This window comes from Lampetra planeri, chromosome 2, assembly GCF_965212315.1.
Source record: "Lampetra planeri chromosome 2, kcLamPlan1.2.h2, whole genome shotgun sequence".
Taxonomy (NCBI): domain Eukaryota; kingdom Metazoa; phylum Chordata; class Hyperoartia; order Petromyzontiformes; family Petromyzontidae; genus Lampetra; species Lampetra planeri.
In genome coordinates, this window is record NC_136108.1 from 5001 (window position 1) to 66461 (window position 61461).

Consider the following 61461-nt stretch of genomic DNA (forward strand, 5'->3'; position numbering starts at 1 on the left):
CACCACACGGAGGCAGTGCCACCGCGTGGTGGCCACCATGCGTGTGGCTGTGTTGGAGAGTACCCGGTGTGCTGCACTTGTAACGAATTGCCATGTTTTGTTTAAGTGAGAAACCTTTATAATTGGCTGTGTCGGGTGGTGGCGGGTTTAACATTTATCTTTACGCGATATAACCCAAACATTTCTATATTTACTGTAGTTGTGCATTTGTCCACAAGAGGGCAACACGTGACTTGTATAGCCCTGACCCTAATCTGTAATGCTCATATAACCACCTCAGCCCTATAGCTTTGATTAATTGAATATCTGGCTTGCATGCAACAATGATTGTTATAATTCAGTTGCTATACTTTATTGAAGGGATTTTGGAATATAAATAAATCCCCCCTCGTGCTATCCTATGTTTACCTATGTTTTAATACAATTCTTGGATGTAGAAATTGAAAATGCTTTTGGCCACTAACTTCACGGTGGAAATATTTTTTTATTAAACCCTCCGGACAATGTGTAGCCTACAAATGGTGCAGTCAGGAAATGTAAAAACTGACGCTGTATTTTGGTTGCAGTGTTATTGATAAGCAAACTAAAGGCTTTTTAGTAATATTTTGCTTCAGGCTTGACTTTTCCTAAGGGAAATTGTATTGACAAATTGTCAACAATGAACCTTAACAACATTTATTCTGAAATACATTTCGGGAATTTTTTTTTTGGAGGGGGGGGTTAAGATTGACAATCACTGTCAGATTACACAAAATAAACAAAACGATCGTAGGGAATTTACACTATGAGATCTCTTTTACCAGTGGCAAAATATAGTAGTAGGTTTTTACTACTATATTTTGCCTTGAATCAAGGTGTCAGTTTTGTACCAGTTTAAAAGGGTAAAAACCTACTACTAGATCGTAGGGAAGTATATTTTTTAAAACCCTCGCAAAAAAAACAATATTCAACGAGCATGGACTCGCCTAAATTACGCATAGGCTGCGGATAATTACCACGCAGGCTGCAATCTCAACACGTGTTGATGCACAATGTTAAACTTCATCCCTGTTGGGGATGTGTTACAGCCTCCTCCTCGCCTCATTACAATGAAAAACAATCTGAGGATTTTGCACTTAAAATAGCTTAAATTTTCGCTTAAAAAAGCAAAGGTCTATGAGTCTAGCTATTACTAACTATAAACACAAGACAGGCCTCGTAACTTTGTGTTGACAAAACATTCCACCGAATGAGCTCGTAACTCACCTTGAGGAGCTGTGAATCCACATGGTCGAGCTGGTAATCCACATGGTCGAGCTGGTAATCCACAACACGAGCTGGTAATCCACAACACGAGCTGGTAATGCACATGAACGAGCTGGTAATCCACATGAACGAGCTGGTAATCCACAACACGAGCTGGTAATCCACATGGTCGAGCTGGTAATCCACATGAACGAGCTGGTAATCCACAACTCGAGCTGGTAATCCTCATGAACGAGCTGGTAATCCACATGGTCGAGCTGGTAATCCACATTGTCGAGCTGGTAATCCACATTGTCGAGCTGGTAATCCACAACACGAGCTGGTAATCCACAACACGAGCTGGTAATCCACATGAACGAGCTGGTAATCCACATGGTCGAGCTGGTAATCCACAACACGAGCTGGTAATCCACAACACGAGCTGGTAATCCACATGAACGAGCTGGTAATCCTCATGAACGGGCTGGTAGTCCCCATGGTCGAGCTGGTAATCCACATTGTCGAGCTGGTAATCCACATTGTCGAGCTGGTAATCCACAACACGAGCTGGTAATCCTCATGAACGAGCTGGTAATCCACATTAACGAGCTGGTAATGCACATGAACGAGCTGGTAATCCACATGGTCGAGCTGGTAATCCACATGAACGAGCTGGTAATCCACATGGTCGAGCTGGTAATCCACATGAACGAGCTGGTAATGGAGCGTCTATTTAAGCTGGGATGGAGGGGGGAAGAGAGCCTTGACAAAGTAATTTGCATATCAAGAGGAATTTAGCATATTTATGGGAAATGCAGATATGCGATCAGTACTACTTTTTAAAAGCGTAGGGGGTTTGGCGGGGGGTTTAAAGTCATATTATGCCTGTGCATTATGCAGGATTAGGACCATCAAAGGGAGGGGATAGGGGTAGCATTAATAAAGGGAAGGAATGTTAATAGTATGTAGCTGCAGTAACTAAACAACCACGTAAAAAACTAAAGTATAAACTACATAGTATCATCAGTATACTAAATATACTCTCCAATAAGCTTAGCTACTAACAGTAAGTAATACATTACAATTCTATGTCGCAAAAAATATAATATGCTTCCAGCTAAACTTTTTTCTCTTACATCACACGGGTCTACCCCGTACTATATACTGCCATAGACAAACCCAACATTAAATTACATACTGTATTACTATACACCACCCTATACCTTCGACTATACATTGTAATATTACACTATGTATTATTCTACCCACCCTACTGTATATCCCACTGCTGTATATTCACTATACAATTATGATACTATATATTACCTTATACATTGTATTAAACATTACAATTTTATACCATTTATTCTTATACAATCTGCTATACACTATACCATTGACTATACAGTATATCATTTAATGTTGGGTTTGTCTATGGCAGTATATAGTACGGTGTAGACCCGTGTGATGTAAGAGAATAAAGTTTAGCTGGAAGCATATTATATTTTTTGCGACATAGAATTGTAATGTATTACTTACTGTTAGTAGCTCAGCTTATTGGAGAGTATATTTAGTATACTGATGATACTATGTAGTTTATACTTTAGTTGTTTACGTGGTTGTGTAGTTACTGCAGCTACATACTATTAAAATTCCTTCCCTTTATGAATGCTACCCCTATCCCCTCCCTTTGATGCTGCTAATCCTGCATAATGCATGGGCATAATGACTTTAAACCCCCCGCCAAACCTCCTACGCATTTCACAAGTAGTACTAATCGCATGTCTGCATTTCCCATAAATATGCTAATTTCCTTTCGATATGCAAATTATTTTGTCAAGGCGCTCTTCCCCCTCCATCCCAGCTTAAATAGACGCTCCAAGCCTGGGGTGTGTCATTCAGACTCTGTCTTCTCGACAGACCTGTTCTCCACCAGAGGACGGCTGCTTGTGTTGTGGCCGAAACGTCGTGATAATTATTTTATTATGTTATATATTTTTTATTTACATTTTTCCATTCTACATGACTTTACCGAAAGAACCAAGAAGATGAATCCCTGCAGTTACGAAAGCTTTAAATCGAAATCTTAACACCAGTTTTGTTGCCAGAAAAAAGGGGAAAACCCTATTATCATATTTTGGTACTGGCAAAGGAGATCCCATGATGAATTGTGTTATGTTTTGAATTAGATAATTTTATTTCTTCATTAAAAGCTTATATCTTTTACATCTGGAAGACTTCATTGAAAAGGACATTTCACGTGAATTTTCTCTCGTCGTTAAGTAGAAGGCCTTGCTGGGGGTTCGGTTCGATGTGATCGAGATAAGGCGACATGGAGCTGGCCGTGCGAGAAGACCGCCATCTGCATTTCATTCATCTCCATATATATAAAAGGAAAAGTTGTGATTATGTGTCTGTTCAAAATGTTTAGCGTACTTCCGGACATGCAACAAACTTGAAATTTGCCATGTGGGTACTTTCCAGACTGTACACCGTGTAAATATATTTAAAAAATACATGTGGAAGCGTCACGCAGTGTGCCTGCTCATGTCACGCACCCTCCCTCCTACCCTCCGCGGGTACAGTGCCATACAAATGTGTTGCAGGTCTAAGGCGTTCTTCGCGCAGCATTGCTGCTTTATTATTTCAGTCGTTTACTGCCGGACGCACCCTGAACGTTGTGTCTGCAGCAGGCGCGTGTCTGTGCACCTATGGACGTGTGTGTGGGGGGGAGCGGTAGTGTAGTGGTTAGTGCGCTGCGCTACGAACCCGGCGAACCGAGTTCGAGTTCGATTCCCGCTCACGGCCACCACCGGTGACGATTATTTGAACCGGTCCTGGGCCTCCCCTAGGTAGACTGGTGTGGTGTGTAGTAAACATCGCCACTGGGGAGACAAAGGCGGTCGGGCGTGGTGAATCCAAGTCCCGGATAGTAAAGCTAATTCTAGATTTGAAGCTTTCGTGACTGCAAGGATTTTTTTCGACTTTACCGAAAAAACCTAAGAGTATAGTAAAGCTAGTTATCTCTATAACATTGTTTTTTTACCCAAAGTGTTACACGTGAATGCAGCTGCGCTTATACAATATACCACTATAAATTACAAAAATGCCGATACATGCAAATTGTGTAACGAATAACATGACTCGGTTTCTTAAACGTATATTTCCGCACCGTTTGTTTTAAAAAAAGTTAAACTACATTAAATACAAAGATGTCAGATCTTGTCATCATCATAACAATCGCACGGAAAATCAATGCAGCATATTAAGGTGCAGCAATGCATTGTCAATTAATATTTCTTTTTTGGTCTCGTCACTTATTTTCGATAAAGTACGCATCTTTGTTTTTCTCAAAAGGCAAGGCACATGATGTGGGTGCCTTTCGTTTTTTCCTTTAAATTAATTTTCCGACTACTTCGTGCAAATATAAAAAATTGCTTTTGTTAATCCATCATATAATAGTGCCATTCGCAACTAGAGCCCCAAAATCTCTATATCGTACATATATTATACATATATAAAATAAACTCCTTAAAAAAATGTTTTAACGCTTTTATTCACAACTTAGTTCAACTCACGGTCGAAAAGTACGCCAATGATGCGGCGCCTGCTCCCACATCAACGCCGACTTGAATTGTTTGATGACTTTATAACTGCGTCTTGAATGTCCAACTTCTGTGCTTGTGTGGAGCGATGGCGGCCGTAACTCGCCCACGCGGCGCGTGCGCGCCTGAGGCACGCGGCGCCGGCTTTTTGTGCGAGCCGATTCCACAGTTTAGGGACCGCGGCGTTTTTTGACCTTCACATAGATATATAAGTAATAAACCGTCCATACAAACATTGCTAGAAAGCAGGCATGCATTGTTGTCTCCGGATCTGAGTACTTGTGCAACTTTGGAATTGATTGGAGAACAGGAAGTAGACTAACTTTTGATTACAAGATTTGATCACGACAAACACAAGTGAAGTTAAATAAACTCCTTAAAAAAGTTTTAAAAAACGGGTTTAGTCACAACGATGCGGCGCCTGCTCCCACATCAACGCTTACTTGAATAAATTGATCTTCTTGGTTCTTTCGGTAAAGCAATGTAGAAGGGAAATAATAAAATAACAAAAATAAAACACAATAAAATAAAAATTCTCACGACGAAATGTTATAAATGAATCTTCAATGTAAAACTTTTGTATGCGTGGAGCTAGGGTGCCCGTAACTCGTTGACACGGAGTGTGCGCGCCTGAGGCACGTGGCGCCTGCTTCTTGGGCGACGCGATTCGAGAGTTTAGGGACCGCGGAGTTTTTGACCTACACAAATATATATAAATAATACGGCGTCCATACAAAATGTAAATTGCTTTAAAGTAGCGAATTAATTTATGAATTGATGCCGATTTTGATACAGGCATACATTGTCACCGGATCTGAGTCCGTGTGCAACATTTGGAATTGATTGGACAACAGGAAGTAGACTAAATGTTGATTGTTGATGTGATGATGTTGATGTGACCACGACACAGGAATAAAGTAAAGTAAAACCGTTGAAAACCCTCGACTGTGTACTGTAGTTGTGCATTTGTCCACACGAGGGAGATACGTGACTTGTGTGGAACCTATAGCCCTGACCATAATCTGTAATGCTCATATAGCCACCTCAAACCCTATGGCCTTGATTGAATTGAATATCTGGCTTGCATGCCACAATGATTGTTATAATTTCAGTTGCTATACTTCAGTTATTTGAGGAAAGGGATTTTGAAAAAAAAATGTCCCCCTCCCCCTATGCTATCCGATGTTTGCCTCTGTTTTTAGTACAATTCGGGGATGTATAAATTGCAAATGCTTTTTGGGGGCTCATTTCACGATGGAAGTGTTTTTTAAATCCCTCGGGACAATTTGTAGCCGACATATTTTGAAATCAGGAAATGTTAAAACTGACTCTGTGGACCTTTAGATTGTTCAGTAGTCAATGGCCAACAATCTTTGATCTGTCAATGAAAGCCTGTGAAAGAGAATGTCATTTTGAGCACAGAGCCCCCCTTTTTGGAAAACCATTCAACTCAGTGGCTCAAATGCAACTGTTTTTGACTCGGGGGGCTTCATTGAGACAAGGGGTGACTCGGTTAACATCAGTTGCAGTATATACAGATCTTCCAGACCATGTGTAAGTATGTTTTTCGTACAATTCTGGGACGCATAAATTGCAAATCCTTTCGAAATGTTTTTCGTCAAACCCCTGGACAATTTGTAGCCTCCATATTCTGCAAGCAGGAAATGCAACAACTGGCTCTCCATGTCTATTGGTTGCAGTGTTATTAACAAGCAAAATTAAGGGCTTTTAGTAATGTTTTGCAACAATTAGACTTTTTCCAATGGAAAATTGCATTGAAAAATTGTCAACTTTGCACCTTCATAACCCCTAAAGCTAAACCTACCCCTAATTCAATTGGGTTAGTACGTTGATTTTTTTCTCGAGAAAAAATATTTGTATAATCACCCAATTGTATTTTATATATAGCATAGTATGCCTCAAGGCATTGGAGGAATGAGCTTCTAATTGTAAAATGACATGTTAAAAATGTGGCAATTTTTTTGCAAAAAAACACGTAGTACGTTTAATTTAACAGTTTTTGTTTCATACATCACGTAGTAAGACTAACGTCAACGGAAGAATTCACAGTGGCAAGAATGTAACGACCTTGCCTGATATACAGGAGGTTGTAGGTTCAGCCCGTCCCTCACACCTGCTGTATTTTTGTAATTTGAATGTTCTCCCCACGGTCGTGTGGCTTTTCCCCTCCACATGCGTTTAGTGTATTTGACTGCTATGTCGATTTTTTTTCACGCAGAAAAAATATACATGTTAAATTCCCCAGTTTGTATACAGCATTGTAAATTCAATGGAGGAATTCACTTCTCATTGACCCCTCACCCTAACCGCTTACCATAACCCTGACTAGGCTAACAGGGTATATGGATTATTTTGAGAGTCCCTATTCCATTTCCGTGAGCCCCATGACCACTTCCTTGGTATTCACATTCCCGGATGAGGAATCGGAGCTCCGAGATTTAGAATTGAGACTCCTGCTTTGGGAATTATGACTTCTTAGGGTTGCAAGTGAGATGCCTCAAATATGCCTTTAAACGCGTCTCAGCGAGATTAGTTGAATCATATATGGCTCGACTCTGTCAAGTAGAGTCTCAGGGCATATACCACTTGCCTGTGTGACTTGTTGGACCAGGGCGGCATTTTGCTTTGAAGTCAATGATTTGAAGCGCACTGTTTGGGAATGCAGTGCATTTCACTATTTAAGCACCGATGTTCACCAAATATTCAACGGTGTAAACGTATGGAACAGCTTGGGATGTCAATGCAGTAGTTTGTTACTTTAAAATCCGTGAAGAAATACAGAATTGCAGTGCGAATCGGCCGCAGAGTTTCGTTTATTTTACCGGCGCCGGACGTGTTACGTGTGCCCTCTGGTGGACAAGTGCAGTACCACAAGCATTCAATTCGTGGTTTCGTCCGCTATGTGGTGGACATGTGCAGTGTAGGCCAACAGTTCGCCAGCAGTTGCCGCTGTCAGGCGTCACCCGCGCATTCCCCGCAGTTGTGAGTCGCTGCTGCTGCTGCGGCGTCCTGGCGTTAGTCCCAAGCGGGTTGGCGGCAATGAAGCCGTGAAGACGCCGCACAGCGCCACTGCTGCTGTCACCGCGCCAGGCACTGCAGTGGTACCACGTGACCACACGGTGGCGCTGCAGCACCATGTTGGTTAAGTTATTTAAGCGAGTTTCCATGTTGGTTAGGTTATTTAGCGAGTGTCCATGTTGGTTATTTAGCGAGTGTCGATGTTGGTTAAGTTATTTAGCGCGTGTCCAGGATGGATAGGTTATTTAGCGAGTGTCCATGATGGTGTGTATGTTGAACTTCGTTCACACCGTACATAGCGATCCATGCTCATCGGAGGTGCGGGGGAAGGACAACAAACTAAACACAAAAAGCAATTCTAAAGAAAATTTATTTTCAATCTAGATTTTAAAAATGCGTAGCTCGAGTGACTTCCTAATATCAGAAGGAAAAAACATTCCAGACTGCTGCAGAAGTGCATCTGAAAGCGTGCAATGCAGAGACCGTCTTTATTCGATGACTAGCCAAAAGCTGCTGCGAAGATGACCAGAGTTTGGGTGATGATTTATGGTCTTTGTAATATCAGCAACGTATTGTGGTTCATTTGTGGCAAGCCCTTTGTATGTAATGAGTGCAACCTTATAATGGATGAGTTCGGCAACAGGAAGCCAATGCAGTTCGATGAGCACTGGACAGACATGGTCGGATTTTGCAGAACCCGTCATGACGCCTGCCAAATAATTTTGTACTCGCTGCAGCTTGGTAATGTTTTTGCCAGACGTGCCGAAGAGTAGAGTCGGAATAAGCGAGGCCTAACCCTATTCCTAACCCTAAACCGTAACCCCTTACCTTAACCCTAACCCCAACCCTAAACCCTAACACTAACCCCTAACCCTAAACCTAACCCTAACCCCAACCCTAACCCCTAACCATAATCCTAACCCCTAATCCTAACCCTAACCCGTAACCCTAATCCTAACCACTAATCCTAACCCTAAACCCTAACCCTAATTCTAACCCCTAACCCTAACCTCTAACCCCTAATCCTAACCCCTAACCCGTTACCCCTAACCCTAACCTTAACCCCTAATCCTAACCCTAACCCCTACCCTTAACCCTAACTTTAACCCCTAACCCTAATCCTAACTCCGAACCCTCGCCCAAACCCTAACAAGATTTTGTCCAAAAACGGCATAGGCTAGTATGCCGATTTGCTTTTTTTTTACTTGAAAATTTCAACTTTTAATCGAATACATAGCATACTAAGGCTAAATACAATGGAGGAATTAACTTTTGTCTAAAAATAAAGCCGTGAAGGTTGGGCTAATTTTGGCAAAAAAACGGCATAGGTTAGTATTCCGATTTTTTTTTTAATGTCATGGGGAAATTTCCCACTTTTTAACATAATATATAGAATACTAAAGGCTAAACACACCCGAGGATTGCACTTTTGTTGAAAAATAAAGCTGTAAAAATTTGGCCAATATTGGCCAAAAATGGTATAGGTTAGTATGCCGATTTTTGTTTTGGGACGTGAACATTTCATCGTAAAATTTTCCAATTTTAATATAAGACATAGCATACTAAGGGTAAATCCAATGGAGGAATGAACTTTTTGTAACAAAAAAAAACCTGAAAATTGGAATTTTTGCTAAAAACGGCATATGCCAATTCATTTTTTTTTACTTGAAGATTTCATTGTAAAATGTCCCACTTTTAACCTAATATATAGAAAGTGATTGTTTTTTTTGCATTCTGACTTCAAGTATTGTGGTTAATTCAGACATGATTCCTTATAAAAAGGTTTCAGTTTGGTGTTTTAACAACTTAACCCCTGTTTTGTTGCCAGAAAAAAAGGAAAAAAACCCTATTTTTACATTAAGGTACTGGCAAAGGAGGTCCCATGATATAGCATACTAACCCTACCCCAAACCCTAACCCCTACCCCTTAACACTAACTCTTAATCCTAACCCCTAACTTTAACCCTAACCCTTTCCCTACACCTAATCCTAACCCTTAACCATAAACCCGAACACTAACCCCTAACCCTTAACCATAAACCTAAACCCTAACCCTAAACCCTAACTACCCTAACCCTAACCCCTAACCTTCAACCCTTAACCATAATCCCTAACCCTTAACCCTAACCCCTAACTCTACCTACCCTAACCCTAACTACTCTAACCCTAACTCATATCCCCTAACCCTAACCATTAACCCTAATCCCAGCCTCTTACCCTAACCCTAAACCTTAACCCCTAACCTTAACCCTTACCCCTAACACCTGGACCTATCCCGTGACCTGTCAAAGTTTACAACATTTAACATGGCCTCAATGTGCACTACTGCCTGGCATAAGTGCCGTGGTGATATCGCTGCTACTTGTTTGTGTGGGGAGCAGTAGTGCAGTGGTTTGCATGCTGTGCTACAATGTGGTGACCATATTTGTTCGATTCCCGAGCAGTCCATTGTATAGTAGGAGGAAACTTAATGGTAAAGCAGGTTGGCAGTAAATGGGTCACTTGGGCACAAAACAAAGAACGCCATAAGGGTGGTATCTTGTGGAGCCAGGGCCTGTTGTTGGGCATTTCCTTTGGTGACATAGATGTGCTGACCATTTTGGAGGTGAAGTGCCAAATGGACGACTGTGGGGGAACGGTCATGGATGGGGAAGCCAATAATTCAACAAATGGCCTCATTGTTGCTGATGTATGTTTCTTGGAAAAAAAGTTAGAGCTCATGCACACTTTGCCCCTCTGTTTTGTAAGGCAAATACAGCCATGTCAGAGCCTTTGTTGATGTATTAGGCAATATATTTGATGGCTTTTTTTAGAATAGCAGAATTTCACATTAAAGTGGGCCTGAAAGATCTTGCACAGGAGAGCGCAGTAGGGAACGATCCACCGGTTGTGAACCTTAATAAGCGAGTTAGTGGCAGGTCTGAGCGCTGTTTGAAATCCACCATGCTCTGTATTTCTGTGACGATATCGAGGATAGCCATCATGGGCCGACTGAGTGTCTTGCAAGTAGTTCCGTGGATACCTCTTGGTACACCTGTGGTCTTGCATACATGGCGCATTTGGATAGAACTGGCCACATGGGCCATGGACCATTTGGTTGCAGACCACGTAGAAAAAGGCCAGGGTCGTGATAGGGGTGAGGTAGCTCAGCACTGATAAATTGTCAATGTGACTTGCATGAATTGTTTCCCTCATCCATAGCGAAATATGAGCATGAGGAAGACAACGTTTTTCCACCCAATGGTGTGCAAGTTACTGCTTGTCTATCCAAAGACGCCGCCTTCGTTGGTCGTAATAAGCATCATGAGGTCATAAACTTTGAGTTTTAAAACCCTGGCTAAGATGTCATGTCTGTCTGGTGGCTTTTGGTTTGGATAAAGGTAAACTTGGTTCTCCTTTCATTTGCGATTGCAAGTGAAGGTGATGAAGAGATGGGGCGTGTCATATTGGCTGATGTACGTCATGGCATCCTGAGTCTTCTCATGCATGTACAGTATCTTGGTGGAGCTTTGAAGGATGAAGGGAAAATAACTAATCAGCCCACATTGTGACCGTTTGCATCTCCTTCGGCATTGATGGCATCCAAGAGATGAGCATACTGTTCACACGCAGGCGGTTTTGATTCAGTTGAATGTAAAGAATGCGCTCACTCTCAATGTTAGCATACTCATCGACAACATACTGGTGAAAGAGGTTGGCGCACAATAATATGTGGTTTCCTCCTCTGTCCATGATCACGAATGAATAGAAGTTTTTTTAGAGGAGACAGTTTTGTGAGGATGTCTTTGTCCTGCAGCTTTGAAATTGGAAGAATATTGACATGGTACCCATCTTGGCCTTGCGACAGGAAAATGTGTTATTGTAGGGCATCGTATGCTCTGTTTGTCAGGAAATCGTGCAATGGTGTTTTCTTGGTATGGAAGAACAGTGTATCTCTCACAATGTTCCTCACCCACTGTAAGAAAGCAAGGTCAACAATATTTGGGACATTGAACCTCCCTGCGTGCTCCCGGCTTTGGTGAAAAGTAAAGGTGCGGAACGGCAAAATTTAAATGGGTGATGTTCCCACCAATGTAAAATATACTTCCCCATGATCGATTTAGTTTATTTTGTGTAATCTTACATTGATTGTCACCCTTAATGAACCCCCCCCCCCCCCCCCACAAAGCATTTCCCGAAATGTATTTCGGAACAACTGTTATTAAGGTGCAAAGTTGACAGTTTCCATCCGGATCATGAACGATATTGAGGGCTGCCATAACACCATCGATGTTGTTACAAGCTACAAGATCACCATCCATGAAGAAGAATGGGACAAGATCCTTTTGACGGTCACGGAACATGGAAATCCTAACATCACCTGCTAGGAGATTCAACTCCTGCAGTCTGGGGCCCAACAACTATGCCTTACTCTTGGGTAGTTCCAAATCCCTGACAAGGTCTTTCAGTTCACCTTGTGTTATGAAGTGTGGTTCAGAGGAGGAGGATGGGAGAAATTCTGGGTCATGTGACCTTAATGGTTCAGGAACAGAAGTTTAATCCTCTTCTTCGTCTGACTCAAGTGAAAATGATTCTGGTGCATTAGGAACTGGCAGTTATCCGTGGGATACTGGGTGTAAAGCTGATGGAATGTTTGGATAATGCACAGTACACTTATTCCTCTTTGATACACCTTTCCCAACTGGAGGCGTCATGAAGAAGTAACAATTGCTGATATGATGTTTGCTCTCTCCAAATCATTCCATTCTCGGCGCCTCGGTTGTATATTGTGGTGAGCACGTGGTGGGGCGATTGCGTGGTGGGCCGCGCGGTGTAGGAATAGTGTGTGATGCCTGCGGGCTCGAGCGACGGGGCCGTCCAGTGATGGAAGCCCAGTGAGAGGGGGGTCCGGGGGCACCTCCACCCCAACCCTTACCCCCGCGACCCCGCTAGGGGGCGGGTGAGGCAGGCTGACGAGTCGGACAGCGAGACCCGCGAAGATCGCGAATCGGCCACCGCCCGCGGTGGGAGCCGTGTGAAGCTGGCGTGCGCAGCACCAGGAAGGCGCCGGGGGGCGTCGGCCCCCCATTCCGCATTACATGACACAAATACCCCCATATAGCCTTAATAGACTGTAGGAGCAAGTGCTGTTAGCGAGTAACACTTATGAAAGCGAGTACAGGGGCAGTCCAAAATTACGTCACGCGATTTTGGATGATTTTTGATCCCTGCCCCCCGTCGTCACAAAAAGTCAGACCCCACCTCAAATATGACGTCAAAGCTCTGCCCCCTCCCCAAAACCATATTTCCATTTCGAAAAATAAAACATGCTTCAAATCGCTTTAAACTATTGTCATTGTAGTGCGTATTTAATGTGGCGCTGCACTCTGATGTTGGAGAAAACACGTATTAAAAAGGCGTTGGAAAGCTTAAATTTAGCATAAAATTCACTAGAAAATATTCAACGTTTACCTAAAACTGCAGATGTTCAGAATATTATATTGAAATTATCTTCTAATTATAAAATATTAAAAGTAATTATAACTATAAAAAATAATTGAAACTTTGTAGTAGAACGAATAAAAATGGAGTACAATTATAACACATTCATTCCACAGAATGAAAAGCCCTGGTAGAATCATTAGAATAAAAATGTTTAATACAAATCATAAAAAAAAAGTATGCTTCTCCATTCCCCCATGGAGAAGCAAAATGCTCCTTCATGGAATAAATGAAAGGTGACCTTTGTAAATTTAAATAATCAAATAGTTAATAATGAAAATTAATTTTAAAAAATTGTGTAGTTATAACAATTATATATTTATTTAAAATTGCGCATCTTGATGTGACGTCACATTTGTCAAACCCCTCCCCTCGTTACACATCGTCACAAATGTCTGACCCTCCCTGCCAGGTGCATGACGTCATTTATGGACGGCCCCTTATGACGATTATAAAACTGTATTAAGTTTCTTGCAGTCGAGTTGTCCATATTTCATCTCGCGAGTGCCAGGACAACCATGAGTGGACGTGGTAGAAGAGAATGGAGAGATACACCTCCATCACACACCAAAAGGCTCAAACCTCCTCTAAAGGAGAGCACAACAAATGCATGAATAACTCCCCCACACCTCCCCGCTCCGACCTCCACACAAAGGGAAACCATATGGCATTGTGTAATGCTTTGGGTTTATTTCAAACATACAAAACGGAAAGTAACAAAAACAAAAACTCCAGAAACATGACCAGCATACAGTAGTAACGGTAACCCTCGCGGTTGAATCGCTCGCGAGAACTCTTCACTGAAGAGAGTGTTTCCTTCCGCTTCGGAATTCAGACTCCAGTCTCAGTCCAACTGGAAAAAAAAATTGATGCAAATATTTCCTCTTATTTCTGACGGGGTTTTCTCATGTTTTTTCAGCTTGTTGTTCGTCTTAAGTTTTTTTGCATCAAGGACGTTCATAAAAGGAATGTCTGGTCAAAAAACATTGAATTACGAGTGCGTGTATAAAAAAGCATGCATGTCAAACTCATTAGCAGCCAGATAAAGATGATCTGTCTTATAACAAACATGAGTCATTCTGTGATGCTGCGCACCTTGCCTACTAAAAACATGGCAATATTGAATGGTGGGGGGGGGGGGGGGGGTGATACTGTAAAGGGAGGAATATTTCACACAATTAATCCCTTAAGAATGTATGACGTATTCATAAAATGGTAAAATAGAAATCATGTGATCTGATTAAAATGAGAAAAAGCCAAAGTCTCTTGTGTTAAAACACCACGCAAGCCTCAAAGTTCGCATTCATTTGGCCACTTTTTTGCAGGTTAGACCAAATGTAACCAAAGGGCAATGAAGACACCGATCGTGGACCGAAAATGGCTGCGATTTTTCTCTTTTGTACTAAACAATTCCACCCCAATTTACAGACAAGTCTCTGAATTTCACAATTAGCCCAACATTTGGAGGGTAGGGGGCGGGTGCGGGGAAAATACCCTTTGTGTAGTTCACTGGGACATTTACAGACAGTCAAATGTACAATTGTTTTTATGCTTGAGAAATCTTTATAATCATGATCATGACGTTCCACGGCTCAAAGTTGCAGTTTGCGCTTGGGAATTTCACAAGGGTGATGAGACCGTCATCACCACCTTCCCGATTGAGGGAATCTATCCGATGACCAATCAATATGCAGCGCAATATTAAATACTCTTAATGTCATTTTCACATTGAAACAAGTGCAAATCTCAACAGTAAATGTTTAGCGTTCAAGTAACATTATGGATTTTAAATATTTTCTAACATTTTTTTTCCTTTTTGTAATTTTTATTTATTTATTTCATATCATTTTAATCTCTTAGCAGCTCCTGTAACAAAACCGGGGTAGTTGCAGGTGGTAGATCCTCCTGCAGGCATCGACAAAAACGATCTCGCACAAACATCTGTCACATTCCTTCTGTTGCCACTGGGATGTCTGACACCTTAAAAGTGGCAGTCTACTCCTCGAGTCTTACTGCAGGAGGCAGAGCCAGAAATAAATTAACTCTCGAAAGTTTGTTTTGAGTTTTAGACCATAGAGCACAAATGCCAATTTTCTTTATTGAAATAAGTTAATAAAATGGAAAATATTTTTTTTTCTTTTAACACACACATCACAGTCCATCCATAAAAATGCTGTCATGTCCTAGCATGGCGCGGCACGCACTGCTTATTGCTGATGACAAGACGCTCACGGGGTCACCAAACGAGGGGCTGGCGAGCCGCGTTCCTTCACCTGGAAGCCAGGCCGTCTACAGGCAGCGGGGCCGCCACCTTAGGTACCGGCCCACTCACGCCCAGGCCGTGCGATGGCAGCTTCAGCTGCTGCTGAGGAGGTGGAGGCGGCGGGGTTGAGGGCAGTGTCACCACCGTGCTGGGCGTTAAAGTCCTACCGCTGGCCGCGGTCTGCGACTCCGCCAAAGTCCGAGCGTTGAGCAGCAGGGGGGCACTGCCTGGCCGGGCGGGCGCGTGCGCAAGCACCACCGGCACCGCCTGGATGCCGTTGAGGTGCGGCGACTTCGCGAGGCCACCCGTAGGCACCGCGGCAGCGCAGAGCACTGGCTGGTCGTGCGCAGCGGAGGTGACGATGGTGGCGACACTGGTGACGCTGGTGGAGAGGGACGGCGGCATGGAGGGTCTCGAGAGCCGATGGCCAACCAGCTCGATCATGGTACCCACGGCGGTGCCGGATGGAACAGGTAGCTTGCACATTCCTACAAGAAAACGCGGACGCACAAAAACAAAGAACAAACGTATAGCCTTAACAGACCTTCGAGGCAAGTGCTGTTAGCAAGCACCTCAGAAAGGTCGGTACGGCACACCAGGGGGTGGGGTGGCCAGCACCACGCCCGACCGCCTTTGTCTCCTAGAGGCGATGTTTACACACCAGGTATTAATTTGAGGCCGAATTGACCTCAGCCGTACACGGTCAAACACTCAGGGGCATTTCTATAGAAAACAAAAGTGGGATTCGTTGTCCATAAAGCGTGTACATCGCTATCCTTCCTATACACTTTCCAAACCACTGTTTATTGGACAAACGCCACTTGTCTTTGAGCGAGTGAATGGAAACCTGGCGGAGAGGCTCACCTCGAGGCTGTAGGATCCCGTTGACCTGCGTGGGGGGGGGCAGGACGACGCCGCCCTCCACCTCCTTGGGGGAGCGGCCACGCACCCCCCCCACCGCAGCCACAACCGCTCGCGCCACCGCTGCCACAGGCGGGGGGGCCACAGACTCCGCACCCCCCAGCACGGCCGACACGGCGAACTGTGCGCTCTCCGAGTCCAGAGTCCGCGACGACTGTATGAAGCGGGCAGGAGTAGCAGGCAGTGGAGGAGCATTAGGATAATCATGTGGAAATCTAGTGGTACACGGTGCGGGCTCGTACGACCTCAGTGGTATAGTCTTGTGCGACGGCGGCCGTACAGGTCGTGTGCGTGTAACAGCAGTAGTTGTGTGGTCGTGCGAGTGTCGGACGGTGGCAGTGAAGGGTAGTCTGGGGGTGAGACGCGGCGGTGCGTGCCGATCCCCACCTGTGCGCTGCTACCCTGCACCGGACCTGACGTCTGCATTGCTTCCTGCTGCTGCCGCTGCAGCTGCACCAGGTGGTTGTGGTAGTGCTCCAGCGTGAAGCCTACACACACGACCGACAGTGGCAACTTGAAGGCTACTATCTACTTGGGAAACTTTATTGCAATCATTTCCAGCAATTGGCACCAGCAACATGTAAACCATAACCAACTGTGGCAAAGAAACAGAGTGAGATATCTCTTTTGTAAATCACTGCACTGTTTGCTTCACAGCGATGGGTCTAGAGCAGGGGTCCTCAAACTTTTTAAACAGGGGGCCAGTTCACTGTCCCTCAGACCGTTGGAGGGCCGGACTATAGTTAAAAAAAACTATGAACAAATTCCTATGCACACTGCATATATCTTATTTTGAAGTGAAGAAACAAAACGGGAACAAATACAATATTTAAAATGAAGAACAAGTAAAGTTAAATCAACAAACTTGCCAGTATTTCAATGGGAACTATGGGCCTGCTTTTGGCTAATGAGATGGTCAATGTCCGGTTCCATATTTGTCACTGCTAGTCGTAACAAGTGATGCAAGTGTGTACCCGTTAGTCTAGATCTGGTTGGAGATTTCAAATGTTTCATTCTGGAAAAAGTTTGTTCTCAGACATAAGCGCTGCCAAAGATGGTTGCCATTTTGAGTGCATGGTTCCCGAGATGAGGCTATGTCTCAGAGGGGAGAAATGCATAGAAATTATGAAGGCTGCTTGACTTGAATGCGTCTTTCAGAGAGTCACAATTCTGCAGTTCAGCCAGTTCCATTTGGTAAATTGTATCCACATTTTCAATGTCAATAGAAAATGGGTTACGGAAAAGCTGTATGTCCTGTTCATGGAGATGAAGCTCTTTAAATCTAAATTGGAACTCCTTTTGCAATTTTTCCAGTTTTGTTTGGGAATGCAACCAATGGTTTTTCCGCTAACAGATTTTGAGTTGTGGGGAGATGGCAGAAGTTTTCCTCCTTCACTTGTTTGATGAGGAGGCCTAATTTTACTTCAAATGCTTTGACATGTGATTGCACATCACAGATGAGCTTCCCCTTTCCTTGAAGTTGCACATTGAAACTGTTGAGTAGCTCTGTTACATTTGTCAGAAAGGCAAGGTGCCATTTCCATTCTGCATCATTGAGCTCTGGTACTTCTTTGTTTTTTGAAAACAGAAAAGCTGTAATCTGTGGAAGTAAGTCATAGAACCGTTTCAAAACTCTCCCTCGACTCAGCCAACGGACTTCTGTGTGGTACAGAACATCTTCATAGTCAACATTTAGCTCAGACAGAAATTCCTGACATTGTCTGTGGTTTAGTGCATGAGCTCTAATGAAGTTAACAGTCCCACTTCAGTGATTTACTACACAGCACTTGTTGGTGGATGAGGCAGTGTATGGCTATTGGATGAGAATGGTTATGTTTGTCCATCTCTTGGTTAATGCGAGCAATTACTCCTTTCTTAGACCCCACCATGCTAGGAGCACCATCAGTTGTCACACTGACTAGTTTAGCCCAGTTCAGCTCCAAACCATTCACAGTTTGGCAAACCTTTTCATAGATATCCTCTCCTGTAGTTGTTCCTTTGATGCTTTGCAGTGCAGCAAGCTCTTCTGTGACTTTGAAATAGTCATTCGTCCCACGAATAAAAATTAGAAGTTGTGCAGAATCACGAACATCATTTCTTTCGTCGAGTGCCAAGGAAAAATAGGAAAGTTTTTTTTGTGGAGTTTTGCAAATGCTGATGGAAATTGTCTCCCATTTCTTCAATCCTCCGTGTAATTGTAGGTCCTGAAAGACTCACTGTACTAAATAAATCGGCCTTCTCTGGACACATCTCTTTGGCAACAGAAAGAAGGCATTCTTTAACAAATTCTCCCTCAACGAATGGTCTGCCAGTGCACACTATTAGCTTGGCAACTTGAAAACTTGCTCGCAGTGATGAAATATTTAGCTGCTTCTGCTTCACAAAAGTATTTTGCTGAGTTGTTAATGTATTTTTCAGTTTTTATATTTTATCTTTTCTCACTTCTCCGACCAAACAATCATATTTATCTTTATGTTGAGTTTCATAGTGTCGACGTAAATTGTATTCTTTGAACACAGACACTATATTCTGGCATATCAGACACACAGCTCTTTCCTTCTACTGCATGAAAAAGTAATCATAAGTCCACTGTTTTTTGAATATCCTACACTCCGAGTAAATTTTTCTCTTTCTTGACATCATTGTTTCCTAGGGAGTCAAAATTGCTATTAGTAAAATACCAATATATATACAGCGCTACAAAAACAATATACCAGCAATAACTTTGCCCACACAGAGACATACAGACTGCACTGCCCATCAATGCAGTCTGATTGGGGGAACTCCGCTTTTACCCCAGGCTCACACTGGTGCGGGTGCCATTAAAAAGTTAATTACACCTGCAGTTTTGTTCACAGATCGCAGCCCAATGAGTGCTCACCAGCGCAGCCCAATTAGTGCTCACAAGCGCAGCCCAATTAGTGACCATGGGCCGGATAAATGCCCTCGGTGGGCCGCATGTGGCCCGCGGGCCGTAGTTTGAGGACCCCTGGTCTAGAGGTTGTAAATGAATGTTGATTAAATTAATCTGCCGAAATGGCTCATAGGCCAATCACGCTCATTACACCATCATGCAACTTGACACATCTTCTCACCACACCATGTCATCCAGATTCCACGCATGCTGTGACCTAATATCAGATTTTTTTCAAATGAAGAGAAATGGCTTGACATCAGACGATAGTCACTTGAGTTCTGTGACCTGGTTGGCTCTCGCCATCCCAGTTGCCCACTAGAGGGCGCTGCGATCAGATTGGTCCAGAGTTTGGGCAACCACTGCCATTGAAGGTTGCCAGCAATGGTTGCCTAAATATACTCAGGTGGATTACAGCCATTACACCACAGAAGCACAGACATCTATGGCACAGGCTGTTCTTAGTCCAGGGGGTGAGTGGCGAAGGAGCGAGCGGAGGAGGTGCGGACCTGTGCAACGAGGCGCCAAGGTGCGTGGGCAGGCAACCGCGAGCACCGTGCCGCCCTGTGGAGGCCCCGGCAGAGGCGCGGGTGGAACTCCGCCGCACGGGGAGGCCAGGGACCGAGGCCTGAAGTGGCGCCAGCGGCAAGCACGGATCGCAGCCATCAGATCCTCCGGCATCAGGCGATCTGTGACGGAGACACCGCCACAAAAAAGACGCGTGCCTATATCAGCCTTGCAGGGCGAGTGCTGTGCATCATCATCAGACGTGGTCAATTCACCGCTGGATGAAGGCTTCCCCCAAGCCACGGCCTCTCATGATCTCGCAATGTAATGATCCACTTGCACCCACACACACAAGCCGATTTGATCGATCCACCTCCTGTCTGGTGGCGGTCCTCTTGGACGCGTAACATTCCTTGGCTGCTACTACGTTACTGATTATGACTATTGTCCATCATTCCTGTGAGTGGTTACATGTTCTACTCAGGCAGACTTACTTATCTTAACAGTTTGAATTATTTCAACCTGCATATGCTTCATATTTATTTTGTTGTCGCTCATTGTAATTCTAAGCATGTATCTCCGCATGGTTCTTTGCGCACTAGGATATCTGATTGTACTGCCATTATCACTCACACACCAGCACGCGAAAATTCACACGCATACTTAGGATCATCTATCATTGTACAATGATACCTTGATATACGTATATTCTATAAACGAAGTTTTAGCATAACGAACATTGGATTTATTATCATTACTTAACACAGAAAGCTAAAAATTTCTAATAAAAAAAAACCCGAAATGAATACATTTGTAGATCTACAATACCATATAAATAATATAATTATATAAAAATAGATTTTTGAGAAGGTTTGTTTACATTAATCTCGGCCAATCATCGCACTCCCCACAACTCCAAAATCCCTTCGTCCACTGAAGCATGTAAGGAGCTATGGTGTTGGGTGGGCAATGCAACCTTATGACAGCACCAAAGACGACACTGGCAAGTGAATATATGTTACAGTACACGGTTTCTTTTGCGTCGTTTTTTTTATTGTAACACTGTACAGTATAAAATATATTATGTTCAATATAAATTATCTTTGTTGACACTATTAATGGTTAGTTAAGAAGTGTTTATAGTAAAACATAAGTTATGAAGGCTGGGAATGCATCCTCAGAGTACTAATGTCCCAAGTTATTAAATATCCGAAGTCTCAATCTGTGAATGAAGCTCCAAGAACGATCGCGATACTACTGTATTACCTGTTGACAGACTGACCAGAGAGACCCCCTGTTCAAACAGGGTGGGCGCACACAAGGGCCTTGCACAGGAAACACACAATAGCCTCACAGAGGAAGCACAGACCTTAAAAGTAAGCACACATCTCTACAAACGACAGCCACACAAGGAAAGCACCTCTAATTAGCACGGTTGACTACGTTCCGTGCAAAAGACGTTCAACATACATACCGCAGGAAGTGGGATGGAGGCTGGTGGTCGCTGGGGCCCGTCTTGCGGGCGATAATGAAGAGGCGGCAGCATGGGGGGGAGAGGAGGCTCCGTTATCGTCTCCTAGGGGGCTCCCACACCCTGGCAGGTCGTCGGGGTTCAGCTGCTGCAGCAGCTTGTCCAGCGGCGTGTGTAAGCGGTCGAGCAGCATTCTACGTAAGGTGTTAAGAGGGAAGATGAGAAGTTTAAGTTTATTTAGATTTGCTACATGGATGATCCCATTTAACCAGTTTCCGCTTATTTTATATGGGAAAAACATGTTGCATAACCATAGCAACAACAAAACAAACAAACATCAACATTGCAGAGAACGAATAAAACAGGGTCCATAAAGAATATTGCACAACGAACAAAGGAGGTGTTTAACAGTTGTCAATACAACAAATAAAAAACTGTGAAGATTTTAGAGCAAGAGGTGTCATAACAATGTTGGGTTCAGGTGCAAGTAAGCTCTGTGTGTTGAGAGATACATAAATAGGGGAAGTGAAGGGAGGAAACTAAGCTGTAAATGAGCCGCAAGGGTATTCCAGAAATGCGGAAAAGCAGTGCGGAAATACTTTCTTTGTAGGAATAGAGAGACTTCTGAGGCTACGGGAGGAAGCGAGATGAATTAAGTGGTCCTTTAGGCAATTGAGGGATTTGTTTAGGATGAAGACGGTTCAGTGGGTCTCATAAGATATCTAGGTGGGACAGATGAGTTGATGTTCAGCTTGCAACAATGGGTTCTATAGGAGTTGTCAACGGCAACACAGATAGGGGGGGGGGGGTATCATGGAACAAGACGTTTTAAGGTAGGTTTAAAGAGCTAGGCAAGAGATGGCGTCACAATAATCAAATATTGACAGGATGGTGGCTTTAACAGTATTCAGACGGAGTCGTGGTGGAATGCAGCATTTCTGTATAGGAATCCAATTTAGTTTTTTTTTTATCTTGAAAGCCATATGATTAATGTGGGTCTTGAAAGATAGTATCGAGTACAGGATAATGCCGAGAGATTTAATGTTGCAAACCTACTAAATAGGGTGCGAGTTGAGAGCCACAATGTGCATCGGTGGCAAAAATAGGTTTAGGGCAGCTGGAGCATTATATATTGGTCTTCTTAGCATGGAGGATCAGTTTTAGGGCAGTAAGTTCAGGAATTATCGAAATCCTGTTGTGCTGTTTTAACTCCTCCATAGAACTTCCAGGGTTCGATGAGGGCTATCATCAGCAAAAAGATAAATATCACATAGTGCAGATTAGCAGATGCCTTGATTGACATACGTAACAAATGGGATTGGGCCAAGCACAGATCAAAGACACTCCCTTAGTAAGGGGGGTTCTCTACTGTGAGGTGTATTGATGGAGACAATTTGAAATGGGTCAGATAAGTAATTGCAAAACCAGTGGATTAAACAATATGAAAAATGTCAGCATTTTAGCCTTTGCTACATTCCAGCGTGATCCAGTGTCAAACACTTTAGACAAATCAAGAAAAAGGTTGGGACGAGGAAGAGATTCCAGACTGTTGAGATATCAAGAGTAGAGTATAGCAGAGACTGCTATATAATTTCTTGAAAGACAGATTGCATAGGATAGAATAGGGCAGAGTTAGGGTTTGGAGAGGCTTGAGATAGGGCGGTAATCGTTAGGGTTGTCTGAAGCGCCACCTTTATCACGGGGGGATGGATTCCTCTACAAGTGAAATGTTGAATGTGGGCTATCAGTTTGGCAATGGAGTTCCCTGCAAGGCAGGCAGGCCATCCAGCACCATCACCAGCGGAAATTTTTCACGTGGAGAACAAGGTTAGGACTTCAAAATTTGAGATTAGAAGGATTTTTTAATTTTTATCAGATCAGGTCAAGAGGCAGGTGAATAGTGGTGTCACAAGGCTGGATTTCAGTATTGAAGATGTGACCTGGAGATGCAAAGTGTCAGTTAAACATATTTGTAATCGCAATTTGATCAGAAAGGCAACGGCCACCGAGCAAGAATTCATATTCTTTGGCTCTTTCGGTAAAGTCGCGTAGACAGGTTAAAATAAATAAAGCTACGCCGTTTAGATCACAACACAAGCGATCGTCAGCAGGAGGAAAAAAAGAGGGGGAAAACTGCCGAAAGCAGGCTGTTTTTAAAGGTTTAAAATGGACGTAAACCTAGGTGCATAAACGAAGTGGATTGAAACGTTGCAGTTTTTTGTTTATTTTGTATATACTTTTAACAAATCTACGTGACTTTACAAAAAGACCCAATAAAAATTAAGGACTCTTCAGGAAAAAATATCAAGCTTGTGTCAATTATAGGAATCTTACAGACGTAAGGGAGGTCAGAATTGGAGGTGTTGTGGAAAAAGGTCCGATGGTAAAATAATTTAAAAGAACATTTAAATATAATCTTACATAGAAAATTAAGCAGCTTGTATGTCAAATGCCAAAAATCATTGAGTGGTCAGATTATTTCCTAGGACACCCACTTTTGGAGCATTTCACATGAGGACATCAATGATTGATGAGTGATTAGTTTATTTTTTTTAATATTCGGACACGTCGGTGACCAGATGAACTGGGATAGAAGGAGATGGAGTAGAGGGAGCAGGAGGTGGGGGGAGAGAGAACAGGAGGTGGGGCAGTTGGGCATAGGGTCAAGTGTCAAGCAATGCCAGGCCCCATTAGAAAATCCAGCTCATCTGGCTGCATTACGTTCAAACACGGTAGACTTGAGCAAAAGACAGAACATGGCGGATACGATGACAGGTGGTGTGCGGGGACACGGGGGGGGGGGTTTCTTGATGATAGACTTTTTGCATAAACGTTATCAGATTCTAATGTAATACAATTGTTCTTTCAGCATGAGGTGAAGAACCTGTTTTCTCAAAAAACAATGTGCACCATGTGTCAAGAGATAGACTGCTGGAAGGGCGGCTGTTAAGAGGGCAGTTTCTGTCACATCAGTTTCACAGCACCCACCTTCCGCCCCGGCCCACACGCCTGCGTGCCAGCCCCACGATGCGATGAGGATGGCGCAGTGAGGCCAGGTAGTATGGCGTCTGCTGGCCAGGCCCCGCGAGCCGCGGCGGTGACATCGGGAGCCTGCTCCCCTCTACTGATGCGGACACGAAAGCCCCCACCGCCGGCGAAGCAATGGCCACACCGACGCTTGAATCGGTGCGCCGTCGAGCGCCGGGCGGGAATTCCTCGCCGTCGAAGGCTCCGCCGAATTCCCATCGCCCTGCCGAGTCGGCGTCCTTCCCTCGCAAGGGTCGCGGCTGGAGGGGGGAAACAGGTGGTAAAAGTCAAAATGGTCAATACGACAGTCCGGCTTTGCCACATAGGTTTTCAAAACCAATATTTTGATGCGTCACTATTTTTGGGTTAAGCCACTTAATGACCCAGTGGTGGACACTCCACCACTTGACACAGGCAAACAAATTAAATGTTCACGTTTGGATGCTTTCAAAGCACTTAACACACGAATTATTGTTTCAGCTTACTGCTGTCGAATGAAAAACTATTCTGACAACGAAATTTAGCAATTAGATACGACGGTTCCACATAAGATACCCACAAAATTTCGCGGAGCTTGAGAAAAGAAATTCTTTACACGCGAACTAACATGGAAGTCCAAGCTTGGAGTATGAGCGTCGGCAAAATCGTGCGCGTGCAATGACAAATGTGTTTGTCTCTGAACATCACTCACTGCAAGGTAGCTGCACCCAGCCGCACGGCGGAACACAAACACCGCGTCAGGGTCCATCTCCTCCTCCTCCCCCTCCGAGGCCGAAGCGCTCACCTAGAACGGGGGGAAAAAAAGAGAAACTATTTTGCGGATGCATTCTGGACGGCCCCCATATCCTGGCTGTGTAAGCACATGACGCAGGACAGAACGTTTACATTTGGCCGTTAGCGACGCTCACCCGAAAAAGGGATTACATGAATACTGTCCATTCACACTGGCTATCGACCAACCTGTGAATGCCATAGGACCGTTAACCACACTGGAGTGAGGATGCAGAGTATTTCATCTGGCTGCTGTTGCATCCTGCTGTTCGATCTGCAGCCAGCAACTGCTTAGCAAGAAGAAAATGGCTTATTTGATCCTAAAAGCAGTTGTCAGTCTCTGGAGGACAGGGGCCATCCACTCACTGACACTCACCCTCTCCCCTACTCATACACTCACCCACACGCTCTTTTCTCTCGGTCTCACCCACTCACGCTCTTTCACTCTCTCAGTATGTATATGTATGTTGAACTTTTTCCGCACTGTACGTAGCCAACCGTGCTATTCATAATCCACTCATCCACTGACTCGTCCACTTTTGCGCCACTCTCTTGCTTGCTCACTCACCCCCTCACTCACCGTGGGTGGCGCCTCGTCCTCCGAGCTGGGGAAGTCATATTGGTTTGCATCCCGCACGGGGCAGGAAGGGGGGGCTGTCCCAAGACCTCGCGGGGAGCCGCGGGGCCCGACGGGCGTCCCCCCACCCACGCTCAGCGTCTTGTATTTCCTTTTCTCGTACTTCCGCTTGGGCCGTGGCCCATCAGCAAGTGGCCTCTTCCCGACCAGATCAGAGTGCAGCTGTGGCACAAACCCACATATGCATAAATGAATGGGGACAGCAGAGATTGAAAGAGACGAGCTACCCCTATGTAAACGCTGAAGGCAGTGCGTCCCAGTTTGTGCAACCCGAGCTCGAAGGTGCATTAGTGACAAAATGGTATTAAAGTCATTGCCCTGCAACTAAGGATCGGGGGCCATCATAGCGGCTCAGGAGATGTTGACTGCTGCGTTATAAAAGGGTCCACGCAATGCGCGGGGGAGCAGCGGTTCAATGGTAGCGGCAGTTGTCGCCTGCATTTGTGGCCTCTGACATTGCTCTGTTCTGGAGGTCATCTGCCCTAGGTGAGTTGCTCTGGAAGAAATATAATATTTAACCTTGATTCAGAGTTCATTTATGTTTGTATTCCTCATTTCAATGTTTTTTTTAACTCTGATATCTAAAAGAAGACAGTAGAACCTCTGAGATCGAATGCCCCAGAACTCGAACAATTCGGTGATCGAACAAAATTCGACCATTTTTTGCCCCGGACATCGAACAAAAATTCGGAGGTCGAACAACTGGAAAGGACCTGTTTGGGCCGAGTAGCCAGGGCGACCAAGACAAAGGAAAACGACCCAGTTTACGCGTAGCTCTCGCCCAGTGCAGACCCGCACAACATCTTGATCAGTTTTTAGCAAAAAGTCCATGAAGTGAATCACAGTTAGTGCTATAAAAAAGGCAAAGAAAAGAAAGAACCCCAGAAGGGCAGTTACCCAACGTTTTTATGGAGGGGGACTACCCTTCCAAGCAACACTGACACCTCCTCCTCCCCTCCTCACCACCTTCCACTCAAGCAATCCACTCTCCTTACTAGAGGTAAAGTGAAGTTCAATGTTAATTTATTCTATTAATTATAACTGTGTTTCTTGTTTTTTGTATGCTTTTTTGTACTGTACTGTATTTTTATATTGTAAACTTTGTGTAAAAATGGCCCATAATAGGAGCATCCTTGGGTGGGGAACCAATTAATGCTATTTCCATTCATTCTTATGGGGAAAATTGATTCGGTGTTCGAACACGGTTTTGGAACGAATTAAGTTCGATCTCCGAGGTACCACTGTATAGCAATTTTTATTCTACCACATAAGGCCCACTGAGCTATATAGCTCTTTTTCATAAGCGACCTGGCCACAAATGATCACTGAAGTGGCTCATTGTGTGGAAATAACAGCACAAAGACAATGCACTATCAGAGTAATGAGAGCTTGGGGTCAGCAGCTACATCATGGGACCTCCTTTGCAAGTATGAAAATATAAGAATAGGTTTTCCCCTTTTTTCTGGTAACTAAACAGGTGTTAAGATGTTAAAACACCAAACTTAAACCTTTTGCAAGGAATCATATCTGCATTAACCACATATACTTGTGGCAAAATGCAAACAAAAAACATGCTCTGACAGTATATGCATTGTATGTGTGGTTAATGCAGACATGATTCCTTGCAAAAGGTTTAAGTTTGGTGTTTAATTATCTTAACACCTGTTTTGTTTCCAGAAAAAAGGGGAAAACCTATTCTTATATTTTGATACTGGCAAAGGAGGACCCATGGATCCATTTACTTAATTAACGTATTTAATTTTATTTTTGTTTTGTCATATTTATAACACAGGTCAGGCTTGCAACTCATGCTAATCTGGTCTCGAGTGCTTACCTGGTTATAAACGCTTCATGGATATATCCACAAATGTTTTCTTTAAGCATTCAACTCACCACGTCCACATACCCATGTGCATGTGCATCCGGCCAGTGTGACTCACATCCATGAAGGGGCAGTGGGATGGGGGTGGAGTGTGTGAGGGGAGGCACTCACCCGGTTGTTGAGGAGCTCAGTGTGCCGGTACTGGCTGCCGTTGTAGAGCAGCATGGGCCCAGTGTACACGGGTTTGGCTGCTGGCGTCTGGGCCAGCAGTTCGCCCAGAATGGCGCCGTCGTAATCGCCGGCCGTGTTCCTGCATCACGGACATCGCCGTCACGCATATGCCGCACATTCGTGCGTTTGTGTGCAGCCTGATGGAAACACCGTGAAATAGCAAGGTGTTGTGATTGTGAATTACATCCCAGGTCTTCAATGTGGCCAAGTGGCTCGCAGGTCAAAGGCACCGAGCCAGCACCGCTGAAATCCCTAAATTGTTATTTGATGGTCTCAGTGCAGCCGCCAATGACAAAAAACTACGTCATTTAATGAGTTCCTACACTTAAATTTGGCTTCTTTTATCCTCTGGGAGTGAAAAAAACAGTTTGAACATCACGTGAGGGATATTACTCTCAGTGGTCTTCTTCCTCTTTAATATGGCTGATGTAGATGCAGAGCCACAACCACTATTTCACTAGTAGATTTCAGCAGGCAGCTCTGATATCCACTTCTAGTCTATGTAGGCTACAAGGGAAATATTTTTCTGTGCCGCGGTCTTTTTGATTTACCAACCAAAATGGGATTGTGTTGGCTAAATTTTAGGTAAATCCTGAACAGTGTGATGTCCTCCCCACCCCCACGCGTGCAGTTACTACTAAAGTGTCAGTAGAGACTATAGTCAGTAGATACTACTGTAGACTTGGTAGATACTACTGTAGAGTTGGTAGATACTACTGTAGTCAGTAGATACTACTGTAGCGTCAGTAGTTACGACTGTAGAGTCAGTAGATACTACTGTAGTGTCAGTAGATACTATTGTAGTGTCAGTAGATACTACTGTAGAGTCTGTAGATACTACTGTAGCGTCAGTAGTTACGACTGTAGAGTCAGTAGATACTACTGTAAAGTCAGTAGATACTACTGTAGAGTCAGTAGATACTACTGTAGAGTCAGTAGATACGACTGTAGCGTCAGTAGTTACGACTGTAGCGTCAGTAGTTACGACTGTAGAGTCAGTAGATACTACTGTAAAGTCAGTAGATACTACTGTAGAGTCAGTAGATACTACTGTAGAGTCAGTAGATACGACTGTAGCGTCAGTAGTTACGACTGTAGCGTCAGTAGTTACGACTGTAGAGTCAGTAGATACTACTGTAGAGTCAGTAGATACTACTGTAGAGTCAGTAGATACTACTGTAGAGTCAGTAGATACTACTGTAGCATCAGTAGTTACGACTGTAGAGTCAGTAGATACTACTGTAAAGTCAGTAGATACTACTGTAGAGTCACTAGACACTACTGTAGTCGGTAGATACTACTATAGTCAGTAGATACTACTGTAGAGCCAGTAAATACTACTGTAGAGTTAGTAGATACTACTGTAGAGTCAGTATATACTACTGTAGAGTCTGTAGATACTACTGTAGAGTCAGCAGATACTACTGTAGAGTCAGTATTTACTACTGTAGAGCCAGTAGATACTACTGTAGAGTCAGTCGATACTACTGTAGAGTCTGTAGATACAACTGTAGAGTCTGTTGATACTACTGTGGAGTCAGTAGATACTACTGTAGAGTCAGTAGATACTACTGTAGTGTCAGTAGATACTACTGTAGTGTCAGTAGATACTACTGTAGAGTCAGTAGATACTACTGTAGAGTCAGTAGATACTACTGTAGAGTCAGTAGATACTACTGTAGTGTCAGTAGATACTACTGTAGAGTCAGTAGATACTACTGTAGAGTCAGTCGATACTACTGTAGAGTCTGTAGATACAACTGTAGAGTCTGTTGATACTACTGTGGAGTCAGTAGATACTACTGTAGAGTCAGTAGATACTACTGTAGAGTCAGGAGATACTGCTTCAGAGTCAGTGAAAACTGCTGTAGAGTTAGTAGTTGCTACTGTAGAGTCTGTAGATACTACTGTAGATTCGGTATCTAACTACTGTAGACTCTGTAGATACTATTGACTATTGTATGTAGGGTGTGGAGATATACATGCCTACAAAATAAAAATTAGCTGGAGGGGGTAAAAAGATTTGTGGGAGGGGGGGGGGTCGACAATTTTTGAAAACCTTTTAGATCAACATTTTACCCTCCACTTTCTATTACTTTTTGATTCAGGACTACTGCAAGCTTCTTATAATTTTGTTGACGGACAAATGGACAAACGGAATGCCGGGCTTTCACAATAGCTTAGTATTTGTGTATGTATATGTTATGTTTTTAAGAGAAGACAAGTTTTGAAATATATATTTTCCCCCGGGCAAAGCCAGGTACTTCCTGCTAGTTTTGATAAAATTCTCCTGCTTGCACACCTTACTATATATAATTGCAATCAGTTTTACTTAGGAGCCTCATTTCTAACACTTGTAGAGTGGAGTAGACACATGATTAGTAGTCACAGCCATAGCAATGAGAGGTATTACTGAACGTAGTGTGCTGGGCACAAATCTATTTTCCGGTTGAAATTAATTAAACCCTGCGTGTACACATGGAAAAACTAACAAGCAGCCTGCTCCACTGCAAGGTGTGCTAGTGAGATAAACTCCAAGCGAGGAGCTTACGACGTGGACCCACCTCTTTTCAACGATGTCCAGGGTAAGATGGAGCAACTCGCGCTTATTGCGCTCGCGTCGCCGGATCATCTCCAAGATGGTGATGGCACGGCTCAGGTCTCGCCGCAGCTTTAGCATCTTCTCATATGACGCCTCATCATTCTTACGGTTCTGCGGGGGGAAAACACAAGCCCGCACGAAGATCGCTCAACCGCACACTCGCCAACCCCATCGATTTAGGTGGCAGCCTGCCAGTTGGACAGAGAACGTAGCCATCCACTGTGAGTTGATTGAAATTCCAACACTCAACATTACACCACAACAGCTAAAAGTTTTAGACACATTACTGCTAGACATTTCTGTGTGTGCAGCAAACTGGTCGACGTTCTTGTACCATGCAATTACCGGTCCTACAAAACAAACAACTTTATCGAGCTTAGTCTGTGTGTGTATGGTAACGAGTACATGTCTGTATGCGTGTGTGCACCTGGTCAAGGCTTATTAAGGCAACAACAGCCCAAGGCTCTGGGCTGTTCTTTGTGCATGCTTTTGGATTCCCTGACTATGCTCACAAATATTAAGGGCTACAAGATGGAGGGCAGGCCTGGGTAAAGGTATGTGGCCAGGAGTCGGAGCCATTCCCTGTTCACCTTGGGGTGCGACAGGGATATTTCTCTGGCTCCCACATTATTTAACATCATCTTTGCACAAGTAGTCTGAAAAGCTTTCCATGGCTGTACCGGAGGAATTTCCATCTGGTACAGATACAACGGGAGGCTGATCGATATCCAGGTGCGGTCGAGGGATGGCTCTCTATTGGTCAACAATGTTACGTATCCTGATGATCTGGTTATTTCTGCTCACTTAGAGGAGGAGTTTGAGGCACTGATGGTGAAGCTGGAGTGTGCCACGAAGAGGTGGGGTCTTACCATCAGCCTGGGTATTTTGTGCCATCAAACACTCCACCCCCTCAACTCTCCATTGGTGATTGAGCAATTGGAGACGGTGGAGGCTTTTTCCAAACCTGGACAGTGTGCTTATGACCAGCTCCGGTTTGATGGTAGAGGTTTCACGCCGAATCAGTTAGGCAGCATTATCTTTTCATCGGCTGCATAATGCTGTGTGGAAGCTAACTGGTCTGTCGCTCCACACCACTTCGGGTCTTCTCGGCCACAGCCAAGCCCTCCCTTCTCTATGCATGTGAAACGTGGACCCCTCTCATGAAACACCTGTGCCGGTTAGAAACATTCAGGCTGGCATGTCTACGATCAATCCTGGGTTTAACCAGGCTGGATTTTGTGAGGAGCTCACAAATCCTTGAAAGGTCTGGACACATTCCCATTAAAGAGTTCCTCCGGCAGGCAAGGCTGCATTGGCTGGGTCATGTAGCCCGTATGCCCAGCCACTGCATGCCCAAGTAGCTTCTGTTTGGCTGGATAGAGGGGGCTAAATGGGTACGGCACAGGCTGGAGAAGAGATGGACTGATGGAGTACAGGAGGATGTGTAGCTGATTAGGAGGCTCATGAAAGACGCTACTGGGCAGTTGGAGGCAGGCACCCTCTGAGAACAGTGGAGGGCAAAGGAGCGATGCTCGCAACAAGTGGAATGCTAGGCAGCTAAAACGTAGCAAGTTGGCACAGTAGGGGCACACGTAGTGCATCTGCCAGTCATTTGTCAGTAAACATATGGCACCTGGATCTGTTCATAAATCTCCTGCTATTAAGCCTCCCAACACTTCACGGGGCCTCAAGGCACACTTAGCCTGGCACAAGGGCCGTGGTGACATCACCGTCACTTAGTGAACAGCGGTTGTTGTGCATTTATATTCGCGTATGTGCGGTGGTCGCCCTAGTGCTCACCTTTCTCGTTTGCATCTTCTCTGTGCGTCGGCGGAAGGCGATGTAGGGGTTGTTTGAGGAGGATCCGCCATCACGCCGCTCCTGTTTTATGGTCGGGATGAGAGAGTCGGCGGAGCTCTTCCTCCTCTTCTTCAGCCAGTATTCAAACACCTCCCGGATGAGGCTGTCCTCCCCGGGAAGCAGCAGCTGAGCCTCAGGGAGTGTGAGGAGCTGGTGCAAGAAACCAAGGAGGAGGAATGAGAGAGGAAGAGGAGCAGCATCAAAGAACAACCCAAGGTTTTTCAAATTACTGAATGCAATAAGTGCTGTCTAGTCAATTCAAAGTTCGTTAGAAAAGGTTTGGACGCAAAATGTATGCAAGCTTTTCAAAAAGATTATTCATCCATTATGTTAACAAACATCTCTCGGCCATGGATGTTATTTGACCATACTGCACTACAGTCAACGTGGGTTAGTGAAGGGGCAAGGACTGGTGAACATATCCCTCGCCACTGATGTTGGGTAAACAAGCAGAGTAATAATGTTTAGACAAGAGTAATGAGAAGCAGTGGCCACTGGGTGTCGCTATTTCTCCAGATGAAGCCAATACGTTTGTTCATGGCACTGTTGCTTTGTATGACCCAGGAATGGTCACCGACAAAATACGAAACCATTGAAAAATGAGGATTCACAATGGAGATGCGTATCAGTTTCAATTGCTTCTGTGTTCCAATACACATTTTTCTCATCTCGCGATGAAAATCTATCTATAACAACAAGCTCCAGGAATTTTATAGAAAAAAAATATTACAGGCATCAGGCTTAAAGAGTGCAATTTGAAGTGAGACCCATTTGTTTGCAAAACGAGCAAGACATTCGTCCCATGGCAGCAGGGGGTGCACTGTGGGCCGCAGCTGTTAACCAGCTGTGTTGTGCTCCAAGAACCACGTGTTTCTGGTGGTTGCGGGAGGGTGCCTCGTGGTGGCATTGAAATGGGTGGCTTGCGGGGAGTGTAAAGGTTTGGGCGCGGCGCTGCTAACCCGGCGGACCAGAGTTCGATTCCCGCTTATTGGTAACAGTCACAATTATCTGAACAGATCCTGGGCCTCCTCTAGATCGACTCAGCCTTAAACGAGTACCTGATTCGGTGTGTAAACATCGCCACACGCAAGACAAAGGCGTGTGGTGCTGGCCACGCACCCATGTGCCATATCAGCCTTCATTAGGCGCTAACAGCACTTGCCCCAAAAGCAATCTCCAATTTCAGATTAAACACTGCCCCCTCTGCTGTGAAGGCTGTAGTGCACGAAATGTTAACAGACTGCATATCTTTATATCCCTCGCGTATGGAAATAACATCGAAGTACACGTCTATGCCAAGATTAGTCAGAAAAAAATGTCAGGTAAATACTTCAATGCCATCATTGAATTTTCAGTTTGGCGTGGTTCACTGTTATCAGGTGGTTTTATTGGCAAGTGTAAAGTTATTCTTTGGGTCTTTCGGTAAAGCCACGTAGATAGAAAGAAAAAATATCACGACGTTTCAATCGCAACACAAGCAATCATCATCAGGTGAAAAAAGAGGGGATTAACATGTCAATCTGTTAATGTAAGATTAGGATGAAAACCAGGTACCACCGAAGCTGTGGAGGTAGCCATTGTATTGAGAGAGATTAACATGTCAACGGTGGCTGTTAGTGAGACATTTAGCCTGTTAATGTAAAGATATTTAACAAGGTAATGTAACATCATGGGACCTCCTTTGCCAGTAACAAAATATACTAATAGGGGATTTCCCCTTTTTCTGGCAACAAAACTGATTCCTTGTAAAAGGTGTCAGTTTTGTTGCCAGAAAAAAGGGGAAAAACCCTATTGATATATTTTGGTACTGGCAAAGGAGGTCCCATTATGTAGCTGCTCACCCCGAGCTCTCATTACTCTGATAATGCGTTGTCTTTGAACTGTGCCCCTTTTGGCGTCATCTGGTCGAACACCATATGAGACTAGGCTCTAAAGAAAGCTGTCTCTGGTGTGGACCAATCAGTTTCAAGCACAATGCATAAATTATCAGAGTATTGTTTTTTGTTTGCATTTGACTGCAAGTATTGTGGTTAATGTAAACATGATTCCGTGCAAAAGGTGTCAGTTTTGTTGCCAGAAAAAAGTGTAAAAACCCTATTAGTATGGTAATGTAACTCAGAGAGTCGGAAATAACTGCTAACATCGGCAGGTAGGAACTAAGCATCACAGCCAGTTATGACTTAAACTGTTTAATAATGTCCTTCCAATGATTGCTCAGTTTGTACCCATCTTCTCGGTTCAAATTGTGTCTGTTTACAAATCTGGATGGCTTCATGAACGAATCTTTGTTGATAGCCAGTGGGTTTGCAGAGTACCTTCGTCTTGGAAAAATCTATTTCGTGTGTGCCCACAGCATTAAAACAATGATCAGCCACAACCGAGGTATTGGTACTACCGTGTTTCAGATCTGCCTTGTGTTTTTTTCTGGATTCAAAAATCAGTTTTTATTTCAAGCCCAAAATCTACATCTACTTTATAAAAATAGGCTTGTAGTCTCAGTGGGTTCTAACATGGTCAGAAGTATTTACTTACACGGAATATGTAACCATTCCAAATTCTCCCAACGATCAAATGGCAATAAATGCCAGCTGATAGTGAGGACACGATTCATCCCCCCCCCCCTCCAGAAGAGGGACTAGTTATTATCACTTGGACAGTCGTGATATAATTAATATTTAATTTATCTTCGGTACTATTTTCCAAATTTATTTTGTATTGCTTCTCTATTGTTCGGTCTCGTTCTATAGCGTGCTGATCTATTAACCTAAATGTAACGTGAGCATTTCATTTGCATAAACTGTGCTCGACTTGAAAACATTGCTCCCCATTAGACGAGCCATATTGTCCCATGCTTTGTCTGCCTTTGTTCCGTTGCATGCAGTTGGTGCAATTTGTGTTTGCAACACTGTCTGACCTAATGGCTTATCCTTGTATAGTGTTATTTCTTATTATTGTTGTGTTCTTTCTCTTTGGCTCTGCACCAGGTCTGCTTGGCTGCCAGCCTCCTGACCCTCTCACATCCTATGCCTCCCGACCCCTGTGGATCTACTTGGTCGCGTGCGGAATCTACCGAGCCTCTATCGCTGCACCCTGGTAGGACTGTGGTTCTCTCAGGGCCCTGTTGCTACTCTATCGCAACACAGGAGCTCTCCTGGGACCTTTCCTCCATAAAATAATCTGGCAATATTTTTCCCGTGGCCTCGTTGCTATGGAAACTCCCGTGGGACCTTCCCCCGTGTTATCATGGCACAGGGAACCTCCTGGGACTTTCCTCCTGCTGATTTGCAGTGTAGGGTCCGTCAGGGACGTACCGTTATGTCTGGTGTGTCAGCGTGGATTGTGGTTGATGGTGCTGTGTGGGCGGTACTGCATGGCTGGCACTGTGTATGGTACCGAGGGTGGTACCGTGGGTAGTATTGTTTGCGTGGTAGCACAGCCTAGTGCGTTTACCGTGAGTTGCCGGTCTGAATTCAGTAGCTACCAAGATTAATACTGCAGATTGAAATAATCGTAACGATAAGCACTGTCCGCTTCACAGGGGACGTTAAAGATACCCTGATGTCATTTGGAAGACTAGGCCATTGTGTACGGTGTGCCCAAATTTTCAAATTAACAGCAAATTACTCAATTGGAATTATAATTAGCAATCATTAGTGCCTTCCCACCCTACTGGTAGACTAAGAGACAATTCTAGTCTCTTGAGTTCTCACCTGGTTAAACAAAAAACTTAAACCAAGCTTGTTTGGGTTATATAATGGGTTTAGGAGCTGTGTAAACAAAGATTGAGCTGCGTTACTCAACTTCTGAAAGTAAAACAAAAGAAATAAAGTACAGTGATGAAGCAAAAAAAATCAGAGCAAAAACAACTGTCACACGAGAAACTTGAAAATATTGCAAAAATATAAATCAATGGCAAATGATACATTTTGCATAGCACAAGTTGGTTCGGGCAGATTATGTTTAGCCTGATTATAGTATAACTAGCCTTTTTCCCGTACAAGGACGGGTGTATTTCAGTAAATCTGAAACTTGCAAGCGAAAATCAGACCGCGACGTGATATTCAATGCATCAATTCGTGTGCAATTTGTAAGGCCGTGGTGACAGACTCATTTCATTTAAAGGTTATAATCCCTTGTTCATCATGACGTCCTTTTTACTTGTATGTCTCAATAGCGTGATGGAGATCGTGTGACATGAGGGTTCTGCGTTTGTAGTAAGGGTTGTAAGTTGACGTTGAGGAGGGTGGAGGAGGCGCCCCCCCCTACCCCCATGTCGAGTGACGTCACGAGCTCATGATTGGGTCTAATTAGAAGATGTCACCTGCGCATGATTATTAATGAGGGGGGCTGGTCGACGTGGAGTGGCGTCACGCACGTTACACACTGAAATTATTGGGTAAATATAGTAGTCAAATAACATTAGAAGATATATAAACATTAAAACAGACATATGATGGCCATTTTACTAAATATGCAAACAGACAAGGATTTTTAGGGTGATGCTGTGGATAATAGCAATAATGACAATAATTGACATTTGTAAGGGGCATTTCATCTGTAGATCCCAATGTGCCCCTCTAGGAAGTCTCATAGTGGTACTGCATGGGTGATACCTGCTGGCCGCATCCCTTCTCGAGTCGGTCCATCATCTCCTCAAACTGCATCAGGTCGATGTCCACCTTCCGCCGCAGCTTGTTTACAAATGTCTCGTCCTCCGAGTCCAGGTCATAGTCGGGATGCTCGACCTCCAGGCTCAGCGCTAGGGGGGCAGCAGCGAGAATATCTCACTCGATGTTCACACTTAAGTCGTTAATCCGCATAGCGGAAAAAATAATAGGTGCGTTAAAACGCTTGAACACTCACCATTTAATGTTTCGTCATATCGGGTGGAGGGTTTTATGACAGATTTCGCCAGATAATTGTTTCCTAATCCAAAAATAGACTACGAATCAATTAATTTATATTTGCAACAAAAGCTTCCCTTGGAAATGAAACTTGTAGTCTCCTTACTCTTTTGGAAAAAAATTCCCCCCTATTTTCCAGGAGATTACCAACTCACTTGAAGAAAGGATGGACGTTCCCTTCTCCCTCTTGAACAGGGCCCATTTGGTCAGGATGGTGGTTCTACCCAAGTTCCTATACTACTTATGCAGGGTTCAGACCCGTATCCTGAAGGCCTTTTTCAAGACACTCCATTCCCACATTGCCTCCTTAATTTGGAATCAAAACTGGGCACAAATAGACTATCATTCCCTCACCCTGCATAGGAATGGGGGGGGGCCTTGCACTTCCAAACTTCCTGAAATACCATCACCCTCCAGAACATTAGATAGTGGATAAACCCGTTAAAAAGGGGAACAGAAAACGCATGGGAAGAGGACTCCGTTAAAACCGTCGCCATTATCTGGCATCACCTTTACCCCTACTAGGGATAAACCCCAAAACTTTAAACCCCTATGGATGATCTCCAGCACCTACGCCCATGCAAACAATCCCCGTTGTTGTTGAAACTGGGAGGCCTTGTGTTCTGTTGGCTCAGCTGGAAAGTGACTGGCCTGAAAAAGGTGGGTGATCTCTTAAACAAGGCAGGGTGAAGACAGTTGAGCAATTGTGTGAGCACCATGATATCCCATGCTTGCATGTCTTTAGATTCCTTCAGATCCGGGATGCAATAACTCAAGCCTCAAAGACCTGGTAATTTCCCTAACCAATTTTGGACTGGCTGGGGAAATACAAGGGAAGATATAAACTGCAGTGGCATACCACCTGATTGATGGAGGGGGATCACGGGTAAGACCCAAAACTATAAAGCTCTCGGAATGGTTTGCGGGATAAGACATTCCTATTCGGAAGTGGACTCAGATATGGCGGGCCCCAGTTACAGGCCCCAAGTCACTGTCAGTGAAACTCATCCAATTCAAGTTAATCTACAGGACCTACATGACGAACAACAGGAGAGCTAAATTCAATAACTGCTCCCAAGACTGCCCGAGATGCCCTCCGGGCACATTGCAAACAGTCGCACGCCTTTTTGACATGCTCTGATATCTCAGTTTCCAGTTTCATTTATTAGGTATAACCCTGTGAGCCATGCGGCTCTTCAGCATTTACCAGGATATTACAGACTACTTTAACCGTATTTGCAACATGGGGGTAAGCCTTTCAGTTGACTCAACCCTACTGGGCCCTCAGACCAAAAGGATTAACAAGTTACTATAACACCCTACTCCAAAACCTCAAAAGTGCCGAGAAAAACTATTCTACCGAACTGGAAAGACCGTGAACCGCCCTTTGTGGACTGTGGCATAGGACTCTCCTCTTCCTGGTGGGTATGGAACGTCTGAGCCATACGTTAAAAGGGAAGGAGAGGGAATGTGGCCACATGGTCCCCATTTTGCTTAACCCACCATGAGTAACCATGGAATTGGGGGCCGGGGAGAAGGGATAGGGGAGTCAGGATGGACTCCGGACACTACGCCACCCTCATCTTTACATAAGTGATCGTTGCTCCTGGAAGTAAAAAAAACTCAGACGTCGCATTTATGTTATTATATCTGTCTTGTTTGGTGACATTGCCTTAACCCCTTCCATGCCCTTTTTCCCCAATTCCTCCCCTTCAAGTACTCGGTCCCCAATTTTTACCCTGCCATGGTCGGGCGGCAAGTCTGAGAGCTCCCGTCCGTTCCCCTATCATGGTGGAGAAATTCGTTATGCGAACCGTGCATCTGTTAAATGCCGTCTCACCCTTTCTCTGCTACTCCACCTGTACCATTGGATTTTGAACACCAATAACAAAAAATGTCTTACAAAAAAATAATGCATTCTAGGAGTGAACTGGAACACCACATTGTGATATTGTTCATATGGCATTTGCCAACATGGTTGTATATGAACCCAAAAACTTTTAATAAAATTAAACTTATTTTTTTCCAGATAGGTGGGACCCTCTCCCTCCACACCCTGCCCCTCCTCCGCATTGCAAGGGAGGGGGCGGGGCAGGGAGAATATGACATGCATAGCCCGTTGGACGCCCTGCCAAATGCACTCCTTTAGCTCCGTGGAAATACGCACTTTAAAGCCAGAATTTCCCATGACCAAGTTCCCATACAAGACGAACAGCTGGTGCGATTTCCGCCAGCCCACCATTCTCGAGAGAAATAATTTTAATACTCTTGTCACATCCAAAGTGTGAAACACTCCATCCAAAGTGATTCTCGTTCTGCGAGCTTGAGCTTGATCATACGTCTCAGCAAACAAAGGATATCTTGTGATGTGGAAAGTGTCGCTCAACAACTATGAAAACCAGATTGAATGTATATAACATTTATTTATTTATTTGATGGTCACTGACACGCTCTGGCTAGATAAATAAGCACCTGTATCAGAGCCTAGTTAGAGATGGGGAAAAATGCCTATTTCCCCCTCCAAACCCCATCAGGCATAACTGAGACCGCAACCGAAAGGACAGCTCTCCCAAAGCTACCCTTCTGCGTGTTCACACGAATGTCCACACAATTATGGCTGGTGAAGGTATGGGGCGAGCTCCACAAACCGCTACCCTACAGATGTCCTGCAAATGAACTCCTGGCCCTATCAGCCCAAAACACTGCCAAGGCCAGTGTCGAATGAGATTTACACCTCCGTGTGCTTGAGCGTTTTCCCTGTAATCTTCCAGAATACTCTCCCGAAGGAGGAGGGGCAATGGGGATATTCCCCCTAGCCTATGAGTACTTGTAATAAAATTTATATATGATGCAACTTTAACACGTGAGCTAAGTCAACGTGCTGGGGACTAGAATGGGTTGTAATGTTTAAAGTAGAAGCGTGTTGGTGGCCAATGTATGGATAAATCCATTCAAATCCCTTGCAAAGCAGTGCAACCCTTCATGTTAGAGAACAGCCCACGACAGCGGATATCACATTGCTACCCGAGACAGCCACAGCATAACCAGAAAAAACTTTTACCAATGGTGTGAGAGCTCAGCTGGAGCGAAAACCAAAAGACACTGCAGCCATGGAAGAGCGGATCTGCATCCTGCACCACATGTCGAGCGCTCCGCACGAGGCTTACGCTGTAGGTGGATGAAGGTCTTGGGCCGCTTGAAATCGCCCTTGTAGAGGCCGTCGTAGTACGCCACGTTACTCTGCGCCTCTGGCACGGGGATTACCATGTGCTCAGGCTTCTCCCCATACACCTGCTGCGCCGAGATGGCGCGCTGCAAGTGGTGTTCCTGCATGGGGTGGAACCAGAGGGAGGGGAAGATGGAAGCACGGGGAACGTCAGCACTGGAGTGGACGGGTGAGGGGTAACACTGACATGCAGCGATACACCAAAACTTTGCCCATCACGGGTTTTCTCATCGCATATTTGAAGATTCCCACCAAATGCATTTAGATATAGATCACGGCGTTTCGATAGCAACACAAGCCATCGTCTTCAGGTGAAACAACACAGCAGGCGGACTGCTGAGGCAGGAGAAAATGTAGCCAGTGCGCCACCGCAACCAGAGGCCACATACGCTTGTGGTGGGCACAACCCAAGGGCAAGTGGGCTAGGGATGGAATTTGCAAGTAAAAGATCGAAGAGCTAGCAAACATCGGCCAATCCGAGGGGGGGAGGAAGGGACCCCCGCAACGGGCGCGAGGGTGGGGGTGAAATTTACAGAGGGAACAAGGTGTAAATTTCACAGACACGGAGACACAGACACACAATTAGAGAGATAACACACAGACACAGAGAGGGACACACATGTTCTTTCTCTACTTGTGTATCCGTCTGTCTCCGTGTCTGTGTTTTGTCTCTCTCTCAAATTTAGCATTCTTTGGAAGAACGTTAATCAACCAGGTAGGATGTTGACTGTTGTGTTAGCAGACTCTCTGGGTTATATTGCATTCTCTTTCTAAGTTTGCTATGTTTGTTTTCTCATTCATTCGTACCTGATGATGGTTGCTTGTGTTGCAATCGAAACGTCGTATTCTATTATTATTACATTTATTTTCTTTTTACGTAACTTTACCGAAAGAACCAAAGAGTTTCAGGAGATTCAGCACAGATTTTCTTACGAGACTATTCCTTGCACAGCAATCCCTCGCCAACCACGGAATGTACACACGGTTTACTATCTGTATACAAATTTAGCAATACGACCTGGAAATTTTAAGTATCCACGGGTAAGCCCGGGTCCTCAACATGCATTTACAAATTTCACAAGGCCACGGTTCTCCTCCGTACCACCCGTGGTGCTGCGTTGTAGCTTATCAGCTGTCTATATGTTTTGTTGATTCTTGCAGCGCATAGACCGCGTCGCAACGCAAATGCATATTTTGATTCTATTTGTTGGTCATTCATATACATTTTCCCCTTATTCATGGACCCGAAAAATACAGCGAGTGAAGGTAAGAAAAAAGCAGAGAAAGCAAAACAAGTGACAGGTTTGATAAGTTTGTACTTGGCAAGGGTTGCATCTGTGGGGAGAGTCTTTGGGGTCAATGAGTCTACCCTCAACACGAAAGGTATGTAAAGTAAATTTTATGTTAATTTATGTTTCAGTATGTTATTGTGTAATGTACTGCATATTATTGGCGTTTAGTTAACAGGCAACTTAGTTGAGCTACGACGAGTCTGACCACGGCCGTGGTTCTGTATTACTCATTGTAGTTTTTACCTTCCACATGGAGCTATGTGCCAGACAATATTACAGCACGCCTATCTACATTTTTTTATTGCATGTGCCTACGATCAAAATTCTGTCAATAACAATGCCAGCAATTCAACACAGGTCGCTTACAACATCTACCAATGTCATCACTGACGGCAAAGGGAACGAGTGTTTAATAACGCCACTTGGGCCAGAAATAATTCAAAGCAGCGAACTCAATTGTGTTGTTTTTTTAGAACGGCAATCCCTTCTCCAACCTAGATAAAAACGCGTGTGATTAAACACTGGGCACACAATCACAAAACTTTTCAATTGCCTGACCGCAAATCAAAGGGTGGCAAAACATGTTGTAAGTGGGGCAGGATTGCACAATCCAGCTTGCAGTAGTAAACAACAATAAGAAAACAATAATTTGGTCCTTTCCCATACATGTCCTTCAACGTGAAAAATTAAGCTTTTTTAAATCCTTTATATTAAGTTCGTTTGCTTGCGTGCTTGCTTGCTTGCGTGCTTGCTTGCTTAGGACCGTGCAAATCTTTCGCTCGTTTTTTAACCCACTTCCCGTGATCCAATCGAGCTGACATTTTCCACACAGACTCGTTGTGCGAGACAATTAATGTTCGTGAAAAAAATATTTCAAAAATTTTACACTTTTTAGGCAAAAAAAAATTATTTTACATTTATTCAAATACAACTCATTCATGGCTTTGGCTGAACGTCACAGTGTAGGAGCCCAGAGCGTAACCCCTCCACAGGCCGTGGCGGAATAGCGCAGTTGGTAGCGCCCTCGCTTCCCATGCCAAAGGTCGCGGGATCGATCCCTGCGTCCTCCACAGGCGAATATATTTTTAAATTCTTTATATTAAGTTCACTTGCTTGCTTAGGACCGTGCAAATCTTTCGCTCCTTTTTTAACCCACTTCCAATCGAGCTGACATTTTCCATTTTCCACACAGACTCGTTGTGTGGGACAATTAATTTTTGTGAACAAATGTTTCCAAAATGTTACACTGTTTAGGGAAAACAAATTAAATATTTAATTACCAATTGCTTAATACTAGCAGACAATCATCTGACCCATAGGTGGCAGCCATCTCAAGCCAGAGGACGAGAAGACTCTAGCCGCCATGCATATAAAGGATTTATAGTGAAAAACTTTGTTTTTACGGGTTTACTTGTTTTTGGTCACTTAGTCATAACTATAGCAACAGTTCCAAATCTGGTAACCGAAGGGGGGAAAGGAAACTCCTGAAATGGCAGCAGCCACTGGCCACAACCCTCGGTATGAGGGACCACAGCGTTAAGGCATAGAGACGGGCACTTTGATGCCAACGTGTGAGCCGAGGCAATTTCTGCAGTGTGCAGCCTTGCACCCTTGCCAATTTAGTAGCCGATGCAGTCTCTCCCGTTACTCAAAACGTTTCTCAAAACGGGAGAGGCTTTTGCAGACAGCACAAATTTCCACATCGTGGCCGACCACAAGGCATGTAAAAAATGCACGGGTTGGCACTGGATATTTCAATCCCGCATAGAGTTTCTTCTGTAAATTTGTATTTTAACTATTACTACTACATGTGCTAATATATATTTTTTTACAAAAAATGCACGACTCAAAGAATATGTACGAAGAGCAAACGAGACGGCTAGAAGATTTTATATGTATTTTCTGCCTTGCTCTCAGACGCTCAAAGTGTGCCAAAAAAAACACCCATTATTTTTAGCTAGATGGCTAACACTAGCTGCAGCTTGCACTGAGATGCAGAAAAAACTGAGATTTATGGGTAGAAGAAATTAGGTACCTGTCCCAAAACTCGCTTGGCACTCAAGATGCGTTCCTAAAGAAGCGCGAATCAAATCAGCGCTAAAAAGGCCATTATATTATATTATATATACGAGGATGCATTCCCGACTCTGTTATTTATTATGTATGAACAAAATATCAGGGCTTCATTTGGGTATCGGCAATAGCGCTAATAATACAGATGCTAAACATTTTACATTTAAATGTATTCTTTTTATTTTAAAAACATCAGCATTCTGTATGGTACTCATCAGGGCATCCAACTGATGCTCACAACACACATCACCAGCCTCGACTCGCCGTATCACTTGCATTTTAATATCCAGTGATCCTTTTCCTCGACACTTTGGCCACATTTCCAGCACTAACACTTGCAGACCTCTTTCAATTCAGTGGTCTGTGCAAGACATCTATTCAGAATTGCCTTCCTATAATGTTTTTTATGCCTTTACTTACTTCTTTTGATTTACTACTTACCTTACTCATGTTACTTGTTGTGCACGGTTGCACTTCATCCTGCACGTGATTGCAATTAACTTTTATCAGTCGGTGTTAGCCGCTGAGGGCGGGACAGGTTACTTCTCATTCCTGTTGCTGTATGCCCCTGTACTGTTCCTGTTCCGTTGTAATGTGCACCGATGCCTACATTATTGACAGAGATATTGGCACGTAAAATAAAGATTGACTAAGAGGCCTTTTTCAGGGTAAAAAATGCTCCCAAAAACACGAAAATAAGGCAGAAAGCCACTAAGGTGGAGTAAACACACTGGCGGGTGTGTTTTAAAAAAACTGGCTAGTGCCGCTTGCTCTGAGCGTACATTGCTCTTATTGGCCAAGTGAATGTAAAAAAAGATTGTGGCATGTGCGTTTCCTGCCAAACCTGTGTTCTCACTCTGAAGCGCCTTTTCCATTTTTTTGTATAAACTTGCCCCAGGACAAAAAGCGTTCTACAGGGTAGCGCTAAGCGAGGATTGCCTATAGTTTTGACTAACTCGGTGAATCGTGGCAAAAACGTATAAAACAGATGCACAATGCCGCAATGCTCATTTTTAGAAGAATATCACGGAGTGCGAATCATATGTAAATTATGACCATGGCAAATGGCCGATTCAACTTCGCATAAAGTGAAATTTTCAAATACTGCAATACAAAAAAATTAACTACCGTATTAAAGCTAGCAGGGCAGTCTGCATTCCAGCTGCACATAGTGAGTGTGCCTGGGACATCTATTGAAAGGAGATCATAATAAAAAAGATGAAATAGTGGTGGATGAGAGCAGATTGGAACGCTGAACTTAATGAAAAAGCGTGTATTCATGTTCATTATCTGAATCACTTTCCACGGGCATGTGGGCTACATGACCCAGCTGATGCAGCTTTGACTGCCAGAGCCGCTCACGGTTGGCACTGTCCCGATGAAAAGTGACACAATTTTGCCTTAAAAATGTGTTTAATCAGTGTGCACTAGGTGCTATGACATATGACCCTGAAACATGGTCACGAATTAAAAAATATGGAACAAAAACTGGTGTGCAAAGTGTGAAGAGATACAGGATTGGAATTACACTGCAAGACGGAAAGAGGAGCATGAGGATTAGAGAACATATTAAGGTGACTGACATCATCCAACCTATTTATAAAAGTAGATTCAGTAGGACATGTCGCGGTTTGAAGCAAGGGTGGAAAAAAGCCGATTTTTGCAAATTTTAAATCGGGTCATTGGTTTTATTTTTTTTAAACCCGATTTTGTTGAAAAAAAACATGGTTTAATCCGGCAAGTCAAGTTGTCGTCAATCGGCGCCAGTCATCAGATTCGCTGTCCTCTTCGATAATCTCAACCGCGCCGTCGAAGGCGGGAATGTTGCTCTTGATGAAGACGAGCTTCTCCACCGACTTCACGCTCGGGCTGTTCCTCAGCTCGGAGTGAACGAAGGCCGTGGTGGAGAAGTTCCTCTCGGATGCAGTACTGGACGTGGCAATGCTGAACAGCTTGACGGCGATCTTTTGCAGCTCAGGCCACTCACTGCCATGGACAGCCAATACTCCATCGGTGTCTTGCGACCTTTAACCATCATCTTGTAGCGGAACGTGTTGTTTGTCTTCTCTTTGGTGGGAGCTATAATTATAGGGATTAACAGGCAATAAAACCGAATTAAACCGGATTTTGGGCCATCTGAGATGATTTTGCAAAAAAACATATTTTACGAGGCAAGGCCCACTGAGCTATATAGCTATTTTTCAGAAGCAACCAGGCCACAAATGATAGATCAACGAAGTGGCTTATCACGTGGGAATTTATAGCAGCCAAATACTCTAAACCAATGTTTCTGAATGTAGAGTGATAAACTGGAAGACCCAGATCAAAATACACGCGACCACGGGGAGAACATGGAAACGCTAAAAATACAGGCATCAGGGTCGGTATCGAACCCACTACCTCCTGCATACCAGGCAAGGTCGATAAAATCTCACTACTGTGGCAGCCAAGAAATGGAACATGTCTGAGAGTACATCCATCAAGGAGATAGAGCAATGAAATCAGCTTGTGTGCAGGTGCTGGAAGGTTTATTGCACAGTGGAATCGTGAGAGGTGGCGGCATCGGCACCATGTCAGATTATGTTGATGAGATTCTTTATTACAAAATGCTTTCATTTCAAAGCAAATTCCCAGCGTCCTAAGACACGCAGAATATATGGGACTTAATGCAAATTATTTTAAAAGGGGCCAGCTGAGTTGGTAATGGATGTATACTTATGCGTAGGTATAACGCAACACTCCTCGGTATCCCATATTAATTCGACAAGGCAACATAAATTTCATTAAATGACGTATAAATTCCATATCGAGCAAAGATCGCAAAGAAAAACATGAAGGTGGCGAAAGGTTTTTGCTAAGAATGGCTTAAATCTGTGGGTTGTAGCTGTTGAAACAAGTGAGTCGTCACTAAAGGTTTTGCCTTGTGCCACCAATCATGGTCCCTACTCGAAATAGAGAAATTAAAAAAAGCAGCGGACAAAGTTAGTTTGAATGCAGAATGGTTTGGGGGAGGGGCTGTGCAGTTCTGGAGGTAATCTGATCCTTAAAGCAGTACCCCAGGGTACCAAATAATACAAAATGGCAGAGACAATTAAATATTCTATTTCTGGGACACTATTTTTTCCAGGGGTGTACTTAACTCCGCGACTGGGGTACCAATCAATCCGAAATCAGTGCTGAAATCAGTGCTACTCCGTGATGTCGAAACGCCAAACATTAGCATAAAAAATCCGTTATCGAAAAATTCTACTTTGAATAGTGCATCGTGTAGAGCTCGTCGGGATGAGTCAATTGCCGCAGCGCCGACCATCAACAGACTAAAAATTACTGCATCACTGACATTATGCGAGAGCCGGGGTACCATGGAACCCCGGGTACCGCCATAAAGTTAATATGTGCATCAGATGTAAACAAACCCAACAGATATCTGGGCTGTGATGTCTCTGGTGATTTTTACACAACCAATGTATCTTTGGCAGTGATAAATTGATGTTCCCACAGCAGCTATTAGCCGTTTTATATATTTGCTTAAAATACTGGGATTGACGAGGTTTTCGAAAGGGCACACTTCGAAATCCGAAAATGTTATCAGTGACAAACTCATAAACAACCACACGTTCCCATCTATAATCACCGAAGATGCTGCCAATTTCATTAAAACACTGATGAGCCACGTATTGAAGCATCATAAGCCCTCTTACAAGAACAATTGCATGTGGCCAAACATCTCAAGCAAGTCCAGGTGGTGACCGTTCCTTACTCAATCAGAAAACTTGAAGTAATAACAAAAAAATACCAGACACATAATACGTGTGGCAGGGCCTCGTGAAGTAAAAGGGACACGGGCATTACCTCAGTACCGTGTGCTACGATCAGTGCTAAAGTAAAGGTCAGTGGGAGACGATGTTGCGAGTCAATCGCTGTACCGTCTGGCGTGCAAGCACGTGCTCTTGTTTACAGGAATCAGTCACTGCCACGCTGGTTATTTCATTCACGCAGTCGGGTCAAAACCAAGACTGACTCGAGACCGTAAAAGTTATGCTTTTTAAATCCTTTATATTAAGTTCACTTGCTTGCTTGCGCGCTTACGACCGTGCAAATCTTTCGGTCGTTTTTTAACCCACTTCCCGTGATCCAATCGAGCTGACATTTTGCACACAGACTCGTTGTGCGTGACAATTTATTTTCGTGAAATTTTTTTTCCAAAAGTTTCAACATTTTAGGAAATGTTTTTATATTTAATTACCAATTGCTTAATGGTGGCAGGCAATCATCTGACCCATAGGTGGCAGCCATCTCAAGCCAGAAGACGAGAGGACTCTAGCCGCCACGCATATAAAGGATTTAGTGAAAAACTTAGTTTTTATGGGTTAATTTTTTCCTTCAGGTGAACATAACAAAGGTGTAAATCATTTCTATTATTTTAAAAGTTACCAATCTGAATGTGGGATGGGGTCCTTCCTCTGTTATGTAACACCGCACGTGAGAAACACACCGCTGGAGTTTGTGTGCATATGATGGATTATTCTGTGCATTTCTTTGCGAGCCAGATACGAGCCCACAGTGAACGACAGGCGACATGGGAACATATTGGGCTCGCGACCTCCTGCTCACTCAATCAATCAATCTACCCAGTCGGCTAACCTGCAGCATAAGCACGCATCCGTTTCACACCAACTCACACAGCATGGCCACTCCATAGCATACACCTAGTGGCTCTTACAACGTACATTAGTAATGCGGCCATAACGTAGCATTTCAGATTGCAGAAACACAGAGGAAAACGAGAAAATAGATGGGAGCAAGGGAAGGGGAAGCGACTAACTCACCAATCCGCTCGCTCAAAAATAAAGAAAAAAGTAAGCAATTAAAAGGGTCTGCAAACAAGGGATACAAGAGGAAGATATTCAGGAAACACTTGAGAAGAAAGGGGACCAGGCAAAGTTGTCTGGAGAGGACATGATATGTTATAGGGGGCATAGTAACACAGGCAACCACAGCAGCCACATCACCAGATTTTAACGCTAAATCAAATTCACAATAATTTAGGCCCTTTATAAAACCAATGATGGACTCCCCACATCGCCACTATCATGGTTGTTTGGGCAGACTTAACCACTCTGGTGAGGAACCGGTTCAAATGACTCACCACTAATGTTGTGAGGTGGCCCAGAATCGAACGAAGGTAGCGGGGAGCACAGCGCAGTGCGCCGACCACTCCACCTTGCGTATTGCAGTGCAAGCCAAGACCAGCCGGGAATAAAACGGGACTGCGATCCTGTGATCCGAAATAAGAAGCACCTTGCATGAAACGCGCAGCCTTTTTAGGTTTCGTCTTCCATCAACCCAGGAAATTTGCTTCAAAGTCAAATCTCAGCATCAATAACATGGGTTCCTTGCTTCCTTCCAGTCATAACAAGCCCTTACTCAACCGTACACTGAAAATTCCAAGACAATTTCAGTGTATTATAATATTGCATAGCTCTTTTTCGAAAATCTAATTTTATTCTCACCTGCAACTTGACCAGTTATTCTTGTATGAAATGCATTGTACAAAAAGTACAATTGCAGTTAACTTCTCGGTAATATTTAGAAAATTCAATTATTAATTAGTAATGCTACATAAGAGTACTATAGTACAGATGTTACCATGATTAATTGTTTTAATAATTGTGCACCAGTGTTGTTCTGAAAGTGTGGCCAGAGCGGAGTGTCGCCATGCTTTGCTGAGATTAAGTAGTTCAAGCTACGTGAATCGCGCATATGTCTTAGCAAACACACACATTACTAAAGCCGGACAAAAGTCCCCCCCCCCCCCCGTATTGACATAACATACTTTGTGGGCAAGTGTTGCTACAGAGTACTTATAAAGACGGCACGGTCCGCGAAAGAGTGGGTGGTCAACACCACCCCCAGCCGCGTGTCTAACGAGTGACTTTGTTTATACATTGAACCAGGTACTCATTTGAGGCCGAGCCAACCTAAGAGATACCCATGACCGGTTCACATAATCGTCACTGGTATTAGCCATGAGCGGGAATCGAACTCCGAACCAAACACCACACTACGCACATATGCGTACAGGTTGGTTCCAGTTACTCACTCACTAGCGGGCAATCGCATCATTATCACTCTTCGATTTTGTTGACCGTTTGATGAACTTCAATCATTGATGACTCCACCATGCTGTGGACTCCATCTACCAGTCCGACTCTTTCATTTCATCCACACTGTATTAAGATACCACCACACTGCAGATTACACACCAACTCACCCATTAATTTATTCACGTAAACCTTTGTCTTCTGCTTTCCTCGCACTGGGGTACTTTGGAATTCCATACCATCTGATTTCTTCAAGTGAAAATAATAACATTGCTCAATTCAAGAAATGAGTTAGAGCATCGAAAGTTTTGGGCCTCTGCAAATGTAAAAAAAACACATTTATGAACTGCCCATAATTACAAACTCACACACCTAACAGATTCCAAATTTTGAAATACAGATCACCTTCACAAATGAACTGGGCCATACAGAAGCACTTCACCGGCCATCCAACTACACAGCACAGACGCAACTCATGTATCCTTAAGCACTGTTGGGAAAATCCTCCTGTTAGCGAGCCCAAAATGTGGTCAACAGCACTCAAAGGCACCTTTATCTCCCAATTGCACTAGGCTCTAATTTAAAAGGCTGATTCAACCTAGGCGAGGACCAAGGCTGGTTCTGACACCCTTTACCCAACAACACACAAGATCTACCAACAGGCACACGCACGAACGAGTACAGTCGAAGTCGGCTCGCCGGGTTCACAGCGCAGTGTCCTAACCACTGAACTAGCACTTCAGTACACACCAAATGCAATGCATTGAGTGTACAGTATATATATAACATCGACATACAATGTCAGTGTTATATCGAGTATGTTTTGTGGATAGTACACACATCACACGCATATAGACGTATATAGTAGGCACAGTACAATATACGTTAGGTGTGCGTGTTTGTCAAGTCGATGAGTGGTACGCGTTTGCACACGAGGCCAGGGGTCGAAAACCTGCAGCTCTTTAAGGACTCCTTCCTGACTTGCTATTCAGGACCATCGTCTCTTATTCACACACGCATTGCGGCTCTTGAAATAGAGTTTTTAGCAAATTCGAAAAAAATGGCTCTCATTATTTTGGTTGCTGGCCCATGGGCCATGCGAAACGTCAACATACTGCGGGTGGTCATGTGCACATGGCAGGTACAGTATACATCAAACAAGGTGTACCCTGTACACACTAGGTCTTGTGTGCACAGTGATCATTGTATGCACAGCGGTTGGCTACGTATGGTGCGAAAGAAGTTCAACATACACCCTCATCCATAATATACACTCAGTCTATACACACGTAGGACTGTGACAGACCCCACCACCAGTAATCAGACATGTGCTCCTGCTGTCTGTACACGTGGTACTGTCTATATACACGGTTCAGCTGTCTACACTCTATTTTCAAGATAGATATTGTAAGTCTTACGATCACGACACGCGGTACTGCGTCTAGACACACTACAAGTTACTGTCTACATACAGTACTCCACGTGAACTGCCGAAGGGTCCCTGGCAGGGCAGCCCCAGGTGCCATGGGTTGACTGATATGACAGGCAGACAGATGTACCACCTGTGTCCCCGACTGTGCCAACTTTCTGAATGTTAGCTGACCGGCGCTCCGCTCGTTGTTGGAGGGTGACTACCTCCCATTGCCCAGCAGCGTCCTTCACGAGCTTCCTCCTCCCCACAGAGGCCGATCTTGACACCGCTGGTGGTGGTCATCGGCAAGTCCACTCGGCTCCACATCCTCCTGTACTGCAACAGTTAATCTCTTCTATAGCCCGTGCCGAGCCCATTTAGTCCCCTCTATCCTGCCGAACAGAAGCTGTTATGGCATGCGGTCTACTTGACCCAGCCAACGCTACCTCGACTGCCGGTGGAGCTCATTGATGGCACTGTGTCCAGATCTCAATATTTAAACCGGCGCAGCACATGTTGATGTAAATGGCTCCATGTTTCGCAAACATCTACACATAAACACGTTGTTACCCTGTCTCTACACACACGTTGTTACCCTGTCTCTACACACACACACGTTGTTACCCTGTCTCCACACACACACACGTTGTTACCCTGTCTCTACACACACACGTCGTTACCCTGTCTCTACACACACACACACACGTTGTTACCCTGTCTACACACACACACACACGTTGTTACCCTGTCTACACACACACGTCGTTACCCTGTCTCTACACACACACACACGTTGTTACCCTGTCTCCACACACACACACACACGTTGTTACCATGTCTCTACACACACACGTCGTTACCCTGTCTCCACACACACACACGTTGTTACCCTGTCTACACACACACACACGTTGTTACCCTGTCTACACACACACGTCGTTACCCTGTCTACACACACACACACACGTTGTTACCCTGTCTCTACACACACACGTCGTTACCCGGTCTCTACACACACACACGTCGTTACGCTGTCTCTACACTAAACACACGTCGTTACCCTGTCTCTACACGACACACACGTCGTTACCCTGTCTACACACACACACGTTGTTACCCTGTCTCTACACTACACACACACGTTGTTACCCTGTCTCTACACTACACACACACGTTGTTACCCTGTCTCTACACTACACACACACGTTGTTACCCTGTCTCTACACTACACACACACACGTTACCCTGTCTCTATACTACACACACACGTGTTACCCTGTCTCTACACACACACACACACGTTGTTACCCTGTCTCTACACACACGTTGTTATCCTGTCTCTACACACACACGTTGTTACCCTGTCTCTACTCACACACACACACGTTGTTACCCTGTCTCTACACACACACGTTGTTACCCTGTCTCTACACACACACACGTTGTTACCCTGTCTCTACACACACACACGTTGTTACCCTGTCTCTACACACACACACGTTGTTACCCTGTCTCTACACACACACACGTTGTTACCCTGTCTCTACACACACACGTTGTTACCCTGTCTCTACACACACACGTTGTTACCCTGTCTCTACACACACACACGTTGTTACCCTGTCTCTACACACACACACGTTGTTACCCTGTCTCTACACACACACACGTTGTTACCCTGTCTCTACACACACACGTTGTTACCCTGTCTCTACACACACACGTTGTTACCCTGTCTCTACACACACACACGTTGTTATCCTGTCTCTACACACACAACCGTTGTTATCCTGTCTCTACACACACACACGTTGTTACCCTGTCTCTACACACACACACGTTGTTACCCTGTCTCTACACACACACGTTGCTACCCTGTCACTACACACACACGTTGTTACCCTGTCTCTACACACACACGTTGTTACCCTGTCTCTACACACACACACGTTGTTATCCTGTCTCTACACACACACGTTGTTACCCTGTCTCTACAAACACACTCACGTTGTTTCCCTGTCTCTACACACACACGTTGCTACCCTGTCTCTACACACACACACGTTGTTACCCTGTCTCTACACACACACGTTGTTACCCTGTCTCTACACACACACACGTTGCTACCCTGTCTCCTCACACACACGTTGTTACCCTGTCTCTACAAACACACACGTTGTTACCCTGTCTATCCACACACGTTGTTACCCTGTCTCTACACACACACGTTGTTAACCTGTCTCTACACTACACACACGTCGTTACCCTGTCTCTACACACACACACACGTTGTTACCCTGTCTCTACACACACACGTTGTTACCCTGTCTCTACACACACACACGTTGTTACCCTGTCTCTACACTACACACACGTTGTTACCCTGTCTCTACACTACACACACGTCGTTACCCTGTCTCTACACACACACACGTTGTTACCCTGTCTACACACACACGTTGTTACCCTGTCTCTACACACACACACACGTTGTTACCCTGTCTCTACACACACACACACACGTTGTTACCCTGTCTCTACACTACACACACGTTGTTACCCTGTCTCTACACACACACACGTTGTTACCCTGTCTCTACACACACACACGTTGTTACCCTGTCTCTACACACACATACGTTGTTACCCTGTCTATACACACACACGTTGTTACCCTGTCTCTACACACACGTTGTTACCCTGTCACTACACTACACACACACGTTGTTACCCTGTCTCTACACTACACACACGTTGTTACCCTGTCTCTACACTACACACACGTTGTTACCCTGTCTCCACACACACGTTGTTACCCTGTATCTACACTACACACACGTTGTTATCCTGTCTCTACACACACACGTTGTTACCCTGTCACTACACTACACACACACGTTGTTACCCTGTCTACACACACACGTTGTTACCCTGTCTCTACACTACACACACGTTGTTACCCTGTCTCCACACACACGTTGTTACCCTGTCTCTACACACACACACGTTGTTACCCTGTCTCTACGCTACACACACACACGTTACCCTGTCTCTACACTACACACACACACGTTACCCTGTCTCTACACTACACACACACACGTTACCCTGTCTCTACACTACACACACACGTTGTTACCCTGTCTCTACACACACACACACGTCGTTACCCTGTCTCTACACACACGTCGTTACCCTGTCTACACACACACACGTTGTTACCCTGTCTCTACACTACACACACACGTTGTTACCCTGTCTCTACACTACACACACACGTTGTTACCCTGTCTCTACACTACACACACACGTTGTTACCCTGTCTCTACACTACACACACACACGTTACCCTGTCTCTACACACACACGTTGTTACCCTGTCTCTACGCTACACACACACACGTTACCCTGTCTCTACACTACACACACACACGTTACCCTGTCTCTACACTACACACACACGTCGTTACCCTGTCTCTACACACACACACGTTGTTACCCTGTCTCTACACACACACACGTTGTTACCCTGTCTCTATACACACGTTGTTATCCTGTCTCTACACACACACGTTGTTACCCTGTCTCTACACACACACGTTGTTACCCTGTCTCTACTCACACACACACACGTTGTTACCCTGTCTCTACACACACACACGTTGTTACCCTGTCTCTACACACACACACGTTGTTACCCTGTCTCTACACACACACGTTGTTACCCTGTCTCTACACACACACACGTTGTTACCCTGTCTCTACACACACACACGTTGTTACCCTGTCTCTACACACACACACGTTGTTACCCTGTCTCTACACACACACACGTTGCTACCCTGTCTCTACACACACACACGTTGTTACCCTGTCTCTACACTACACACACGTTGTTACCCTGTCTCTACACTACACACACACGTTGTTACCCTGTCTCCACACATGCTGTCGACACGCCTCCGTGATCCCAAAATGGCGCATCACGTGACCCGTACGTCACGTGACGCTGTCGCACAAAGACGCGTCAAGCCGGACACGGAGCCTTCACAAAACACCCCCAGCGGGGACAGAGACACGGAGACAGAGACACGGCGAAGGGGAGCAGAGGTAGTCCCGCCAGTCACGACGCCGTACAGCACACATCCGCATCGGTCGACCCGTCCACTCTTCTTAATCCGAGCGCTGCTCGCTCACTCACTCACCGTCTCCTCCTCCTTCTCCATGCCCGTGGGCATCTGCGGCACGGTGCGGTTGATGGACACATACTCCTGCAGGTCGGGGAGATCCTCCGCGCGGAAAATCGGCAGCGGCTTGGAGGCGTCGAGCGCCCTGGCACGGAACGACAGCCCCAGTTTGCTCATGGCGACCGCCGCCAGGCCGCGCCGGGCGCGGGCGGGATGGATGTGGGGGGGGCTTGGGATGGGCGGGGGGGGGGACTGGGGGAGGGGGCGGGGGAGATGGGGGGTGGATTCCGCACGCCGCCTCCGCCTGCTCCACAGTCCTCCACAGCGCCCCCGCTTCTCCTTCCGGAAGACGCGGACGCTCCTCCCTCTCCAAATCTTTATTCCGGCAGCAGATTCCGCACCACCGGACGCCACCGCCTCTGCTTCTTGAAGCGGTAGACGCTGCTTATTCTCCTGTGGTCTCTAAGCGGCAGCACATCCGCCTACCAAAACAACATCTGCCTCTGTAGGAGTTATTGTTGTAGCAGTCGTTTTGTTTCTTTCTGCCATAGGTGGTAGACGCTTCTTCCAGAGGCAGAAGACTCTGCCACGTGTTTATGTTCGCTGCTACGACTTCCAGAAGGGGCCGCTCCTCCCCCCTCCTCCTCCCCCAGCAGAGGCGGGGAGGAGATGGAGCCCGCAATTACCTCCCCGCGAAAACAAATTTAAATATATAATCCAGTAAAAAAAAATATAACAAAAATTACAAACGATAACTAAAAATGGCACCCAACTCCGTTTCCACAATTTTACACACAACCTCGCAATTAATAAAAACAAATGTAAAATACCAACTGTGACGGATCACGATAATCCCTAGGCGCTGGCTAAGAGGCGCGGAGGCTGCGTTGGGACCGCGTGGCGCCTCATCCCGCCCGCACCACCGCTCCCTCACCACCCTCACAACTACCACCAGCACCGTTGCCGCGAACCACAGCTACTGTTGCTCTTTGTCGTCGCGTTGCTGGTCGCGCCCTCGCCTCAGTCTCCTCAGCGGCGGCAGCGGCGCGCGCCGCGACAACAAAGCGGCTCCGCGAACATGGCGGCGCTGACGAGGGCGACCATAATGGACGCGGCGGTCCCGAGCTGCACCGCGCGCGGGGGGCGGGGCCCTGGGTGGGCGGGCCGAGTCCTTGTAGGGGGCGGGGGGGCGGGGCCTCAGGCAAAAGGGGCGGGGGCCTAGTGGGGTGAGGGGCGGGGCTTACGAGGGAGAGGCGGGGCTTCAAGGGGCGGGGCTGGAGGGGGATTGCGGATCTTGTCAACAAGGGGAGGGGGACCGGAATCGGAAATGTCGGAAACTGGGGGGAGGAGGGGAGGATGAAGGAGGGGGCTGAGAAAGGTGGGGTGGAGGGACCGGAAGGGGAAATGACGAGTTCGCACCAGGGGACACGTGACACAAGCACACGGAGGCCAGAGAGAACGTGGCTATGAGGACCTTTTTACACATTGGGGCCTGATAATCATTTAAAAAGTATACTCATTAACTGCTTTTAATAGGCAAATAAATGTACACCTCTCGTCACTGTTGAGTAATACATTCTTGCATAATTGAACAGTATGACGAATTTGCATTTAAAGTTAAATTAGATATCACATTGCATTTACGGGAGGAATAGCTTGTGTGTGGTCAATCCACTCTTCATAAAAGTTATATTAATTCGCTTAGACCAGGGGACGGCAACCAAAATAACAAGAGCCATTCAACTCATTATTTCAAGTCCCAATGCATACTATTGATGCCCCCAGGGTCTGGAATGCTATTGCCAATAAACTGCAACTTGAATCACTACCTATGAGATCTTCACTCAAAACTGCTCTAGAGGAGTTGTACACCCTTAGCTGCCACTGCAATTCAGTGGCCTAAAATAAAATGTTTCGCTCCGGATGATCGCTGCAAAGTATGATCTGTGTTTTGATTTAGTGTGCTGATCTTAAAGGTGCATTGAAAAATGTTGACACTCCGACTGATGCTCCTGCTGTTGTGGAGTGACTCATGCAGCCAGCTATGGCTGCAAGGTTTGGTGGTACATGTTGTTTACGTCGTTTATTGTGAAAATTCGATCACAGTTCCTATGAACACTGTTTCATTGCTTTTATGGCTTTATTTTGGTGATTTTCAAAAAGTTCGGTTTGGCCATGTTTGTTGTAGTACAGAGTTAGACTGATGGCCTTAATCTAAGTTGTCTTGTGGTTGTTGTTTGACTTGCATCCCACTGGGATGTTTGCACACAGTGTTGGTGTACGGTGCTTTTTCTGCAATATTTTGCTGTCTTTTCTTGGATTTTCTGTTTGCACTTAGTCACTTTAAGATGTTTTTTTGTTCATGTTTTTGTTTGTTGCGGTTGCACCCGATTCAAGAGCCGAATGGCTCACAGGGCTATACCTAATAAATGAACTTGAACTTGATGTGAATAACGTAACGAAGCAGCCCTTAGAGCTGCATGACTGTTTGTGTGACTCCTGAACCGATTAAACTTTTAACACGGTCCATTATAACTACTGTAATCTTAAAATAATCTGCCTCGAGTTTTCTGGCTGGCTGCTGTCGAGGCTCTTAACCCCAATACGAACTCTGTTCATATTCTTGGTTCTTTTGGTAAAGTCACGTAGATAGAAATAAAAATATAAATATATTTTTAATTGAAAAAATATATTATTTTGTATAAATACAAAATTTAAATGTATTATTTTTATTTTCTATCTACGTGACTTTACCGAAAGAACCAAGAATATGAATTCCTGCGGTCACAAAAGTTTTAAGTCAAAATCGAACTCTGTTCGTGGCTGCGGGCTGTTGCCACCGAAACTATTTGGGTAACTGGCCAAACGGGAGATCCCTTGGAACACAGAAGACATACTTTACAGTTATAGCGACACCGAATCGGTGGGAGTAACAAATATAAAATATTGACACGATTAATTTAACATTTTAACTTTTCAATTGGTCATCCTATTCATGTAATTCGCCAGAATATTCTTTGAAGCCTAGAGCATATAAAACAAAACTCAATACATATTGTCTTCGTAATTGATACCATAACAAGTAAACCCGTAAAAACTAAGTTTTTTACTATAAATCCTTTATATGCGTGGCATCGGGGCGGCTTGAGATGGCTGCCACCTATGGGTCAGATGATTGTCTGGCAGCATTAAACAATTGGTAATTAAATATTTAAAAAAATTTCCCTAAACAGTGTAAAATTTTGGAAATTTTTTTTCACAAAAATGCATTGTCACGCACAACGAGTGTGTGTGCAAAATGTCAGCTCGATTGGATCACGGAAAGTGGGTTAAAAAACGACCGAAAGATTTGCACGGTCCTAAGCAAGCAAGCAAACTTAATATAAAGGATTTAAAAAGCAGATTCGTTTTCGTGCTCCGAGTATGGGAGGATTGTGAGAAGAGTATGACAATGGAATTTAATTATTTTCCTTTGCAGGGCCATAGGTTATGAACTAGTTCTGGACAAAATCGAGTTTTGAATATAACCGAAACGAGTCGATAAAGCATTTAATTGGATTGCAATTTCTTGATTATTTAATCTTATTCTGCTTTATCTCTGCTATCCATCTTATTCTGCACCGTCCGCCTTGCCAACTCGGCACCTATGAATAGCACAGTTGGTTACGTGCGGTGCGAAAGAAGGTCAACATACATACAAACGTATATATCGCCCGAATCTTGAAAAATTATATTTCTGTGTCGTTTTATTCGATCCCTCATGTCGTGGGTGGTGTGGTCCAGCCGGAGAATGGCCTAATTTCATCCTATAAGCCACAACTAATTATGGGAGTGTTTTTTTTCTCCAACAGCATTGGGTTCAATACAGTTTGCAATACATGCAAACTCAGAACCGGTTTTGATATTCAGTGTTTCATCAGCAGAATCAGGATTGCTTGATCCAATGCATGTGAACCGCCAGACATTTATTGGCAAGGATGCTGGCAGATATGGTTCCTCGTTCAACGGCAAACTAAATAATACAAAACACAAAATAACCATTGCCGTCGCTGTCCAGAATATGAGTTTTATTAAAATAAGTTTCATTTTTATGTGTAGAGATTAATCTGGGAAACAAGCGTCGTGTGTCTGCTCATGTGTTTCGTATTCGTACCAATCCTGATTTTAAGCTTTCGTGACTGCAGGAATCCATACTCTTTGGTTTTTCGGTAAAGTCACGTAGGTAGAAAAATAAAATAAATAACATCACGACGTTTCGATCGCAACACAAGCGATCGTCCTCAGGCGGTAAAAATAATCCAGCAGTGGAACTGCTTAAACAGGAAGAAACACAGCGAGAGAGCTGTTACAACAAGAGGTTATATATGTTGGCCAAGGGCAAATAGGCAGGGTCCGAGCTGGAAAGGAATTCCATCCCGCACGCAAGCATGTCAGTTGTGTTAATGGGGTAGATAAGGGAGAGAGAGATTAGAGAAAGAGATTAGCATGAAATGAGCTTTCGTTGCCGCATAAGAGTATCGTCCCCGCATATGCGCAGAGCAGCAGTGTTAATGGGAAATTAGTACTATGTTAATGGACGAGATTAGACAGAGAGATTAGGGAGATTAGCAAGTTAATGTCACGTCTATGTGTAACACAAGCTGCGCTGTGAGGAGCAAGCGCGTCAACGCAAGAGAACCACCGCAACGGTGGTCGCGCCAGGGAGACAGCCAGAACCATCGATACATCGAGGCTAAGGGAGCAGAGGTGGCCATGTTAGTGAGACCCCAGCCCGTTAATGCAGAGGCACCCAACAGGGAAATGCAACTCAGACAGTCGGAGATAGCAGCCAAACGGCAGGAAGGATGGAAGCACCACAGCAAGTTACGACTTTGCTTGGTTAATAACGTCCTTCCAATGATTGCTCAGCTTATACCCATCTTCTCGGTTGCAATTGTCTCTGTGTTTATATATCTGGATGGCTTCATGGACAAATATTTGATGGTAGACCGACGGTTTGCAGAGTACCTTGGTCTCGGAAAAAAACAATATCGTGCTAGCCCACTGCATTATAACAATGATCAGCCACGGCAGAGGTATTGGTTCTCCCGTGTTTCAAATCTGCCTTGTGTTCGAGAACACGGTCCGAGACATGTCGTTTCGTTTCCCCAATGTAACTGCTACCGCAGACACAACTTAGTTTGTAGACACCAGGGTATTGCATGTCAGGAATGACATCCTTCACAGATGGGATCAAACCACGGATTTTGTGTACTGTATTGAATCGGACCTGGATCTTGTGTTTGTTTAAGATTTTGGAAATATTTTTGGCAACACCTGCTATGCAGGGACGTGCGGTCAAGGGAGGCAGGGGAGGCAGAGCCTCACCTGTCATACTCCAATGAAAATAGCTGTTACAAAAAGTAAAAAAAAAGAATAATCAAATCAAATAAATATTAAGATTTTTCCACTGATCTGTGTTATAAATGTAATTTCTGTACGATTACAATATTTTTTTTATAATAAAAATCGCCAAATTTGCGGAGTTCCGCTGCAAATACAGGAAGAGATGAGAGGTGAGGCATCGACGAGCTCAGCCTCCCCTCTGATTGCGCAACCCCTCAGTAACTGAATGGAGCGCGGGCAATAAGCACGTGCCTGTTACTATCTCAGTATGTCACCAATGTAATGTTTGTAGACCCCTTAATTCCATGTCCTCGCCTTCCATACTCCAGGTAACTTATTTCATGTATGTGTATAAAAATATTTAGGCTCGCTGGTCTCGTCATGAAACTGCAATGAAAAAGCACCAGGGGAGGCAGCTATCACATCTGCCTCACTGCCTCACTGAGGGGGGCGTGTCAGACACCCCCCCCCTCAATTCGGCCACGCCCCCTCCGTGAGGCCACG

General features: G+C 44.6%; 1 protein-coding gene across 2 annotated transcripts; it reads right to left on the reverse strand.

The window, feature by feature from the left end:
• Nucleotides 1-14019: 14019 nt before the first annotated feature.
• Nucleotides 14020-56698, reverse strand: LOC144724393 (enhancer of polycomb homolog 1-like). 2 transcript variants are annotated; one of them, XM_078603493.1, is made up of 16 exons: nucleotides 55591-55678; nucleotides 50145-50290; nucleotides 40447-40606; nucleotides 36989-37134; nucleotides 32316-32525; nucleotides 30478-30626; nucleotides 27854-27992; nucleotides 25804-26022; nucleotides 25144-25236; nucleotides 24414-24712; nucleotides 21429-21619; nucleotides 19957-20136; nucleotides 16921-17021; nucleotides 16477-16687; nucleotides 15623-16100; nucleotides 14020-14202 (listed from the first exon to the last, which is right to left on the reverse strand). In XM_078603493.1, exons 3-16 carry the CDS (start codon nucleotides 40544-40546, stop codon nucleotides 14181-14183), a joined length of 2538 nt encoding a protein of 845 aa, XP_078459619.1. In that variant the 5' UTR covers nucleotides 40547-40606; nucleotides 50145-50290; nucleotides 55591-55678; the 3' UTR covers nucleotides 14020-14180. The 2 variants fall into 2 exon arrangements, with proteins under 2 accessions (XP_078459619.1, XP_078459612.1); XM_078603486.1 differs by lacking the exon at nucleotides 50145-50290 and having other exon boundaries at nucleotides 55591-56698.
• Nucleotides 56699-61461: the final 4763 nt, after the last annotated feature.

Coding starts and splice junctions, on each gene's coding strand:
- LOC144724393 (XM_078603486.1), bottom strand. CDS start 55,749: ATGAGCAAACTGGGGCTGTCGTTCCGTGCCAGGGCGCTCGACGCCTCC. Junction 26,023..27,853: donor CTGAGCTCCTCAACAACCGG/GTGAGTGCCTCC, acceptor TTTGTGCCACAG/CTGCACTCTGATCTGGTCGG. Junction 25,237..25,803: donor AGGACGAGGCGCCACCCACG/GTGAGTGAGGGG, acceptor CCCCCGTTCTAG/GTGAGCGCTTCGGCCTCGGA.